The sequence below is a fragment of the Podarcis muralis genome, chromosome 18 (assembly GCF_964188315.1).
Source record: "Podarcis muralis chromosome 18, rPodMur119.hap1.1, whole genome shotgun sequence".
NCBI classification, from domain to species: Eukaryota; Metazoa; Chordata; class Lepidosauria; order Squamata; family Lacertidae; genus Podarcis; species Podarcis muralis.
Genome location: NC_135672.1, coordinates 2,519,954 through 2,591,839, shown reverse-complemented (window position 1 = coordinate 2,591,839; position 71,886 = coordinate 2,519,954). Strand labels below are relative to the sequence as shown.

The window sequence follows — 71,886 nt, the reverse complement described above, 5'->3', positions numbered from 1 at the left end:
CCTCCCGCCAGATGTCAAAGAAATAAACAACTATTTGACTTTTAGAAGACATGTGAAGACAGCCCTGTTCAGGGAAGCTTTTCAAATGTCATGAATGAATGTGTGTTTCGTCTGACCTCGATTATGCTTGCCTCCAGGTGTTCTCCAGGTGGGGGGCACGGCGAATAAACGGCCTCCTTGTCCTCCCCGTCCTCCTCTGGGGGGCTCTCTGGTACTTCCTGTGGCTCTTCCTCCTTGATAGCCACTTCAGAGGCTGCCTGCCAGCAGAGACAGGACCCCAGAGTTGGTGGCATTGGTGGTGGGGAGAGGGGAGAAAGAGAGCAGCCCAGAATGAGACAGGAACCCACATTGAGTCGCTAGCCAGGGAAGCCCTACAGCCCTGGCGCCATGGGGGGCTGGTCCATCAGGACAAGTAGGGCAGCAAGCATACCCTTAGCAGCCCCCTGCCTGCCTGCCTGCCTGCCTGCCCCCTTGCTCACGACCAGTCCAGAAGGTGGCCTGACCGGCCAGCCGGCTTCTTCCTCCTCCTCCTCCTCCTCCTCCTCCTCCTCCTCCTCCTCCTCCTCCTCCCCCCCCCCCAGCCTCAGGGTTCTCCAGCTCAGCAGGGCTTCCCTCCTGCTCTGTCTGCTACGTACCTCATTGAGGGAGTCCCAAAGGGAATCCAGGGAGGGCAGGGAGGAAACACTGGAAAATGGTGACATGCTTGGAACCTGCAAGGAAAAGATGCAAAAAACGAGCAATTAAAAAACGCAACCAAACGTTAAAACTCAAGGCACCCATAACTGAAACAACAGTTCCATTCTGCGGTTGATATGCCCCCCTCCCCTTCTGCCAATCACCACTTAGGCCACGGCCACCTACCCAGTCAGGGCTGAGGAGATCCAGCCGTCTTGCGGTCGTCTCCTCCTCGCCTTTTCCTTCGTCCTCCTTGACATTGGGAATGTCCTCCTCGGTGGCTGACTGCTAGCAGAGACAGGACCCCAGAGTTGACGGTGGGGAGAGAGGAGAAAGAGAGCATCCCAAAATGAGAGAGGAACCCAGAAGGGAAACTCTCTTGCCTACATTGAGTCGCTAGCCAGGGACATGGGGGGCTGGTCCATCAGGAGGAGTGGGGCAGCAAGCATGGTCTGCCCTTAGCAGCCCCCTGCCTGTTTGCCCCCTTGCTCTCAACCGTCCAGAAGGTGGCCTGGCCGGTCAGCCAGCCAGCATCCTCCTCTTCCTCCTCCTCCCCAGCCTCAGGGTTGCCCATGTGCAGCTCAGCAGGGCTTCCCTCCTGCTCTGTCTGCTACGTACCTCATTGAGGGAGTCCCAAAGGGAATCCAGGGAGGACAGGGAGGAAACACTGGAAAATGGTGACATGCTTGGAACCTGCAAGGAAAAGATGCAAAAAACGAGCAATTAAAAAACGCAACCAAACGTTAAAACTCAAGGCACCCATAACTGAAACAACAGTTCCATTCTGCGGTTGATATGCCGCCCTCCCCTTCTGCCAATCACCACTTAGGCCACGGCCACCTACCCAGTCAGGGCTGAGGAGATCCAGCCGTCTTGCAGTCGTCTCCTCCTCGCCTTCGTCCTCCTTGACATTGGGAATGTCCTCCTCGGTGGCTGACTGCTAGCAGAGACAGGACCCCAGAGTTGACGGTGGGGAGAGAGGAGAAAGAGAGCATCCCAAAATGAGACAGGAACCCAGAAGGCAAACTCTCCTGCCCACATTGAGTCGCTAGCCAGGGACATGGGGGGCTGGTCCATCAGGACAAGTGGGGCAGCAAGCACAGCACATTCACTCTCAAGGCACCCATAATTCAAACAACAGAACAGCGGTATAGCCAGCTGCTTGGGTGCCCGGTTCAACGCGGGGGGGTCCTGTGGGCTTTCTGGAGCCTATCCTCTGCCTCCCCCCCAGCTGTAGGGCGGCTGAGGGAGAGGCAGGGGGCAGACGCAAGCCCCACGCTTCTGTTTCAGGCAGCGTCCAGCCTGCAGGGGCCCAAGCCACCAAGTCACCCCCAGGAGAGATGCGTGGATCAGGCCCTCTGCACCCCCCCCCCGGTAAGTGCCAGCCCCCCCCCCGCGGTGTGGCCCCCAGTGCCAGCCGTGTTTTTTGACTCAACTAAAAGGTTTGGTGAGCCCAATTTTAATTTTTATTTTAAACACGGCTTTCTGTCCTTTTGCCACCCCCCTCAGTGATGACACCTGGGGCGGACCCCAACCCCCCACCCCCCACCCTCCTTTCTCTGCAACTGCAACAGAATAAAAGGACTCAAAACTCCCTTAGCAGTTTCCTGCTGGTCCCCTCACCATTTCCCCAGACGTCAGTCTTCAGGCTTTGCTTTCTCGGTGTCCAATAAGAGTTTTTTCTGATTCACTTGCAGAGAAACCACCAAAAGGCTGTTGGCCTCAACTGCAAAGTGAGGCTGGGATTCTGAGCCGATGTCACAGCCAGGTTCCGATCAGTCCATTTCCTCCAAGGGGGGGGGGGCACCTGTTTCCCCTGAGGGTGACCGCTGAACACACCACCCAAGGGAAAAAGAAATCTTTTCATTCTGTAGCAAGAAAGAATGAGTGCCAGGAGTTTTCTTTTCCCTGCACTCCTCCATTGCCACACCTTTTCATTACTATTATTATGCTAGATCAGGGGTCGGCAACCCGCGGCTCCGGAGCCGCATGCGGCTCTTTAACGCCTTTGCCGCGGCTCCGGGGCGGAGGCGAGGGGAGGAGGCGCATGTTCCGCAAAGCCATTTCCGAGCTAGAGAGGAGAGGGGGTTGCGAGCTAACCCCTCCCACACTCCATTCGCGGGGGCTGGCCTTTTGCCCCCGCGAGAACAGGGGAATCCCCGGGCGTGCCTGCAACCCTGCCCGCCAATCGGACCGCCCTCTTTGCCCCGTTCCAGCTCGCACCCTCTCCCTTCCTTCCCCTCGCGGTGTGTGGGATTCCACTCCCGGCAGTCCTTCTCCGCCGTCCTCGCTGCTTTCCTCCCCCCCGCCCCCCGCTTTCCTCCCTCTCTAGCCTCCTCTAGGCGTGGGTTGAAGCTGTGGCGGCCATTTCTTTAAAGGGCACCGATAAGGGGAAACCGTCGGCGCCATCTTTGTGGGCGCACGTGGGAGTCGCGGGAGCGGCCATTTTGGTTGAGGGCTGTAAGCAGGCTGCATTGAAAGGGGGCATGTAAGCTGGTCACTGTTTTGAAGGGGAGTGAAGAACACACACTCAAAAAAAGGTAACTTGTTAATTTAACCTTTATTTCTATGAGGAGGAGTAATTCTGAGGGGTCAAACAAAAAAATAATAAAAAAGTGTCAAAAAAGTTATTTTAAAATGACGAGGATGACATTGGGCCCTCATTATTAATTATTATTTACATCAGGCACTGATTAGGATTTATGGTACACTGGGGCCCTGATTAATTTTCTATGGCATTTTGGGGCATTGATTATTGGGCATAGCAAATTTTGCTATGGGGCCCTCTGATTTCTAGTTGCGTCCCTCTTTTGGACCCCCGGTAGGCCAGCCATGGATAAAGGCAAGAAAAGAAAAATTTCTGAAGAAAACAGAATGTCTAATGATACATGGACAGAATCATTTGCCTTCTCTACTGGCAAGACTGGTTTACCAGTATGCTTAATATGTGGTGAGAAATTTGCAAACAACAAAAAGTCAAATATTGCAAGACATTTCCAGAATAAACACACAGCCTTTGCTGAAAAATATCCAGATGGAGATGAGAGACGAAAAGCCATTGCAGAACTTATGAGGAAGGTTGATAGGAGCAAAAATAATTTCAAGAATTGGGTGAAGTCTGCAAATTCCACAACATATGCTAGTTTTGTAGCCGCTCAGGAAATAGTCAAGCACGGTAAGCCGTTCACAGTGTTATATTTGTTTTAAATGTCGCAATGGTTTTGCGGCTCCCAGTTGTTGTTTTTTCTTCGGAAACGGGTCCAAGTGGCTCTTTTTGTCTTAAAGGTTGCAGACCCCTGTGCTAGATTTAATGAACACTCATATCAGAGTGCTCTGTAAATTGGTGGCCATAGTCTTTATATACTAACCTTTTATGCTCTTCCACATCTGTTTAATGCTCCCAAACCCTTCTTTTAGCGTCTTTTAGACTTTTATATATACTTTGTGTTAAATACTTTTTCGCTTTCCGAAACGTTTTACAGACTGAAAATGATTGTACCCCACTCTACTGATGCTGGTCTACTACTGTAATAAAGATTTGATTGATTGATTGAAATGAAGTATCCTATAGAAATGCAATGACTGGACACTAATGTAATGTATTCCCCTCCCCCCAAATTCATACTTTATTACTTATTAATATTAGTAAGAATAATGAAATAAGTCAAGCCAGAGGCTGCTCCCAGCTTAAATTTATATAGCACCCTTCATTGGAATGCTACAAGTTGAATCGTAATAAGAATGAGAGTTTCCACCAATTTGAAGTGATGAAAGTTTAGGTAGGATGCAATCTTGACTAATTAATATAAATGCTTTGTCAGTGGCTGATCTGTAAATTAATTTTACTTGCCCTTTTGATCTTGGCTTTGCTCTATAATGGGGACGTGAATGGGAGGAACCTGAGTTGGAGGCGGAGGCCTCTCCCTATTCCTTCCTGACTGAGCATAAGATGCCTCCTCTTAAAAGGTTTGGCAGGCAGGGAATACAACTTATCTGGCATCGTCTCATTGCTTTCCTCCAATGCTAAACTTGTTGCTTGCTCACTCGTAATCTGGTGATCCACTCAACATCAGTGCACAACATGTCACATCCAGGCCAGTGTAATAAAACCCATTGGACTCCAGTCAAGGCTTGGCTAAGGTCAGTTGCTACTTTTTGGAACAGAGAGCAGAGCTTACACAATACAGAAATTAAACCAACAGACTACGGAAGATGTCTTAAATGAATTTCTCAGTTTATTGATATACAAAGCATAGGAGAACAAAATGACGTGAAGTGTACTTATGAATGATACAGCATACATGTAGAAAATGGAGAAAATTCAATAAATAGAAATGACATAACTAGAAACTATTGTTGAATATCAGAATTGATATGGTTAATAGGTAGTTAGGACAAAGGAATCACACTCAAAGACCTAACTCCTCTCTCCCTCCAGCCTATCTTGTTGTGAGATAAATATAACTTCTCAAAGCAAAAAATGATTAAATGATAAAACTTTACAAACTAAGGGCAGTAGATCAGGACTCATTGTAGTCCTTGGCAAAGCAAGGTAGCAAAACATTTCCTCCCATCTTACGGTTCATGTCAACAGGACTACACAAAACCTGGGCTAAGAAGGAACACAATCTCTTTCACAGATGAAGAAGGAGCAACATGGATGAGCAAGTGTGTTTCCTTTATGCACTTCTGGGCATCGGGAACATGGAATATTTTAAGAATCAGGTGTCCCCTTAATTTCTGGTTGTCAGGTGCTCCTTTGTGTTCAGATCAGGCCTCAGCACAATCATGCAGCACTTGGGAAGGAAGATGCAGCCCAGAAGCCCAGCACTGGAGGCCAACATAGAGAAGATCTGCACGGCCACCATGTCCTTGCCCTTGGTGCTCAGGGAGGTGGGCACAAAAGAGACCCAAACGCTGCAGAAGACCAGCATGCTGAAGGTGATCAGCTTGGCTTCGTTGAAGGAGCCGGGCAGCTTCCTGGCTAGGAAAGCCACCGTGAAGCAGGTGGCAGCCCAGAAGCCCAGGGAGCCGAGGGCATAGTTTTGCGCCACAGAACTCTGATTCCTCTTCTCCGTTGACCTGATTCCCTGCTGAATAAATCTTCAAAGAAAATGGCAATGGAGTCTGAAATGGGATTCCCCTCGTTAGTTCTAGTTTACATGCCATTTCTTAACGTCGGGTTACAGAGATTCAGATGACGTTAAAGAGTGAGTTTATCAATCAGGTACCAATCAGAAGAAAGTGAATGGTCAGTCTCAACTGCGAAAAGAAGAATGGTTGGTGTAAACCCGAAACCAAGTTAAGAATTGCATTTCAGTGGGTCTGCTTTAGGTTTCATTGCAATCAAGGCGGTGAAATAATAATAATAATAATAATAATAATAATAATAATAATAATAATAATAATGGTTTCCCAGGCCACTCTGGGCAGCTCCCAACAGAATATTAAAAGCACTATAAAAATCACAGCCACAACATGCATTTAAAGCATTTTGGGAGCTCTAAATTGCAGGTAAAACAACTGGCGGGTGGCCAGCGCCATTTTGGCCTCTGTTGTCCAGGGCGCAGGAGCCGCTGGAGGTCGGGAAAAGGGGGAAGCCGTTCTAGGTGCCTCCCAGGGCATGAGGAAAAGGACGAGGTCTCTTCTCGACTTCCTGGGTTATGGGGGTTTATTACTATAATAATTTGTTATTTTTAGTTTATTAGCAGGCCAGGAGGAAGGTTGCGCAGGGCAGCCTGGGAAGGGCGAGGGAAAGGCTGTGAGGAAAAGCCTTCTCTCTTTCTCCATCGCTCTGCCCCTCCATCAAGTTTAAATGGAAGAATAAGAGAAAAATAAAATGATAAGAAACAGGACCCTTGTTTGTGAGAAGAAGGGGCAGCAAAGCATGCTGGGAAGAAGGACGTGAGGGAAATGAAATGAAACCTAATAAAGGATAATTTATCAATAAAGCTAATAAGTGAAGCCTAACAGAAGACATCTTGGGGCTTATTTATTGAGTGATACACTGGAAAAAGGGTAAATTTCAATTACAGGAAACAGGATCCTTGTTTGTGAGAAGAAGGGGCAGCAAAGCATGCTGGGAAGAAGGACGTGAGGGGAAATGAAATGAAACCGAATAAAGGATAATTTATCAATAAGGCTAATGAGTGAAACCGAACAAAAGACATCTTGGGATTTATTCATTCAGTTATACACTGGAAAAACGGTAAATTTCAATTACAGGAAACAGGATCCTTGTTTGTGAGAAGAAGGGGCAGCAAAGCATGCTGGGAGGAAGGACGTGAGGGAAATGAAATCTAATAAAGGGTAATTTATCCATAAAGCTAAATAGTGAAACCGAACAAAAGACACCTTGAGATTGATTGATTTGGTTATACACTGGAAAAACCAGCAAATTTCAAATTTATTGAGGCTGGGAATCGACCATTGGCCTGGCAGAGCTGGCAGTGCATGCTGGGAAGTCTGCCCCCCCTCCCAGTGTGGACCAGGCTGGCAGAGGCTGGCGGGAGTTGCAGGGCCTTTGGAAGGTGGCCCCTTCCCCTCCGAGGGCAGAGAAAGGCCCGGCCAAGTGACCCTCCTCGTCCTCCAGGGACACCAGCGCCTGCCAGAGTCCCCCAAGGGCCAGAGAGGCTGGAAGGGGCAGGGCCCCCAGGAGAGAGAGGGGCCCCTGGGGGGATCTGCACTCTGCACGCCCTCAGAGGCCGGAGAGGCTGGCAGGGATAGGGCCCCCAGGAGAGAGAGGGGCCCCTGGGGGGATTTGCACTCTGCACGCCCTCAGAGGCCGGAGAGGCTGGCAGGGGCAGGGCCCCCAGGAGAGAGAGGGGCCCCTGGGGGGATCTGCACTCTGCACGCCCTCAGAGGCCAGGGAGGCTGGAAGGGGCAGGGCCCCCAGGAGAGAGAGGGGCCCCTGGGGGAATTGCACTCTGCACGCCCTCAGAGGCCAGAGAGGCTGGCAGGGGCAGGGCCCCCAGGAGAGAGAGGGGCCCCTGGGGGGATCTGCACTCTGCACGCCCTCAGAGGCCGGAGAGGCTGGCAGGGGCAGGGCCCCCAGGTGAGCCCGGGAGAGAGAGGGGCCCCTGGGGGGATCTGCACTCTGCACGCCCTCAGAGGCCAGAGAGGCTGGCAGGGGCAGGGCCCCCAGGTGAGCCCGGGAGAGAGAGGGGCCCCTGGGGGGATCTGCACTCTGCACGCCCTCAGAGGCCAGAGAGGCTGGCAGGGGCAGGGCCCCCAGGTGAGCCCGGGAGAGAGAGGGGCCCCTGGGGGGATCTGCACTCTGCACGCCCTCAGAGGCCAGAGAGGCTGGCAGGGGCAGGGCCCCCAGGTGAGCCCGGGAGAAGAGGGGCCCCTGGGGGGATCTGCACTCTGCACGCCCTCAGAGGCCGGAGAGGCTGGCAGGGGTAGGGCCCCCAGGTGAGCCCGGGAGAGAGAGGGGCCCCTGGGGGGATTTGCACTCTGCACGCCCTCAGAGGCCGGAGAGGCTGGCAGGGGCAGGGCCCCCAGGTGAGCCCGGGAGAGAGGGGGGCCCCTGGGGGGATGTGCACTCTGCACGCCCTCAGAGGCCAGAGAGGCTGGCAGGGGCAGGGCCCCCAGGTGAGCCCGGGAGAGAGAGGGGCCCCTGGGGGGATTTGCACTCTGCACGCCCTCAGAGGCCGGAGAGGCTGGCAGGGGCAGGGCCCCCAGGTGAGCCCGGGAGAGAGAGGGGCCCCTGGGGGGATCTGCACTCTGCACGCCCTCAGAGGCCGGAGAGGCTGGCAGGGGCAGGGCCCCCAGGTGAGCCCGGGAGAGAGAGGGGCCCCTGGGGGGATCTGCAGTCTGCACGCCCTCAGAGGCCGGAGAGGCTGGCAGGGGCAGGGCCCCCAGGTGAGCCCGGGAGGAGAGGGGCCCCTGGGGGGATCTGCACTCTGCACGCCCTCAGAGGCCGGAGAGGCTGGCAGGGGCAAGACCCCCAGGAGAGAGAGGGGCCCCTGGGGGGATTTGCACTCTGCACGCCCTCAGAGGCCGGAGAGGCTGGCAGGGATAGGGCCCCCAGGAGAGAGAGGGGCCCCTGGGGGGATTTGCACTCTGCACGCCCTCAGAGGCTGGAGAGGCTGGCAGGGGCAGGGCCCCCAGGTGGGCCCGGGAGAGAGAGTAGCCCCTGGGGGGATCTGCACTCTGCACGCCCTCAGAGGCTGGAGAGGCTGGCAGGGGCAGGGCCCCCAGGTGAGCCCGGGAGAGAGAGGGGCCCCTGGGGGGATTTGCACTCTGCACGCCCTCAGAGGCCGGAGAGGCTGGCAGGGGCAGGGCCCCCAGGTGAGCCCGGGAGAGAGAGGGGCCCCTGGGGGGATCTGCACTCTGCACACCCTCAGAGGCCGAAGAGGCTGGAAGGGGCAGGACCCCCAGGTGGGCCCGGGAGAGAGAGTGGCCCCTGGGGGGATCTGCACTCTGCACGCCCTCAGAGGCCGGAGAGGCTGGCAGGGACAGGGCCCCCAGGAGAGAGAGGGGCCCCTGGGGGGATCTGCACTCTGCACGCCCTCAGAGGCCAGAGAGGCTGGCAGGGGCAGGGCCCCCAGGTGAGCCCGGGAGAGAGGGGGGCCCCTGGGGGGATTTGCACTCTGCACGCCCTCAGAGGCCGGAGAGGCTGGCAGGGGCAGGGCCCCCAGGTGAGCCCGGGAGAGAGAGGGGCCCCTGGGGGGATCTGCACTCTGCACACCCTCAGAGGCCGAAGAGGCTGGAAGGGGCAGGACCCCCAGGTGGGCCCGGGAGAGAGAGTGGCCCCTGGGGGGATCTGCACTCTGCACACCCTCAGAGGCCGGAGAGGCTGGAAGGGGCAGGACCCACAGGTGGGCCCGGGAGAGAGAGGGGCCCCTGGAGGGATCTGCACTCTGCACGCCCTCAGAGGCCACACAGGCTGGCAGGGGCAGGGCCCCCAGGTGGGCCCGGGAGAGAGAGGGGCCCCTGGGGGGATTTGCACTCTGCACGCCCTCAGAGGCCAGAGAGGCTGGCAGGGGCAAGACCCCCAGGAGAGAGAGGGGCCCCTGGGGGGATCTGCACTCTGCACGCCCTCAGAGGCCGGAGAGGCTGGCAGGGACGGGGCCCCCAGGTGAGCCCGGGAGAGAGAGGGGCCCCTGGGGGGATCTGCACTCTGCACGCCCTCAGAGGCCAGAGAGGCTGGCAGGGACGGGGCCCCCAGGTGAGCCCGGGAGAGAGAGGGGCCCCTGGGGGGATCTGCACTCTGCACGCCCTCAGAGGCCGGGGAGGCTGGCAGGGACGGGGCCCCCAGGTGAGCCCGGGAGGAGAGGGGCCCCTGGGGGGATCTGCACTCTGCACGCCCTCAGAGGCCAGAGAGGCTGGCAGGGGCAGGGCCCCCAGGTGAGCCCGGGACAGAGAGGGGCCCCTGGGGGGATTTGCACTCTGCACGCCCTCAGAGGCCGGAGAGGCTGGCAGGGGGAGGGCCCCCAGGTGAGCCCGGGAGAGAGAGGGGCCCCTGGGGGGATCTGCACTCTGCACGCCCTCAGAGGCCGGAGAGGCTGGCAGGGGCAGGGCCCCCAGGTGAGCCCGGGAGAGAGAGCGGCCCCTGGGGGGATCTGCAGTCTGCACGCCCTCAGAGGCCGGAGAGGCTGGCAGGGGCAGGGCCCCCAGGTGAGCCCGGGAGGAGAGGGGCCCCTGGGGGGATCTGCACTCTGCACGCCCTCAGAGGCCGGAGAGGCTGGCAGGTGCAGGGCCCCCAGGTGAGCCTGGGAGAGAGAGGGGCCCCTGGGGGATTTGCACTCTGCACGCCCTCAGAGGCTTCGTAGTCTAAGCTCAGGGGGCTGCCTGAACCAGCATCTCTCTGGGGGGTGAGGGGTTTCTTCCCATTGGTCAACATCCTTCTTAAATTTTGGTGCCCAGAACTGGACACAGTATTCCAGGTGGCGTCTGACCAAGGCAGAATGGAGCTCAGTCTTGTAAGCCACTGGGATTAGTAGCAATAAAAGTAACAATAATCACAACAAGATAGTAATATTAGACTTGGTTAACAAATGTTTTTAAGAACATTGTTCACACATATTTATGCTGCTTAACTATGTGTGCATTTCAATCACTTATTCATTGTTGTGAGTAGTAATTTTAAGTGCATTCTTAATATTACAATCAAGGTGCAATACTTTTAAAATGCACGTTTTCTTTAATTATGAGCACAGAAATAAATGACGCTCCCAATTCATCGGATGATGACCTGGGCCACAAAGAGGGAACCAGGCAGAGGGCCTTCTTGGTGGTGGCGCCCTCCCAGCCGATGTCAAGGAAAGAAACGACTACCTGACTTTTAGAAGACACCTGAAGGTAGCCCTGTTCAGGGAAGTTTGCAATGTTGGATGTATTTATCGTGTTTTTCATATTCTATTGGGAGCCGCCCTGAGTGGCTGGGGAAACCAAGCCAGATGGTGGGGTAGAAAGAAATGGTGGTTGTTGTGACACTAGATTGAATGAACACTCATCTCAGAGTGCCCTGGAAATGGAGGGCCAGAGTCTTTTATATACTAACCTTTTATGCTCTTCCACATCTGTTTAATGCTCCCAAACCCCTCTTTTCGCTTCTTTTAGACTTTTATGTATACTTTGTGTTTTAATACTTTTTAGCTTTACGTTTTACAGTTTGGAAATGACTGTACCCCACCCTACTGATGCTGGTCTACTACCGTAATAAAGATTTGATTGATTGAAATGAAAAATCCTATAGTAATGCTGTGATTGGACACTGAAATAATATAATACAGGGTGATTCATAATGAAATATACATTTTCCAGATCCTGTAAGACAGGCGCCGACACGGAAAACAGCTGCGAACCGTGAGGTAGATGTACTCATAAAATGATGGAGGTGATGGTGCGCGTGTCACGTGACTAGTCAGGCGAAATGGCTGCGTCTGCAGTGGAGAAGGCGTTTTGGGTTCTTGAATTGAGCAAAACGGAGTTTGTTGTGCAACGGCATTTTCGATTGTGATGTGTGTTGTGTGACAAAGGGTGCACACATAGAACATCTCTGACTGTTTCTAAAATACTTTAAACATTCCCCTACAATTCTGTCACAGGTAACATGAGATATATTATATTCTCTTTTATATTGTGTTGAAACTGTATACTGCATTATGAATCACTCTGCATAATAACATAAAACATAACATAACATAACATAACATAACACAACATAACATAACATAATATAATATATCGTACTTTTCCGTGTATGAGACGAGTAAAATGGGACCCTCCCCTTTTTCTTAATTTTCAGTTCCCAAAAATAGGGGTTGTCTTATACACAGGGGCATGTTCTACATGGTAAAATACAGTAATATGTAATATATAATATAATATAATATAATATAATATAATAATATAATAGGGACCCCTGACCCTTAGGTCCAGTCGTAGCCGACTCTGGGGTTGCGGCGCTCATCTTGCTTTACTGGCCGAGGGAGCCGGCGTACAGCTTCCGGGTCATGTGGCCAGCATGCTCATTCTGGCAAACCAGAGCAGTACACGGAAATGCCGTTTACCTTCCCGCCGGAGTGGTACCTATTTATCTACTTGCACTCTGACTTGCTTTCGAACTGCTAGGTTGGTAGGAGCTGGGACCAAACAACAGGAGCTCACCCCGTCGCGGGGATTCCAACTGCCGACCTTCTGATCGGCAAGCCCTAGGCTCTGTGGTTTGACCCACAGCACCACCCGTGTCCCAATGTAATAATTATAATATAATATAATATAATATAATATAATATAATATAATATAATATAATAATATAATATAATATAATATAATATAATATAATATAATAATAATATACCTCGCCCCAGCTCTCCCCGCTTTCCACTGCTGCCTTTCGTGACCCATTGCCTTCCCCAGCTCTACTCTCCCCACCTCCTTTCACAATGACTCGTCCAGATTGGCGTAGGCGGCCTGCCACTCCCGTGAGCGCCGGAGTTCCCTCTCCACTCTCTTCCCTCTTGCCCGCCCCTAACCCTGGCCAGTGCAATAAAATTCATTGGACCGCAGTCAAGGCTTGGCTAAGGTCAGCTGCTACTCTTTGGAACAGGGAGCAGAGCTTACACAATACAGAAATTAAACCAACAGACTACGGAAGATGTCTTAAATGAATTTCTCAGTTTATTATACATAGCTTAGGAGAACGAAATGATGTAAAGTGAGCTTATGAATGATAGCGCATAAATGTGGGAAATGGAGCATAGAAAATGGAATACATAGAACTGGCATAACCAAATGGTATTGTTGAATATAAGAATTTATATGGTTAATAGGCAGTCATGACAAAGCAAACAGACTCAGAAACCTAACTCCTCTCTCCCTCCAGCCTATCTTGTTGTGAGATAAATATAACTTCTCAAAGCAAAAAATGATTAAATGATAAAACTTTACAAACTAAGGGCAGTAGACCAGGACTCATTGTAGTCCTTGGACAACCAAGGTAGCAAAACATTTCCTCCCATCTTACGGTTCATGTCAACAGGACTTCCTAAAACCTGGGCTAAGAAGGAACACAATCTCTTTCACAGATGAAGAATGAGCAACATGGATGAGCAAGTGTGTTTCCTTTATGCACTTCTGGGCATCGGGAACATGGACTATTTTAAGAATCAGGTGTCCCCTTAATTTCTGGTTGTCAGGTGCTCCTTTGTGTTCAGATCAGGCCTCAGCACAATCATGCAGCACTTGGGAAGGAAGATGCAGCCCAGAAGCCCAGCACTGGAGGCCAACATAGAGAAGATCTGCACGGCCACCATGTACTTGCCCTTGGTGCTCAGGTAGGTGGGCACAAAAGAGACCCAAACACTGCAGAAGACCAGCATGCTGAAGGTGATCAGCTTGGCTTCGTTGAAGGAGCCGGGCAGCTTCCTGGCTAGGAAAGCCACCGTGAAGCAGGTGGCAGCCAAGAAGCCCAGGGAGCTGAGGGCAACGTAAAACATGGCCACAGACCCTTCGTTGCATTGCAGGATGATCTCTTCCACCTGGGAGAGCATGTCGGGCTCTGGGAATGGGGGAGAAGAGCCCAGCCAGATGGTGCAGATGAGAACTTGCCCCCCAGAACAGGAGATGACAATGGAGTTGGCCAGACTCTTGCCCAGCCATCTCCTCACCCTGTTCCCGGGCTTTGTGGCCAGAAAGGCCAGCACCACCGTGATGGTCTTTGCCAAGACAGAAGAAACAGCAGCTGAGAAGATGATGCTGAAGGCCGTTTGTCGGAGAAGGCAGGTCTCTTTCCTTGGGCGCCCGATGAAGAGGAAGGAGGACAAAAAGGAAAGCAGGAGGGAGACGAGGAGGATGTAGGAGAGGTCCCGGTTGTTGGCTTTGACTATGGGAGTTTCCTTGTATTTAATGAAGATTCCCAACACAATGCCTGCTGTTATAGATAAGAAGAGGGTAACGGAAGCTAACACCATTCCCAAATATTCTTCATAAGCCAGGAAGATGATAATCTTGGGGACACATTGATCTCTGTCCTTGTTTGGATACTGATCTTCTGAGCATTTGGTGCAATGTTCTGCATCTGAGGAAGTGGAAAAAGAGTGGCTGCAGCATCAGTTACATCCCTAATGATCTGTGCTCTTTTACATTTTGAAAAACTCTGTGGTGGACTTCAGTAAATAAGAATGTTAAAATAGGTAAAGCAAAATTGTGATGTAGGATAAACTGAGTAGCAATGAGCACTCCACTTCTGTTAACTGCATTGTTTGGTCCTGTATAATCCTGAAGAAACAGCTCTTTAACTTGACATTTGAAATGCAGTTTTCTGTTGCTTCCATGCAATGTTCATAGTAGTGAGATCAAAACAGTCCATTGATTATATTGTAATAATTTTCATATGAAGTATTGTTCATTTTTTATTGTGCTTTTGCTATTAAAAATTTGCTGGTTTGCATCACCTGTCCATTACTCTTTATAAATGTCAACATGATTTCCTTTTTGGTGTGACTTGGTATAAAAAATAAAGAAAGAATGCTTTATGGGCATTCCTCTCACAGCTGCCCACTTTCAACCCCAGAGATTTCTTCCTTATGACTACTCCTTTCAACTCCCTTCCTGGATGTAATAAAGTTGATTAATCCTATGGATGTCGAGGAAGAATCCACATTCCCCAATGTCTGCAGAAATCTCACAAAAAGTGGGTGAGACTGGATTACTGCCCTGTGTTTACTCTCTCCAGAAATACCTTCCCCCTTGGAGTCACCCACCTTCCTGGGCGGAGAAGGTCCCTTCCGCACACCGAGCACAAGCATAGCAGCAAACGGGCTTTTCTTCTAGAACCACCTTGGCATATCCAGGTCGACATCTCTCTGTACACCTGGAACGCGGTACGGCCTAACCCAGGGGTCGGCAACCTGCGGCTCCGGAGCCGCATGCGGCTCTTTAACGCCTTTGCCGCGGCTCCGGGGCGGAGGCGAGGGGAGGAGGCGCATGTTCCGCAAAGCCATTTCCGAGCTAGAGAGGAGAGGGGGTTGCGAGCTAACCCCTCCCACACTCCATTCGCGGGGGCTGGCCTTTTGCCCCCGCGAGAACAGGGGAATCCCCGGGCGTGCCTGCAACCCTGCCCGCCAATCGGACCGCCCTCTTTGCCCCGTTCCAGCTCGCACCCTCTCCCTTCCTTCCCCTCGCGGTGTGTGGGATTCCACTCCCGGCAGTCCTTCTCCGCCGTCCTCGCTGCTTTCCTCCCCCCCGCCCCCCGCTTTCCTCCCTCTCCAGCCTCCTCTAGGCGTGGGTTGAAGCTGCGGCGGCCATTTCTTTAAAGGGCACCGATAAGGGAAAATCGTCGGCGCCATCTTTGTGGGCGCACGTGGGAGTCGCGGGAGCGGCCATTTTGGTTGAGGGCTGTAAGCAGGCTGCATTGAAAGGGGGCATGTAAGCTGGTCACTGTTTTGAAGGGGAGTGAAGAACACACACTCAAAAAAAGGTAACTTGTTAATTTAACCTTTATTTCTATGAGGAGGAGTAATTCTGAGGGGTCAAACAAAAAAATAATAAAAAAGTGTCAAAAAAGTTATTTTAAAATGACGAGGATGACATTGGGCCCTCATTATTAATTATTATTTACATCAGGCACTGATTAGGATTTATGGTACACTGGGGCCCTGATTAATTTTCTATGGCATTTTGGGGCATTGATTATTGGGCATAGCAAATTTTGCTATGGGGCCCTCTGATTTCTAGTTGCGTCCCTCTTTTGGACCCCCGGTAGGCCAGCCATGGATAAAGGCAAGAAAAGAAAAATTTCTGAAGAAAACAGAATGTCTAATGATTCATGGACAGAATCATTTGCCTTCTCTACTGGCAAGACTGGTTTACCAGTATGCTTAATATGTGGTGAGAAATTTGCAAACAACAAAAAGTCAAATATTGCAAGACATTTCCAGAATAAACACACAGCCTTTGCTGAAAAATATCCAGATGGAGATGAGAGACGAAAAGCCATTGCAGAACTTATGAGGAAGGTTGATAGGAGCAAAAATAATTTCAAGAATTGGGTGAAGTCTGCAAATTCCACAACATATGCTAGTTTTGTAGCCGCTCAGGAAATAGTCAAGCACGGTAAGCCGTTCACAGTGTTATATTTGTTTTAAATGTCGCAATGGTTTTGCGGCTCCCAGTTGTTGTTTTTTCTTCGGAAACGGGTCCAAGTGGCTCTTTTTGTCTTAAAGGTTGCAGACCCCTGGCCTAACCAGAAAGACAAGAAGGTGCAACAAAGAGGAACAGTTAGGAGTATTTGTGGGTATGTAATTCACTCATAGGGTGAATTGAAACTGATCTCTGGACTGCAGCCTTTGACCCCTCATCAGGGTCCTTTCAACCCCCCACTGACCATTGGGGTGACCAGAATATCTTGTTGTTCGTTCAGGACAACTGAGGTTTGCGCCACAGAACTCTGATTCCTCTTCTCCGTTTACCTGCTTCCCTGCTTAAAAAATCTTCAAAGAAGATAGCAATGGAGTCTGAAATGTGATTTCCCCAATTTTCAGGATTCTGATAATCTCTCAACCACTAATTTAGATAAATTTAATATGACTTTTCCAAATATTGGTTTCCCTCACTCTGTTCTTGAGGGATGCAAGGTTTCCTCTTGTCGCTGATCTATTTCCCTAGTTATTTCTAGTTTACATGCCATTTCTTAACGTTAACCTTATATTACAATAGGGTTGTTGTTTTTTTAAATTATCATCTTTCACCAACAACTGTGAATGGTGTCTTCTCTGAGGACCTCTGGGCTCTATGCTTTCTGTGAGCATCCCAAATTTCCCACCTATCTCAGCTGCTGTGGAAAGAAGGAGTGGCCGTTGCAGCTGTTATTGGACGGTCAATACATCATTGGTCAACCTGATATAGTCATTTTGCAGCAGTTGTTCAAGGAAAAGCATATTCAGGATCTCCTAGCCTCCCCTCTCTGTGATTCCCCCTACCTTGTTGAATTTCTTGGGCCACTCAATGGCTTCTGGGTTAATGGTGAACTTTATGCTAGCAGAGGTCTCTCTCCTTATATTCCCAATAACGACACAAGACTTATTGGGAGAGATCACCCAGTTCACAATATCAAAGTCTGCTGGCAGCTCCCAGTTCTCATCCAAGCACAGCCTGCCTCTGGAAGTATTCAAACACTGGATTTCTCTCAAGAAAGGGTGAAGCTGGAATGACAGGGGAAAGCACCAGCACTGAGAAACCTGGAAGCCAAGATGGATATCTCAGTCCTACTCACTTCAACCTCTTCTGATTTGGGGCCTGGGTGTATCTCATGTAGACTGGAATTCCTATTCAGCCATTTTTATTACTACAGACCCTGCAAGTGCCCCAATTTTCCAGGGATGTCCCTGGATTAGAGTCAGTTTTTCATTTGATCCCGAAATTCCCCACTTTTCCTTTTCTTCATTGGAGAAAAGTTGGCAGATGTGGAGTTATCCAACCCACAAGCCGTCCAATCCTGTATCGGGAATTTTAATATGTTTTATATTTTAGTATGAATTTCTTTATTTTGGGAGCTGCCCAGAGTGCTGAGGCAAGCCAAAAAGATGTGTGGGGTATAAACAGTGATATATTTCTAGCAAAAAGGGTGCCGGAAATCACCATGAACACCTCCCTCTGAGAATGGCAATGGTACCCGCCTGAGAGGTGCCAGAACTGAGTTTGAGTGAGTCCCGACCCCCCAGTAAAAAAGCCCTAGGTATCAACAGTAAAATTTTCATTATGGAATGGTATGTCCCTATTTTCATCAGAGAAATGTTGGGCGGTCTGCTACTATTACTAATACTAATAGTAATTATGATATGTTGCAGGTCTATCCCCAGTCAAGATCAGCATCTGTGTGGACTGCAGTTTGCAAAAAGGGGAAGGAAATACCTGCCACGGCTGTAGCCTTTGGGGTCCCCATTGCTCTCCTTCCTCCACCATCAGCAAAGCATGCAAGGCCTGAGCCACAGCTTGAACATGGATGTAAGTGCCATAGCTGTCTAGAGACAGGGCTCTCTCATGCACCCCTTGGGATAATGGCTCCAGTTTCTCCTCCTCTTTGCATCTTATCCTGCCTTTCACGGACAACAAATGCTTTGAATATGAACACTGAAATGCTTGATTGAAATAATCCCTAAGATTGAACTGCAATTTGTCACCTTTGCTGCTCCTTATTCCGGTCTGAATTGCAAAGGACAGAGAACCATGGAGGTGCTGGAATAAATTTGGAGGGATGTAAAAGCCATTTCTGATTTCTAGCAAAGATGTTGTGATCCAGACTTTTGCCCCTATTTCCTTCTCATATACCATGTTTATTGACAGGAGTATTATGATACCTAGTGCATTGGTTATATAGGAAACAAATACCCCAACTTGTCTCCATAGGAAAAAAGGTTCCCCAGGCCTGATAAATTGACCTGGATCATTTTCTGGTACTCTTTTTGATAAAGCAATGCAGATCCCTTTGCTGAGCAGCAGAGGTTTCACAGCGCTCACAAATCTTTCTCCACTGTCATTGTCTGGAGTGAAGAGGCCAATCCACGTCCATCCAAAATGCAGGAGCAATTCAACAATCCCCTGGTACTGACTTTCCTCTTTGGGAGTCATCCGGTAGACAAAAGGGAACAGGGTTTTACCTTCGAGAACCTGGGAAGTGAAGCCATAACTGATCTAGCAAGCAAAGCAAAGATCAGCAATTTATTTTACTTTCAGCATAATGGGTATTTAATCATCTGAATTGCCTGATATCTAAATCTCTGCTGGCTGAGGCTGATGGGAGTTTTAGTCGGAAACATCTGGAGGTGCCAAGTTGGTAAAGGCTCAGTTTTGAAAAAGGGATGTTGAATCCATAGCTCAGGATTTTCCCATTTTGAAAAATATCCTCACTTGACCCCTCCCAAGAGAAAATAGAATTTTACACAGTTGGAATTCTCTGTGCTTCCATGCTCTCCCACTACTTACCTGTGGGATTTTGTAGATGCCTGACAAGGCTGAAATCACTCTTGAGATGACAGTATTGCTTCTTTCAAGAACAGCCAGCAGGTGATTCTGTTCTCCACAGTGATAATTGGGAATATTGCATCCACTGCCTGCAAGCAGCTCTAGCATGGCGTCCGAAGTCATCCTTGCATCAAAATAGTTCTCATAGATGTTGTAGCCCAGGGTGATGTTGGGTAAGAGCCTGAGATCCTGGTTGATCTCTTGAATGGTGAACAGGAAAGACAACATGTGCCAGTAGAACCTAGCTGCCTCCCTGCAATAAATGAACCCTTTAAACAGAGTGCAACTGGCATTCGTATGAAGGGGGGTGGGGACATTATATGATCCACAAAGATTAATATTTGTTTGTTTCTTTGTTTTTCCATCCTTCTGCATTGACATCAAATCTTTTCCTGTCTAGCATAGAGGAAGAATTTGGAAATCTCTGCTCCATTACAGCACCTTTGAAGCACACAGAGCTGTTCAACAGTGGAACGGACTCCCTCCGAAGGTCACCATGTGTCATGGATGCTTCAGGTGAGATTCCTCCGGGTCCCTTCCATCTCTACCACTCTATGATTCTATTCTACTGTGGTTTTATGAGTAAGAAATGAAGGGGGCCCTCAAAAATTGTGATATACTGGGAAGTTGCTGCAAAGGCTGCTTTTCTTGCAGTGGTCTTTGGCTTCTTCCAAGGGGCTAGACTATAGGTAGGTAAGAGACCATTTTATTGATAGAAGAGAAGCACCAAATACCTCAGTCCCCTTTTACTTACATATGGGGCCTGGTGGCTTGCAGGTTTGACTGTGTGGTAAAATTATAATTTTGTCCATATTCTGGATCAGAAACTACACGAATGAGCACACCTCCCTTTACTAGAATCTTTTACTAGACACCCCTCCCCAGCTCCCAGCTCCTCCAACAGCAAGCCCAATGGTCAGGGCAGGGTAGTCCTGCAACACCAGCCCTTGGCTCCCCAGCCCTGAGAAAGGGGCTATTTCCTTGATAAATAGGAACCACTAGAAGGATTGGAGGACCATGAAACCATCTGCATATAAGTGCATACACTTCAGTCCTGGCGAAGGGTGTCTGAGAAAAGTTGTATGGCGTTTCCTCAACAAAGCGTTTTGGAGAGATGATCCCACTGATGAAAAAGTGTCCAGGCCGGTAGTAATTGCGAGCATCCGTTTGATCCCTGACCAGATTCAAGGGGCATTTCGCCTTGTGGTTCTTGCAGACTCCAAAGGACATCATGAGCAGCAGAAGCAGCAACAGAAGGAGCAGGGATCTCATTCTGGCTCTGCCTCCTCCTCCTCTTACCTGCCAAGGAGGCAAAGCAGAAGAACCCAAAGACTCTTGCAAGACCAGACTGGGTGGGCTTTCCCAATCTGGGTGGTTTTCAACTCTACCTTCAGAGCTTGGAAGCACAAGGCAGGCACCTCCCTCTTTCTCCAGCTCTGCATCTTCACTCGGTCTGTCTCCATCACAGGAAATATTCTCTGCACCAACTTTTCCCCCCCAGACACAGTGCAATTAATATTGTCATGTTGCTTTCCGAGGCTCATGCAATCTACAGAAATATCTCCTGAGCTTTCAGAAGATGAGAAGACTATAATTTTGATTATTCCAAGTGGAATAAGTTTCATCACAAAAACTTTCTGGAGTCTTGAATGGCTCAAGCAGCAGTTGCAGAGCTGGAGAAAAACATGGTGCACAGAAGTCAAGGGGTGTGTTTGGGAGTTGGAAGTTTGGCCTGAACTTTGCTCCCAAGGACCAAAGAAGGAGCTGGATCTGACCATGGACTCTCCTTCCTTGGAGGTTTTGAAGCAGAGTTTGGATGGCCATCTGTTAGGGATGATTTAGCATTGCAGAGGGTTGGACTAGAGGACCTTGGGGTCCCTTTCCAAGTCTCCCATTCTATGCTTCATTGGAGGTTTTTAAGAAGAGGTGGGAGAGTCAGGGATGGACAACAGCCAGATGAAGGAGTCCCAGCCTTGAATCCCGGGCATCCTAAGCCCTTTTAAAATGTGGGGGTTCGGGGGGGACATTATTGGGGTGTTGTTTTTATTTTGATTATATATGTTGTGGTTTTATATTTTGATTTTGTTCTGTGAACCGCCCTGAGACCTCCAGGGAGAGAGCGGTATATAGATTCAGTACATCAATAAATAAAGGAATAAATATGAATAAATAAAAATGAATAAATGAAGAATGCTGAGAAATGCCATCCTCAGTACTGTGAACGGGATACATGGTGGTGGGATCTTGTTTCCTGGAGGCTGCTAGAGACAGAGACTGGTGGAGCCTGCGATGGGGAGGGTTTTCTCAAGCCCACCGTCTGGCCACTTTGGGTGGGTCTGGGCTGCTTGATTCCTGCCGCTCTCTTCTGGTTCTCCCCTGGAAGGGAAGTAGCACCTTGGTGGCTTTGAAGCCATTTCAAGTGAATTTCCACCCCATCTTTGAAAGGCTTCTCCAACAGAGGGAAGCTCTCTGGGGTTGGTGGAGGGGAGAAAGGTTGCTCTGAACTTTTGACTCTCCCTTCCCCTTCGACATGTTCTGCGGAAGGAGAGCTTCTGTTGCACATGGAGCCAACTTGCTCCTTGACTTTGAGCAGAAACTTCTCTACTTGTAAACAATTGCATGTGCAGAAGCCAGGTGTGACGGAAAAGTTGGTTCCATAAGTATTTCTTTTTTACTTTTATCTCCTGCCAGGAAATGGTGAAAGAACGGCAGCCTCTGATTGGCTGAGGTTCCTGGAGGGAGAGTTTAAAAAGAGAGACGTTGGAGTGAGACAGGGAGTTGGGCTGTTGAGGGTGGTGTGGTTGGTTGAGTTGAGCTGGTTGAGGAAGGAGGTTGGGAGTTAGGTAGGGAGATAGGATAGGAGTGAGGTTGAAATACAATGAGGGTTGAGGAGGCAGAGTTGGTTCTGGAGAAAAGGTCCACTCCACTGTACAGTGAAGGACTGAGTGTAGTGTCTGAGTGTAGTGTCCTGCGGGAGTAATAGGACCAGATCTTGCTGGGAGACTGAGGCTGAGACAGAAGTAGGAGCTGAGATCTACTTAGGTCTCAAACTTGCCTGGAGGGGAGAGACTCTTCTGAGGAAAGAAGACACTTCCAAAACCCAGTGAAGGAAGGGTGCGTGTGGTGAACCCTTAAGACTGTTACTGAAAGTCCCTCAGGAGCTGGATTTGTTAAAGGGGTGGGTAACTGAAGGAAAAGAGGGACGCGGGTGGTGCTGTGGTCTAAACCACAGAGCCTAGGGCTTGCCCAGGTCGGTGGTTCGAATCCCCACGACGGGGTGAGCTCCCGCTGCTCGGTCCCTGCTCCTGCCAACCTAGCAGTTTGAAAGAACATCAGAGTGCAAATAGATGAATAGGTACTGCTCCAGTGGGAAGGTAAACGGCGTTTCCGTGCGCTGCTCTGGTTCGCCAGAAGCAGCTTAGTCATGCTGGCCACATGACCCAGACATGCTGGCCACATGATCTGCGGACAAATGCTGGTTCCCTCGGCCAAGCGAGATGAGCGCCGCAACCCCAGAGTCGTCCGCGACTGGACATAACTGTTAGGGGTCCCTTTATCTTTAACTGAAGGAAAGTACCGCCTTAGAAAGGAACCAAACTATAAAGCTGAAACCTCTGAAAATGAATTGAAGTAGCGTACTATTATTGAAGTAACCTAAGTTTCTCCACTTGTATTATACTACCTTGTTTTAAAATAAATCTTTATTGTTATTTGAAAAACATCTGCTTGAGACTCCAGCTCACTGGTTATCCCCCACACCCAGGTCCCCCACAGAATACTCTGGGATAGTTAGCATTGGTTTTAAGGGTGGTTCAGTGAGGTGGGGGCAATATATGTAAGAAAGAGCAGGCACATTGAGGCGCCAAGCCCGTGGCACCAGGCTAGCATTCTAGCAGTTTTATTATTCTTTATCCATTTATTTATTAATATTTACTTCTTTCTTACTTACTCATTTCATCTCTTGCATAAAATCCACGTACCACAGGGTTAGGCCAATAACTCCCAAAGCGCTTTATGTAACAATCATAAAAAGTTTACAAACTTACTTCAGAACATACAAAAAGTTAAAATAATAAAACAGACTCAAATTATCTCAACTTCCTAAGAATCTGGGTGGATCCTTAACAAAAATATATTTTTTATAACAATAAATTTAATAAAGTCTCCATAGATATTCCAAAACATCTTTCTTCTTATACAACTGGTAAAAATAAATACATAATTTCTTCTTGACTCCCCACCTCTCCTTTCTCAATGTTTATTTTTATTACTCCTTTTTATCAGATGTTTTAAAATATATATGCTTTTATTATGTAAGCCCCGATGTCGTATTTCAATAATCCTCTGCCTTTGACTTCATGTATGGATGATGGTTTGACAGATAATATATCCCTGATCTCAATTCTTCCTTAAACAATCCATCATTTTGGATGGTCATTTTGGATGGTCATTTTAGCAGGTAATTTCACCATTTCAGCATATTCCCCCAGTTTCATAAGCCATTCCTCCTTGGTGGGGAACTCTTTCCATTTCTGTGCATATAAAGTTCTAGCTGCTGTGGTTGCATACATACATAAACTAGTCAGCTTTCTTAGGACCTTTACTAATTAATTTTATATTGCACCCTTCATTGGAATTCTACAGGTTGAATTGCTATAAGACTGAGAACTTAGTAAGCTTTCCACCAATTTGAAGTGTTGAAAGTTTAAGTAGGGTGCAATCTTGGCTAATTAACCTATTCTAAATGCTTCATCAGTGGCTGTTCTGCCAATTATTTTCACTTCCCATCTGATCTTGGTTTTGCTCTATAAATGGGGACCTGAATGGGAGGAACCAGAGTTGGAGGAGGAGGCCTCTCGCTCTTCCTTCCTGACTGAGCATAAGATGCCTCCTCTTAAAAGGTTTGGCAGGCAGGAAATACAACTATCTGGCTTCGTCTCATTGCTTCCCTCCAATCGATGAGTAGCTGTGTTTCCTTTAGGCACTTCTGGACATCAGGAACATGGACTATTTTAAGAATCAGGTGTCCCCTTAATTTCTGGTTGTCAGGTGCTCCTTTGTGTTCAGATCAGGCCTCAGCACAATAATGTAAAACTTGGGAAGGAAGATGCAGCCCAGAAGCCCAGCACTGGAGGCCAACATAGAGAAGATCTGCACGGCCACCATGTACTTGCCCTTGGTGCTCAGGTAGGTGGGCACAAAAGACACCCAAACACTGCAGAAGACCAGCATGCTGAAGGTGATCAGCTTGGCTTCGTTGAAGGAGCCAGGCAGCTTCCTGGCTAGGAAAGCCACCGTGAAGCAGGTGGCAGCCAAGAAGCCCATGTAGCCGAGGGCAACGTAAAACATGGCCACAGACCCTTCGTTGCATTGCAGGATGATCTCTTCCACCTGGGAGAGCATGTCGGGCTCTGGGAATGGGGGAGAAGAGCCCAGCCAGATGGTGCAGATGAGAACTTGCCCCCCAGAACAGGAGATGACAATGGAGTTGGCCAGACTCTTGCCCAGCCATCTCCTCACCCTGTTCCCGGGCTTTGTGGCCAGAAAGGCCAGCACCACCGTGATGGTCTTTGCCAAGACAGAAGAAACAGCAGCTGAGAAGATGATGCTGAAGGCCGTTTGTCGGAGAAGGCAGGTCTCTTTCCTTGGGCGCCCGATGAAGAGGAAGGAGGACAAAAAGGAAAGCAGGAGGGAGACGAGGAGGATGTAGGAGAGGTCCCGGTTGTTGGCTTTGACTATGGGAGTGTCCTTGTATTTAATGAAGATTCCCAACACAATGCCTGCTGTTAAGGACAAGAAGAGGGTAACGGAAGCTAACACCATTCCCAAATATTCTTCATAAGCCAGGAAGATGATAATCTTGGGGGCACATTGATTTCTGTCCTTGTTTGGATACTGATCTTCTGAACATTTGGTGCAATGTTCTGCATCTGAGGAAGAGGAAAAAGAGTGGCTGCAGCATCAGTTACATCCCTAAGGATCTGTGCTCTGCTACGTTTTGAAAAACTCTGTGGTGGACCTCAGGAAATAAGAATGCTAAATGAGGTAAAGCAAAAATTGTGAGGTAGGATAAACTGAGTAGCAATGAGCACTCCACTTCTGTTAACTGCATTGTTTGGATCCTGCCTAATCCTGAAGAAACAGCTCTTTAACTTGACATTTGAAATGCAGTTTTCTGTTGCTTCCATGCAATGTTCATAGTAGTGAGATCAAAACAGTCCATTGATTATATTGTAATAATTTTCATTTGAAATATTTTATTTTTTATTGTGCTTTTGCTATTAAACATTTGCTGGTTTGCATCACCTGTCCATTACTCTTTATAAATGTCAAAATGATTTCCTTTTTGGTGTGACTTGGTATGAAAAATAAAAAAGGAATGCTTTATGGGCATTCCTCTCACAGCTGCCCACTTTCAACCCCAGAGATGTCTTCCTCATGGTCATTCCTATCAACTCACTTCCTGGATGTAATAAAGTTGATTAATCCTAAAGAAGTTGAGGAAGGAGCCCCAATATCTGCAGAATTCTCACAAAAAGTGTGTGAGACTGGATTACTGCCCAGTGTTTACTCTCTCTCGGAATACTGTAATGGTTCTAGGGGTTGCTCGTGCATAAATCGGCGCCACACCTTGCTGAGTTGTCTGAGTGAACCCTTTCTGTCCGGAGAGCCACTCACCTGTGGCTGTCTCAATCGCTGGCAGAATCCGTCAGTGGGCGTTTCTTGAACTTCTTCCAGCAAAGAAGCTCTTTGACACCTAGTCTCCGCCTACTCTCCCTGCGCGGAAGCCTTCTGCGCAGGGAGGGTGTTGGCAGCGGAGGACCCATGCTCTCCCTGCAGGTCTCTGGCGAGGAGTCATGGAGCCACCTCGCCGATTCCCCAATCTGCCCCCCTTCTCCACTGGTGCTACGCTGATTTCCTTCCCCAGAAGATGGGCTGCTTCTCTCCCTCCCGGGACGCTCTCCAGAATCCCTCTGGAGCCCTCCCTCTCGCTCTGGCTCCGATGGCAGTTCCCTGACAAATACCTTCCCCTTGGAGTCACCCACCTTCCTGGGCGGAGAAGGTCCCTTCCGCACACCGAGCACAAGCATAGCAGCAAACGGGCTTTCCTTCCAGAACCACCTTGGCATATCCAGGTCGACATCTTTCTGTACACCTGGAACGAGGTACGGCCTAACCAGAAAGACAAGAAGGTGCAACAAAGAGGAACAGTTAGGAGTATTTGTGGGTATGTAATTCACTCATAGGGTAAATTGAAACTGATCTCTGGACTGCAGCCTTTGACCCCCTCATCAGGGTCCTTTCAACCCCCCACTGACCATTGGGGTGACCAGAATATCTTGTTCTTCGTTCAGGACAACTGAGGTTTGCGCCACAGAACTCTGATTCCTCTTCTCCGTTTACCTGCTTCCCTGCTTAAAAAATCTTCAAAGAAGATAGCAATGGAGTCTGAAATGTGATTTCCCCAATTTTCAGGATTCTGATAATCTCTCAACCACTAATTTAGATAAATTTAATATGACTTTTCCAAATATTGGTTTCCCTCACTCTGTTCTTGAGGGATGCAAGGTTTCCTCTTGTCGCTGATCTATTTCCCTAGTTATTTCTAGTTTACATGCCATTTCTTAACGTTAACCTTATATTACAATAGGGTTGTTGTTTTTTTAAATTATCATCTTTCACCAACAACTGTGAATGGTGTCTTCTCTGAGGACCTCTGGGCTCTATGCTTTCTGTGAGCATCCCAAATTTCCCACCTATCTCAGCTGCTGTGGAAAGAAGGAGTGGCCGTTGCAGCTGTTATTGGACGGTCAATACATCATTGGTCAACCTGATATAGTCATTTTGCAGCAGTTGTTCAAGGAAAAGCATATTCAGGATCTCCTAGCCTCCCCTCTCTGTGATTCCCCCTACCTTGTTGAATTTCTTGGGCCACTCAATGGCTTCTGGGTTAATGGTGAACTTTATGCTAGCAGACGTCTCTCTCCTTATATTCCCAATAACGACACAAGACTTATTGGGAGAGATCACCCAGTTCACAATATCAAAGTCTGCTGGCAGCTCCCAGTTCTCATCCAAGCACAGCCTGCCTCTGGAAGTATTCAAACACTGGATTTCTCTCAAGAAAGGGTGAAGCTGGAATGACAGGGGAAAGCACCAGCACTGAGAAACCTGGAAGCCAAGATGGATATCTCAGTCCTACTCACTTCAATCTCTTATGATTTGGGGCCTGGGTGTATCTCATGTAGACTGGAATTCCTATTCAGCCATTTTTATTACTACAGACCCTGCAAGTGCCCCAATTTTCCAGGGATGTCCCTGGATTAGAGTCAGTTTTTCATTTGATCCCGAAATTCCCCACTTTTCCTTTTCTTCATTGGAGAAAAGTTGGCAGATGTGGAGTTATCCAACCCACAAGCCGTCCAATCCTGTATCGGGAATTTTAATATGTTTTATATTTTAGTATGAATTTCTTTATTTTGGGAGCTGCCCAGAGTGCTGAGGCAAGCCAAAAAGATGTGTGGGGTATAAACAGTGATATATTTCTAGCAAAAAGGGTGCCGGAAATCACCATGAACACCTCCCTCTGAGAATGGCAATGGTACCCGCCTGAGAGGTGCCAGAACTGAGTTTGAGTGAGTCCCGACCCCCCAGTAAAAAAGCCCTAGGTATCAACAGTAAAATTTTCATTATGGAATGGTATGTCCCTATTTTCATCAGAGAAATGTTGGGCGGTCTGCTACTATTACTAATACTAATAGTAATTATGATATGTTGCAGGTCTATCCCCAGTCAAGATCAGCATCTGTGTGGAGTGCAGTTTGCAAAAAGGGGAAGGAAATACCTGCCACGGCTGTAGCCTTTGGGGTCCCCATTGCTCTCCTTCCTCCACCATCAGCCTCCTCTGGGATCTCGAGGAAAGCGAAGCATGCAAGGCCTGAGCCACAGCTTGAACATGGATGTAAGTGCCATAGCTGTCTAGAGACAGGGCTCTCTCATGCACCCCTTGGGATAATGGCTCCAGTTTCTCCTCCTCTTTGCATCTTATCCTGCCTTTCACGGACAACAAATGCTTTGAATATGAACACTGAAATGCTTGATTGAAATAATCCCTAAGATTGAACTGCAATTTGTCACCTTTGCTGCTCCTTATTCCGGTCTGAATTGCAAAGGACAGAGAACCATGGAGGTGCTGGAATAAATTTGGAGGGATGTAAAAGCCATTTCTGATTTCTAGCAAAGATGTTGTGATCCAGACTTTTGCCCCTATTTCCTTCTCATATACCATGTTTATTGACAGGAGTATTATGATACCTAGTGCATTGGTTATATAGGAAACAAATATCCCAACTTGTCTCCATAGGAAAAAAGGTTCCCCAGGCCTGATAAATTGACCTGGATCATTTTCTGGTACTCTTTTTGATAAAGCAATGCAGATCCCTTTGCTGAGCAGCAGAGGTTTCACAGCGCTCACAAATCTTTCTCCACTGTCATTGTCTGGAGTGAAGAGGCCAATCCACGTCCATCCAAAATGCAGGAGCAATTCAACAATCCCCTGGTACTGACTTTCCTCTTTGGGAGTCATCCGGTAGACAAAAGGGAACAGGGTTTTACCTTCGAGAACCTGGGAAGTGAAGCCATAACTGATCTAGCAAGGAAAGCAAAAGATCAGCAATTTATTTTACTTTCAGCATAATGGGTATTTAATCATCTGAATTGCCTGATATCTAAATCTCTGCTGGCTGAGGCTGATGGGAGTTTTAGTCGGAAACATCTGGAGGTGCCAAGTTGGTAAAGGCTCAGTTTTGAAAAAGGGATGTTGAATCCATAGCTCAGGATTTTCCCATTTTGAAAAATATCCTCACTTGACCCCTCCCAAGAGAAAATAGAATTTTACACAGTTGGAATTCTCTGTGCTTCCATGCTCTCCCACTACTTACCTGTGGGATTTTGTAGATGCCTGACAAGGCTGAAATCACTCTTGAGATGAAAGTGTTGCTTCTTTCAAGAACAGCCAGCAGCTGATTCTGTTCTCCACAGTGATAATTGGGAATATTGCATCCACTGCCTGCAAGCAGCTCTAGCATGGCGTCCGAAGTCATCCTTGCATCAAAATAGTTCTCATAGATGTTGTAGCCCAGGGTGATGTTGGGTAAGAGCCTGAGATCCTGGTTGATCTCTTGAATGGTGAACAGGAAAGACAACATGTGCCAGTAGAACCTAGGTGCCTCCCTGCAATAAATGAACCCTTTAAACAGAGTGCAACTGGCATTCGTATGAATGGGGGTGGGGACATTATATGATCCACAAAGATTAATATTTGTTTGTTTCTTTGTTTTTCCATCCTTCTGCATTGACATCAAATCTTTTCCTGTCTAGCATAGAGGAAGAATTTGGAAATCTCTGCTCCATTACAGCACCTTTGAAGCACACAGAGCTGTTCAACAGTGGAACGGACTCCCTCCGAAGGTGACCATGTGTCATGGATGCTTCAGGTGAGATTCCTCTGGGTCCCTTCCATCTCTACCACTCTATGATTCTATTCTACTGTGGTTTTATGAGTAAGAAATGAAGGCGCCCCTCAAAAATTGTGATATACTGGGAAGTTGCTGCAAAGGCTGCTTTTCTTGCAGTGGTCTTTGGCTTCTTCCAAGGGGCTAGACTATAGGTAGGTAAGAGACCATTTTATTGACAGAAGAGAAGCACCAAATACCTCAGTCCCCTTTTACTTACATATGGGGCCTGGTGGCTTGCAGGTTTGACTGTGTGGTAAAATTATAATTTTGTCCATATTCTGGATCAGAAACTACACGAATGAGCACACCTCCCTTTACTAGAATCTTTTACTAGACACCCCTCCCCAGCTCCCAGCTCCTCCAACAGCAAGCCCAATGGTCAGGGCAGGGTAGTCCTGCAACACCAGCCCTTGGCTCCCCAGCCCTGAGAAAGGGGCTATTTCCTTGATAAACAGGAACCATTATAAGGAGTGGAGGACCATGAAACCATCTGCATATAAGTGCATACACTTCAGTCCTGGCGAAGGGTGTCTGAGAAAAGTTGTATGGCGTTTCCTCAACAAAGCGTTTTGGAGAGATGATCCCACTGATGAAAAAGTGTCCAGGCCGGTAGTAATTGCGAGCATCCGTTTGATCCCTGACCAGATTCAAGGGGCATTTCGCCTTGTGGTTCTTGCAGACTCCAAAGGACATCATGAGCAGCAGAAGCAGCAACAGAAGGAGCAGGGATCTCATTCTGGCTCTGCCTCCTCCTCCTCTTACCTGCCAAGGAGGCAAAGCAGAAGAACCCAAAGACTCTTGCAAGGCCAGACTGCCTGGGCTTTCCCAATCTGGGTGGCTTTCAACTCTACCTTCTGAGCTTGGAAGCACAAGGCAGGCACCTCCCTCTTTCTCCAGCTCTGCATCTTCACTCGGTCTGTCTCCATCACAGGAAATATTCTCTGCACCAACTTTTTCCCCCCAGACACAGTGCAATTAATATTGTCATGTTGCTTTCCGAGGCTCATGCAATCTACAGAAATATCTCCTGAGCTTTCAGAAGATGAGAAGACTATAATTTTTATTATTCCAAGTGGAATAAGTTTCATCACAAAAACTTTCTGGAGTCTTGAATGGCTCAAGCAGCAGGTGCAGAGCTGGAGAAAAACATGGTGCACAGAAGTCAAGGGGTGTGTTTGGGAGTTGGAAGTTTGGCCTGAACTTTGCTCCCAAGGACCAAAGAAGGAGCTGGATCTGACCATGGACTCTCCTTCCTTGGAGGTTTTGAAGCAGAGTTTGGATGGCCATCTGTTAGGGATGCTTTAGCATTGCAGAGGGTTGGACTAGAGGACCTTGGGGTCCCTTTCCAAGTCTCCCATTCTATGATTCATTGGAGGTTTTTAAGAAGAGGTGGGAAGGTCAGGGATGGACAACAGCCAGATGAAGGAGTCCCAGCCTTGAATCCCGGGCATCCTAAGCCCTTTTAAAATGTGGGGGTTCGGGGGGGACATTATTGGGGTGTTGTTTTTATTTTGATTATATATGTTGTGGTTTTATATTTTGATTTTGTTCTGTGAACCGCCCTGAGACCTCCAGGGAGAGAGCGGTATATAGATTCAGTACATCAATAAATAAAGGAATAAATATGAATAAATAAAAATGAATAAATGAAGAATGCTGAGAAATGCCATCCTCAGTACTGTGAACGGGATACATGGTGGTGGGATCTTGTTTCCTGGAGGCTGCTAGAAACAGAGACTGGTGGAGCCTGCGATGGGGAGGGTTTTCTCAAGCCCACCGTCTGGCCACTTTGGGTGGGTCTGGGCTGCTTGATTCCTGCCGCTCTCTTCTGGTTCTCCCCTGGAAGGGAAGTAGCACCTTGGTGGCTTTGAAGCCATTTCAAGTGAATTTCCACCCCATCTTTGAAAGGCTTCTCCAACAGAGGGAAGCTCTCTGGGGTTGGTGGAGGGGAGAAAGGTTGCTCTGAACTTTTGACTCTCCCTTCCCCTTCGACATGTTCTGCGGAAGGAGAGCTTCTGTTGCACATGGAGCCAACTTGCTCCTTGACTTTGAGCAGAAACTTCTCTACTTGTAAACAATTGCATGTGCAGAAGCCAGGTGTGACGGAAAAGTTGGTTCCATAAGTATTTCTTTTTTACTTTTATCTCCTGCCAGGAAATGGTGAAAGAACAGCAGCCTCTGATTGGCTGAAGTTCCAGGAGGGAGAGTTTAAAAAGAGAGACGTTGGAGTGAGACAGGGAGTTGGGCTGTTGAGGGTGGTGTGGTTGGTTGAGTTGAGCTGGTTGAGGAAGGAGGTTGGGAGTTAGGTAGGGAGATAGGATAGGAGTGAGGTTGAAATACAACGAGGGTTGAGGAGGCAGAGTTGGTTCTGGAGATAAGGTCCACTCCACTGTACAGTGAAGGACTGAGTGTAGTGTCTGAGTGTAGTGTCCTGCGGGAGTAATAGGACCAGATCTTGCTGGGAGACTGAGGCTGAGACAGAAGTAGGAGCTGAGATCTACTTAGGTCTCAAACTCGCCTGGAGGGGAGAGACTCTTCTGAGGAAAGAAGAGACTTCCAAAACCCAGTGAAGGAAGGGTGCCTGTGGTGAACCCTTAAGACTGTTACTGAAAGTCCCTCAGGAGCTGGATTTGTTAAAGGGGTGGGTAACTGAAGGAAAAGAGGGACACGGGTGGTGCTGTGGTCTAAACCACAGAGCCTAGGGCTTGCCCAGGTCGGTGGTTCGAATCCCCACGACGGGGTGAGCTCCCGCTGCTCGGTCCCTGCTCCTGCCAACCTAGCAGTTTGAAAGAACATCAGAGTGCAAGTAGATAAATAGGTACCACTCCGGTGGGAAGGTAAACGGCGTTTCCGTGCGCTGCTCTGGTTCGCCAGAAGCAGCTTAGTCATGCTGGCCACATGACCCAGACATGCTGGCCACATGATCTGCGGACAAATGCTGGTTCCCTCGGCCAAGCGAGATGAGCGCCGCAACCCCAGAGTCGTCCGCGACTGGACATAACTGTTAGGGGTCCCTTTATCTTTAACTGAAGGAAAGTACCGCCTTAGAAAGGACCAAACTAGCAAGCTGAAACCTGTGAAAATGAATTGAAGTAGCGTATTATTATTGAAGTAACCTAAGTTTCTCCACTTGTATTATACTACCTTGTTTTAAAATAAATCTTTATTGTTATTTGAAAAACATCTGCTTGAGACTCCAGCTCACTGGTTATCCCCCACACCCAGGTCCCCCACAGAATACTCTGGGATAGTTAGCATTGGTTTTAAGGGTGGTTCAGTGAGGTGGGGGCAATATATGTAAGAAAGAGCAGGCACATTGAGGCGCCAAGCCCGTGGCACCAGGCTAGCATTCTAGCAGTTTTATTATTCTTTATCCATTTATTTATTAATATTTACTTCTTTCTTACTTACTCATTTCATCTCTTGCATAAAATCCACGTACCACAGGGTTAGGCCAATAACTCCCAAAGCGCTTTATGTAACAATCATAAAAAGTTTACAAACTTACTTCAGAACATACAAAAAGTTAAAATAATAAAACAGACTCAAATTACCTCAACTTCCTAAGAATCTGGGTGGATCCTTAACGAAAATATATTTTTTATAACAATAAATTTAATAAAGTCTCCATAGATATTCCAAAACACCTTTCTTCTTATACAACTGGTAAAAATAAATACATAATTTCTTCTTGACTCCCCACCTCTCCTTTCTCGATGTTTGTTTTTATTACTCCTTTTTATCAGATGTTTTAAAATATATATGCTTTTATTATGTAAGCCCCGATGTCGTCTTTCAATAATCCTCTGCCTTTGACTTCATGTATGGATGATGGTTTGACAGATAATATATCCCTGATCTCCATTCTTCCTTAAACAATCCATCATTTTGGATGGTCATTTTGGATGGTAATTTTAGCAGGTAATTTCACCATTTCAGCATATTCCCCCAATTTCATAAGCCATTCCTCCTTGGTGGGGAACTCTTTCCATTTCTGTGCATATAAAGTTCTAGCTGCTGTGGTTGCATACATACATAAACTAGTCAGCTTTCTTAGGACCTTTACTAATTAATTTTATATTGCACCCTTCATTGGAATTCTACAGGTTGAATTGCTATAAGACTGAGAACTTAGTAAGCTTTCCACCAATTTGAAGTGTTGAAAGTTTAAGTAGGGTGCAATCTTGGCTAATTAACCTATTCTAAATGCTTCATTAGTGGCTGTTCTGCCAATTATTTTCACTTCCCATCTGATCTTGGTTTTGCTCTATAAATGGGGCCTGAATGGGAGGAACCTGAGGAGGAGGAGGAGGAGGAGGAGGACCTGAATGGGAGGAACCTGAGTAGGAGGAGGAGGAGGAGGAGGACCTGAATGGGAGGAACCTGAGTAGGAGGAGGAGGCCTCTCGCTCTTCCTTCCTGACTGAGCATAAGATGCCTCCTCTTAAAAGGTTTGGCAGGCAGGAAATACAACTATCTGGCTTCGTCTCATTGCTTCCCTCCAATAGATGAGTAGCTGTGTTTCCTTTAGGCACTTCTGGACACTGGGAACATGGACTATTTTAAGAATCACATGTCCCCTTAATTTCTGGTTGTGAGGTGCTCCTTTGTGTTCAGATCAGGCCTCAGCACAATAATGTAGCACTTGGGAAGGAAGATGCAGCCCAGAAGCCCAGCACTGGAGGCCACCATAGAGAAGATCTGCACGGCCACCATGTACTTGCCCTTGGTGCTCAGGTAGGTGGGCACAAAAGACACCCAAACACTGCAGAAGACCAGCATGCTGAAGGTGATCAGCTTGGCTTCGTTGAAGGAGCCAGGCAGCTTCCTGGCTAGGAAAGCCACCGTGAAGCAGGTGGCAGCCAAGAAGCCCAGGTAGCCGAGGGCAACGTAAAACATGGCCACAGACCCTTCGTTGCATTGCAGGATGATCTCTTCCACCTGGGAGAGCATGTCGGGCTCTGGGAATGGGGGAGAAGAGCCCAGCCAGATGGTGCAGATGAGAACTTGCCCCCCAGAACAGGAGATGACAATGGAGTTGGCCAGACTCTTGCCCAGCCATCTCCTCACCCTGTTCCCGGGCTTTGTGGCCAGGAAGGCCAGCACCACCGTGATGGTCTTTGCCAAGACAGAAGAAACAGCAGCTGAGAAGATGATGCTGAAGGCCGTTTGTCGGAGAAGGCAGGTCTCTTTCCTTGGGCGCCCGATGAAGAGGAAGGAGGACAAAAAGGAAAGCAGGAGGGAGACGAGGAGGATGTAGGAGAGGTCCCGGTTGTTGGCTTTGACTATGGGAGTGTCCTTGTATTTAATGAAGATTCCCAACACAATGCCTGCTGTTAAGGACAAGAAGAGGGCAATGGAAGCTAACACCATTCCCAAATATTCTTCATAAGCCAGGAAGATGATAATCTTGGGGGCACATTGATTTCTGTCCTTGTTTGGATACTGATCTTCTGAACATGAGGTAAAGCAAAAATTGTGAGGTAGGATAAACTGAGTAGCAATGAGCACTCCACTTCTGTTAACTGCATTGTTTGGATCCTGCCTAATCCTGAAGAAACAGCTCTTTAACTTGACATTTGAAATGCAGTTTTCTGTTGCTTCCATGCAATGTTCATAGTAGTGAGATCAAAACAGTCCATTGATTATATTGTAATAATTTTCATTTGAAATATTTTATTTTTTATTGTGCTTTTGCTATTAAACATTTGCTGGTTTGCATCACCTGTCCATTACTCTTTATAAATGTCAAAATGATTTCCTTTTTGGTGTGACTTGGTATGAAAAATAAAAAAGGAATGCTTTATGGGCATTCCTCTCACAGCTGCCCACTTTCAACCCCAGAGATGTCTTCCTCATGGTCATTCCTATCAACTCACTTCCTGGATGTAATAAAGTTGATTAATCCTAAAGAAGTTGAGGAAGGAGCCCCAATATCTGCAGAATTCTCACAAAAAGTGTGTGAGACTGGATTACTGCCCAGTGTTTACTCTCTCTCGGAATACTGTAATGGTTCTAGGGGTTGCTCGTGCATAAATCGGCGCCACACCTTGCTGAGTTGTCTGAGTGAACCCTTTCTGTCCGGAGAGCCACTCACCTGTGGCTGTCTCAATCGCTGGCAGAATCCGTCAGTGGGCGTTTCTTGAACTTCTTCCAGCAAAGAAGCTCTTTGACACCTAGTCTCCGCCTACTCTCCCTGCGCGGAAGCCTTCTGCGCAGGGAGGGTGTTGGCAGCGGAGGACCCATGCTCTCCCTGCAGGTCTCTGGCGAGGAGTCATGGAGCCACCTCGCCGATTCCCCAATCTGCCCCCCTTCTCCACTGGTGCTACGCTGATTTCCTTCCCCAGAAGATGGGCTGCTTCTCTCCCTCCCGGGACGCTCTCCAGAATCCCTCTGGAGCCCTCCCTCTCGCTCTGGCTCCGATGGCAGTTCCCTGACAAATACCTTCCCCTTGGAGTCACCCACCTTCCTGGGCGGAGAAGGTCCCTTCCGCACACCGAGCACAAGCATAGCAGCAAACGGGCTTTCCTTCCAGAACCACCTTGGCATATCCAGGTCGACATCTTTCTGTACACCTGGAACGAGGTACGGCCTAACCAGAAAGACAAGAAGGTGCAACAAAGAGGAACAGTTAGGAGTATTTGTGGGTATGTAATTCACTCATAGGGTAAATTGAAACTGATCTCTGGACTGCAGCCTTTGACCCCTCATCAGGGTCCTTTCAACCCCCCACTGACCATTGGGGTGACCAGAATATCTTGTTCTTCGTTCAGGACAACTGAGGTTTGCGCCACAGAACTCTGATTCCTCTTCTCCGTTTACCTGCTTCCCTGCTTAAAAAATCTTCAAAGAAGATAGCAATGGAGTCTGAAATGTGATTTCCCCAATTTTCAGGATTCTGATAATCTCTCAACCACTAATTTAGATAAATTTAATATGACTTTTCCAAATATTGGTTTCCCTCACTCTGTTCTTGAGGGATGCAAGGTTTCCTCTTGTCGCTGATCTATTTCCCTAGTTATTTCTAGTTTACATGCCATTTCTTAACGTTAACCTTATATTACAATAGGGTTGTTGTTTTTTTAAATTATCATCTTTCACCAACAACTGTGAATGGTGTCTTCTCTGAGGACCTCTGGGCTCTATGCTTTCTGTGAGCATCCCAAATTTCCCACCTATCTCAGCTGCTGTGGAAAGAAGGAGTGGCCGTTGCAGCTGTTATTGGACGGTCAATACATCATTGGTCAACCTGATATAGTCATTTTGCAGCAGTTGTTCAAGGAAAAGCATATTCAGGATCTCCTAGCCTCCCCTCTCTGTGATTCCCCCTACCTTGTTGAATTTCTTGGGCCACTCAATGGCTTCTGGGTTAATGGTGAACTTTATGCTAGCAGACGTCTCTCTCCTTATATTCCCAATAACGACACAAGACTTATTGGGAGAGATCACCCAGTTCACAATATCAAAGTCTGCTGGCAGCTCCCAGTTCTCATCCAAGCACAGCCTGCCTCTGGAAGTATTCAAACACTGGATTTCTCTCAAGAAAGGGTGAAGCTGGAATGACAGGGGAAAGCACCAGCACTGAGAAACCTGGAAGCCAAGATGGATATCTCAGTCCTACTCACTTCAATCTCTTATGATTTGGGGCCTGGGTGTATCTCATGTAGACTGGAATTCCTATTCAGCCATTTTTATTACTACAGACCCTGCAAGTGCCCCAATTTTCCAGGGATGTCCCTGGATTAGAGTCAGTTTTTCATTTGATCCCGAAATTCCCCACTTTTCCTTTTCTTCATTGGAGAAAAGTTGGCAGATGTGGAGTTATCCAACCCACAAGCCGTCCAATTCTGTATCGGGAATTTTAATATGTTTTATATTTTAGTATGAATTTCTTTATTTTGGGAGCTGCCCAGAGTGCTGAGGCAAGCCAAAAAGATGTGTGGGGTATAAACAGTGATATATTTCTAGCAAAAAGGGTGCCGGAAATCACCATGAACACCTCCCTCTGAGAATGGCAATGGTACCCGCCTGAGAGGTGCCAGAACTGAGTTTGAGTGAGTCCCGACCCCCCAGTAAAAAAGCCCTAGGTATCAACAGTATCTGTATAGGGACAGATGGTATGTCCCTATTTTCATCAGAGAAATGTTGGGCGGTCTGCTACTATTACTAATACTAATAGTAATTATGATATGTTGCAGGTCTATCCCCAGTCAAGATCAGCATCTGTGTGGAGTGCAGTTTGCAAAAAGGGGAAGGAAATACCTGCCACGGCTGTAGCCTTTGGGGTCCCCATTGCTCTCCTTCCTCCACCATCAGCCTCCTCTGGGATCTCGAGGAAAGCGAAGCATGCAAGGCCTGAGCCACAGCTTGAACATGGATGTAAGTGCCATAGCTGTCTAGAGACAGGGCTCTCTCATGCACCCCTTGGGATAATGGCTCCAGTTTCTCCTCCTCTTTGCATCTTATCCTGCCTTTCACGGACAACAAATGCTTTGAATATGAACACTGAAATGCTTGATTGAAATAATCCCTAAGATTGAACTGCAATTTGTCACCTTGCTGCTCCTTATTCCGGTCTGAATTGCAAAGGACAGAGAACCATGGAGGTGCTGGAATAAATTTGGAGGGATGTAAAAGCCATTTCTGATTTCTAGCAAAGATGTTGTGATCCAGACTTTTGCCCCTATTTCCTTCTCATAGATAAAGTGTATTGCCATGAGGATTACGATAGTCTGTGAATTGGTTATATAGGAAACAAATACCCCAACTTGTCTCCATAGGAAAAAAGGTTCCCCAGGCCTGATAAATTGATTTAGATCATTTTCTGGTACTCTTTTTGATAAAGCAATGCAGATCCCTTTGCTGAGCAGCAGAGGTTTCACAGCGCTCACAAATCTTTCTCCACTGTCATTGTCTGGAGTGAAGAGGCCAATCCACGTCCATCCAAAATGCAGGAGCAATTCAACAATCCCCTGGTACTGACTTTCCTCTTTGGGACTCATCCGGTAGACAAAAGGGAACAGGGTTTTACCTTCGAGAACCTGGGAAGTGAAGCCATAACTGATCTAGCAAGCAAAGCAAAGATCAGCAATTTATTTTACTTTCAGCATAATGGGTATTTAATCATCTGAATTGCCTGATATCTAAATCTCTGCTGGCTGAGGCTGATGGGAGTTTTAGTCGGAAACATCTGGAGGTGCCAAGTTGGTAAAGGCTCAGTTTTGAAAAAGGGATGTTGAATCCATAGCTCAGGATTTTCCCATTTTGAAAAATATCCTCACTTGACCCCTCCCAAGAGAAAATAGAATTTTACACAGTTGGAATTCTCTGTGCTTCCATGCTCTCCCACTACTTACCTGTGGGATTTTGTAGATGCCTGACAAGGCTGAAATCACTCTTGAGATGAAAGTGTTGCTTCTTTCAAGAACAGCCAGCAGCTGATTCTGTTCTCCACAGTGATAATTGGGAATATTGCATCCACTGCCTGCAAGCAGCTCTAGCATGGCGTCCGAAGTCATCCTTGCATCAAAATAGTTCTCATAGATGTTGTAGCCCAGGGTGATGTTGGGTAAGAGCCTGAGATCCTGGTTGATCTCTTGAATGGTGAACAGGAAAGACAACATGTGCCAGTAGAACCTAGCTGCCTCCCTGCAATAAATGAACCCTTTAAACAGAGTGCAACTGGCATTCGTATGAATGGGGGTGGGGACATTATATGATCCACAAAGATTAATATTTGTTTGTTTCTTTGTTTTTCCATCCTTCTGCATTGACATCAAATCTTTTCCTGTCTAGCATAGAGGAAGAATTTGGAAATCTCTGCTCCATTACAGCACCTTTGAAGCACACAGAGCTGTTCAACAGTGGAACGGACTCCCTCCGAAGGTGACCATGTGTCATGGATGCTTCAGGTGAGATTCCTCCGGGTCCCTTCCATCTCTACCACTCTATGATTCTATTCTACTGTGGTTTTATGAGTAAGAAATGAAGGGGGCCCTCAAAAATTGTGATATACTGGGAAGTTGCTGCAAAGGCTGCTTTTCTTGCAGTGGTCTTTGGCTTCTTCCAAGGGGCTAGACTATAGGTAGGTAACAGACCATTTTATTGATAGAAGAGAAGCACCAAATACCTCAGTCCCCTTTTACTTACATATGGGGCCTGGTGGCTTGCAGGTTTGACTGTGTGGTAAAATTATAATTTTGTCCATATTCTGGATCAGAAACTACACGAATGAGCACACCTCCCTTTACTAGAATCTTTTACTAGACACCCCTCCCCAGCTCCCAGCTCCTCCAACAGCAAGCCCAATGGTCAGGGCAGGGTAGTCCTGCAACACCAGCCCTTGGCTCCCCAGCCCTGAGAAAGGGGCTATTTCCTTGATAAACAGGAACCATTATAAGGAGTGGAGGACCATGAAACCATCTGCAGATAAGTGCATACACTTCAGTCCTGGCGAAGGGTGTCTGAGAAAAGTTGTATGGCGTTTCCTCAACAAAGCGTTTTGGAGAGATGATCCCACTGATGAAAAAGTGTCCAGGCCGGTAGTAATTGCGAGCATCCGTTTCATCCCTGACCAGATTCAAGGGGCATTTCGCCTTGTGGTTCCCGCAGACTCCAAAGGACATCATGAGCAGCAGAAGCAGCAACAGAAGGAGCAGGGATCTCATTCTGGCTCTGCCTCCTCCTCCTCTTACCTGCCAAGGAGGCAAAGCAGAAGAACCCAAAGACTCTTGCAAGGCCAGACTGCCTGGGCTTTCCCAATCTGGGTGGCTTTCAACTCTACCTTCTGAGCTTGGAAGCACAAGGCAGGCACCTCCCTCTTTCGCCAGCTCTGCATCTTCACTCGGTCTGTCTCCATCACAGGAAATATTCTCTGCACCAACTTTTTCCCCCCAGACACAGTGCAATTAATATTGTCATGTTGCTTTCCGAGGCTCATGCAATCTACAGAAATATCTCCTGAGCTTTCAGAAGATGAGAAGACTATAATTTTTATTATTCCAAGTGGAATAAGTTTCGTCACAAAAACTTTCTGGAGTCTTGAATGGCTCAAGCAGCAGGTGCAGAGCTGGAGAAAAACATGGTGCACAGAAGTCAAGGGGTGTGTTTGGGAGTTGGAAGTTTGGCCTGAACTTTGCTCCCAAGGACCAAAGAAGGAGCTGGATCTGACCATGGACTCTCCTTCCTTGGAGGTTTTGAAGCAGAGTTTGGATGGCCATCTGTTAGGGATGATTTAGCATTGCAGAGGGTTGGACTAGAGGACCTTGGGGTCCCTTTCCAAGTCTCCCATTCTATGATTCATTGGAGGTTTTTAAGAAGAGGTGGGAAGGTCAGGGATGGACAACAGCCAGATGAAGGAGTCCCAGCCTTGAATCCCGGGCATCCTAAGCCCTTTTAAAATGTGGGGGTTCGGGGGGGACATTATTGGGGTGTTGTTTTTATTTTGATTATATATGTTGTGGTTTTATATTTTGATTTTGTTCTGTGAACCGCCCTGAGACCTCCAGGGAGAGAGCGGTATATAGATTCAGTACATCAATAAATAAAGGAATAAATATGAATAAATAAAAATGAATAAATGAAGAATGCTGAGAAATGCCATCCTCAGTACTGTGAACGGGATACATGGTGGTGGGATCTTGTTTCCTGGAGGCTGCTAGAGACAGAGACTGGTGGAGCCTGTGATGGGGAGGGTTTTCTCAAGCCCACCGTCTGGCCACTTTGGGTGGGTCTGGGCTGCTTGATTCCTGCCGCTCTCTTCTGGTTCTCCCCTGGAAGGGAAGTAGCACCTTGGTGGCTTTGAAGCCATTTCAAGTGAATTTCCACCCCATCTTTGAAAGGCTTCTCCAACAGAGGGAAGCTCTCTGGGGTTGGTGGAGGGGAGAAAGGTTGCTCTGAACTTTTGACTCTCCCTTCCCCTTCGACATGTTCTGCGGAAGGAGAGCTTCTGTTGCACATGGAGCCAACTTGCTCCTTGACTTTGAGCAGAAACTTCTCTACTTGTAAACAATTGCATGTGCAGAAGCCAGGTGTGACGGAAAAGTTGGTTCCATAAGTATTTCTTTTTTACTTTTATCTCCTGCCAGGAAATGGTGAAAGAACAGCAGCCTCTGATTGGCTGAAGTTCCAGGAGGGAGAGTTTAAAAAGAGAGACGTTGGAGTGAGACAGGGAGTTGGGCTGTTGAGGGTGGTGTGGTTGGTTGAGTTGAGCTGGTTGAGGAAGGAGGTTGGGAGTTAGGTAGGGAGATAGGATAGGAGTGAGGTTGAAATACAACGAGGGTTGAGGAGGCAGAGTTGGTTCTGGAGAAAAGGTCCACTCCACTGTACAGTGAAGGACTGAGTGTAGTGTCTGAGTGTAGTGTCCTGCGGGAGTAATAGGACCAGATCTTGCTGGGAGACTGAGGCTGAGACAGAAGTAGGAGCTGAGATCTACTTAGGTCTCAAACTCGCCTGCAGGGGAGAGACTCTTCTGAGGAAAGAAGAGACTTCCAAAACCCAGTGAAGGAAGGGTGCGTGTGGTGAACCCTTAAGACTGTTACTGAAAGTCCCTCAGGAGCTGGATTTGTTAAAGGGGTGGGTAACTGAAGGAAAAGAGGGACGCGGGTGGTGCTGTGGTCTAAACCACAGAGCCTAGGGCTTGCCCAGGTCGGTGGTTCGAATCCCCACGACGGGGTGAGCTCCCGCTGCTTGGTCCCTGCTCCTGCCAACCTAGCAGTTTGAAAGAACATCAGAGTGCAAGTAGATAAATAGGTACCACTCCGGTGGGAAGGTAAACGGCGTTTCCGTGCGCTGCTCTGGTTCGCCAGAAGCAGCTTAGTCATGCTGGCCACATGACCCAGACATGCTGGCCACATGATCTGCGGACAAATGCTGGTTCCCTCGGCCAAGCGAGATGAGCGCCGCAACCCCAGAGTCGTCCGCGACTGGACATAACTGTTAGGGGTCCCTTTATCTTTAACTGAAGGAAAGTACCGCCTTAGAAAGGACCAAACTAGCAAGCTGAAACCTGTGAAAATGAATTGAAGTAGCGTATTATTATTGAAGTAACCGAAGTTTCTCCACTTGTATTATACTACCTTGTTTTAAAATAAATCTTTATTGTTATTTGAAAAACATCTGCTTGAGACTCCAGCTCACTGGTTATCCCCCACACCCAGGTCCCCTACAGAATACTCTGGGATAGTTAGCATTGGTTTTAAGGGTGGTTCAGTGAGGTGGGGGCAATATATGTAAGAAAGAGCAGGCACATTGAGGCGCCAAGCCCGTGGCACCAGGCTAGCATTCTAGCAGTTTTATTATTCTTTATCCATTTATTTATTAATATTTACTTCTTTCTTACTTACTCATTTCATCTCTTGCATAAAATCCACGTACCACAGGGTTAGGCCAATAACTCCCAAAGCGCTTTATGTAACAATCATAAAAAGTTTACAAACTTACTTCAGAACATACAAAAAGTTAAAATAATAAAACAGACTCAAATTACCTCAACTTCCTAAGAATCTGGGTGGATCCTTAACGAAAATATATTTTTTATAACAATAAATTTAATAAAGTCTCCATAGATATTCCAAAACACCTTTCTTCTTATACAACTGGTAAAAATAAATACATAATTTCTTCTTGACTCCCCACCTCTCCTTTCTCGATGTTTGTTTTTATTACTCCTTTTTATCAGATGTTTTAAAATATATATGCTTTTATTATGTAAGCCCCGATGTCGTCTTTCAATAATCCTCTGCCTTTGACTTCATGTATGGATGATGGTTTGACAGATAATATATCCCTGATCTCCATTCTTCCTTAAACAATCCATCATTTTGGATGGTCATTTTGGATGGTAATTTTAGCAGGTAATTTCACCATTTCAGCATATTCCCCCAGTTTCATAAGCCATTCCTCCTTGGTGGGGAACTCTTTCCATTTCTGTGCATATAAAGTTCTAGCTGCTGTGGTTGCATACATACATAAACTAGTCAGCTTTCTTAGGACCTTTACTAATTAATTTTATATTGCACCCTTCATTGGAATTCTACAGGTTGAATTGCTATAAGACTGAGAACTTAGTAAGCTTTCCACCAATTTGAAGTGTTGAAAGTTTAAGTAGGGTGCAATCTTGGCTAATTAACCTATTCTAAATGCTTCATTAGTGGCTGTTCTGCCAATTATTTTCACTTCCCATCTGATCTTGGTTTTGCTCTATAAATGGGGCCTGAATGGGAGGAACCTGAGGAGGAGGAGGAGGAGGAGGACCTGAATGGGAGGAACCTGAGTAGGAGGAGGAGGACCTGAATGGGAGGAACCTGAGTAGGAGGAGGAGGACCTGAATGGGAGGAACCTGAGTAGGAGGAGGAGGACTTGAATGGGAGGAACCTGAGTTGGAGGAGGAGGACCTGAATGGGAGGAACCTGAGTAGGAGGAGGAGGACCTGAATGGGAGGAACCTGAGTTGGAGGAGGAGGACCTGAATGGGAGGAACCTGAGTAGGAGGAGGAGGAGGAGGAGGACCTGAATGGGAGGAACCTGAGTAGGAGGAGGAGGACCTGAATGGGAGGAACCTGAGTAGGAGGAGGAGGACCTGAATGGGAGGAACCTGAGTAGGAGGAGGAGGACCTGAATGGGAGGAACCTGAGTTGGAGGAGGAGGACCTGAATGGGAGGAACCTGAGTAGGAGGAGGAGGACCTGAATGGGAGGAACCTGAGTTGGAGGAGGAGGACCTGAATGGGAGGAACCTGAGTAGGAGGAGGAGGAGGAAGAGGACCTGAATGGGAGGAACCTGAGTAGGAGGAGGAGGCCTCTCGCTCTTCCTTCCTGACTGAGCATAAGATGCCTCCTCTTAAAAGGTTTGGCAGGCAGGAAATACAACTATCTGGCTTCGTCTCATTGCTTCCCTCCAATAGATGAGTAGCTGTGTTTCCTTTAGGCACTTCTGGACACTGGGAACATGGACTATTTTAAGAATCACATGTCCCCTTAATTTCTGGTTGTGAGGTGCTCCTTTGTGTTCAGATCAGGCCTCAGCACAATAATGTAGCACTTGGGAAGGAAGATGCAGCCCAGAAGCCCAGCACTGGAGGCCAACATAGAGAAGATCTGCACGGCCACCATGTACTTGCCCTTGGTGCTCAGGTAGGTGGGCACAAAAGACACCCAAACGCTGCAGAAGACCAGCATGCTGAAGGTGATCAGCTTGGCTTCGTTGAAGGAGCCAGGCAGCTTCCTGGCTAGGAAAGCCACCGTGAAGCAGGTGGCAGCCAAGAAGCCCATGTAGCCGAGGGCAACGTAAAACATGGCCACAGACCCTTCGTTGCATTGCAGGATGATCTCTTCCACCTGGGAGAGCATGTCGGGCTCTGGGAATGGGGGAGAAGAGCCCAGCCAGATGGTGCAGATGAGAACTTGCCCCCCAGAACAGGAGATGACAATGGAGTTGGCCAGACTCTTGCCCAGCCATCTCCTCACCCTGTTCCCGGGCTTTGTGGCCAGGAAGGCCAGCACCACCGTGATGGTCTTTGCCAAGACAGAAGAAACAGCAGCTGAGAAGATGATGCTGAAGGCCGTTTGTCGGAGAAGGCAGGTCTCTTTCCTTGGGCGCCCGATGAAGAGGAAGGAGGACAAAAAGGAAAGCAGGAGGGAGACGAGGAGGATGTAGGAGAGGTCCCGGTTGTTGACTTTGACTATGGGAGTGTCCTTGTATTTAATGAAGATTCCCAACACAATGCCTGCTGTTAAGGACAGGAAGAGGGCAATGGAAGCTAACACCATTCCCAAATATTCTTCATAAGCCAGGAAGATGATAATCTTGGGGGCACATTGATTTCTGTCCTTGTTTGGATACTGATCTTCTGAACATTTGGTGCAATGTTCTGCATCTGAGGAAGAGGAAAAAGAGTGGCTGCAGCATCAGTTACATCCCTAAGGATCTGTGCTCTGCTACGTTTTGAAAAACTCTGTGGTGGACCTCAGGAAATAAGAATGCTAAATGAGGTAAAGCAAAAATTGTGAGGTAGGATAAACTGAGTAGCAATGAGCACTCCACTTCTGTTAACTGCATTGTTTGGATCCTGCCTAATCCTGAAGAAACAGCTCTTTAACTTGACATTTGAAATGCAGTTTTCTGTTGCTTCCATGCAATGTTCATAGTAGTGAGATCAAAACAGTCCATTGATTATATTGTAATAATTTTCATATGAAGTATTGTTCATTTTTTATTGTGCTTTTGCTATTAAACATTTGCTGGTTTGCATCACCTGTCCATTACTCTTTATAAATGTCAAAATGATTTCCTTTTTGGTGTGACTTGGTATGAAAAATAAAAAAGGAATGCTTTATGGGCATTCCTCTCACAGCTGCCCACTTTCAACCCCAGAGATGTCTTCCTCATGGTCATTCCTATCAACTCACTTCCTGGATGTAATAAAGTTGATTAATCCTAAAGAAGTTGAGGAAGGAGCCCCAATATCTGCAGAATTCTCACAAAAAGTGTGTGAGACTGGATTACTGCCCAGTGTTTACTCTCTCTCGGAATACTGTAATGGTTCTAGGGGTTGCTCGTGCATAAATCGGCGCCACACCTTGCTGAGTTGTCTGAGTGAACCCTTTCTGTCCGGAGAGCCACTCACCTGTGGCTGTCTCAATCGCTGGCAGAATCCGTCAGTGGGCGTTTCTTGAACTTCTTCCAGCAAAGAAGCTCTTTGACACCTAGTCTCCGCCTACTCTCCCTGCGCGGAAGCCTTCTGCGCAGGGAGGGTGTTGGCAGCGGAGGACCCATGCTCTCCCTGCAGGTCTCTGGCGAGGAGTCATGGAGCCACCTCGCCGATTCCCCAATCTGCCCCCCTTCTCCACTGGTGCTACGCTGATTTCCTTCCCCAGAAGATGGGCTGCTTCTCTCCCTCCCGGGACGCTCTCCAGAATCCCTCTGGAGCCCTCCCTCTCGCTCTGGCTCCGATGGCAGTTCCCTGACAAATACCTTCCCCTTGGAGTCACCCACCTTCCTGGGCGGAGAAGGTCCCTTCCGCACACCGAGCACAAGCATAGCAGCAAACGGGCTTTCCTTCCAGAACCACCTTGGCATATCCAGGTCGACATCTTTCTGTACACCTGGAACGAGGTACGGCCTAACCAGAAAGACAAGAAGGTGCAACAAAGAGGAACAGTTAGGAGTATTTGTGGGTATGTAATTCACTCATAGGGTGAATTGAAACTGATCTCTGGACTGCAGCCTTTGACGCCCTCATCAGGGTCCTTTCAACCCCCCACTGACCATTGGGGTGACCAGAATATCTTGTTCTTCGTTCAGGACAACTGAGGTTTGCGCCACAGAACTCTGATTCCTCTTCTCCGTTTACCTGCTTCCCTGCTTAAAAAATCTTCAAAGAAGATAGCAATGGAGTCTGAAATGTGATTTCCCCAATTTTCAGGATTCTGATAATCTCTCAACCACTAATTTAGATAAATTTAATATGACTTTTCCAAATATTGGTTTCCCTCACTCTGTTCTTGAGGGATGCAAGGTTTCCTCTTGTCGCTGATCTATTTCCCTAGTTATTTCTAGTTTACATGCCATTTCTTAACGTTAACCTTATATTACAATAGGGTTGTTGTTTTTTTAAATTATCATCTTTCACCAACAACTGTGAATGGTGTCTTCTCTGAGGACCTCTGGGCTCTATGCTTTCTGTGAGCATCCCAAATTTCCCACCTATCTCAGCTGCTGTGGAAAGAAGGAGTGGCCGTTGCAGCTGTTATTGGACGGTCAATACATCATTGGTCAACCTGATATAGTCATTTTGCAGCAGTTGTTCAAGGAAAAGCATATTCAGGATCTCCTAGCCTCCCCTCTCTGTGATTCCCCCTACCTTGTTGAATTTCTTGGGCCACTCAATGGCTTCTGGGTTAATGGTGAACTTTATGCTAGCAGACGTCTCTCTCCTTATATTCCCAATAACGACACAAGACTTATTGGGAGAGATCACCCAGTTCACAATATCAAAGTCTGCTGGCAGCTCCCAGTTCTCATCCAAGCACAGCCTGCCTCTGGAAGTATTCAAACACTGGATTTCTCTCAAGAAAGGGTGAAGCTGGAATGACAGGGGAAAGCACCAGCACTGAGAAAGCTTGAAGCCAAGATGGATATCTCAGTCCTACTCACTTCAATCTCTTATGATTTGGGGCCTGGGTGTATCTCATGTAGACTGGAATTCCTATTCAGCCATTTTTATTACTACAGACCCTGCAAGTGCCCCAATTTTCCAGGGATGTCCCTGGATTAGAGTCAGTTTTTCATTTGATCCCGAAATTCCCCACTTTTCCTTTTCTTCATTGGAGAAAAGTTGGCAGATGTGGAGTTATCCAACCCACAAGCCGTCCAATCCTGTATCGGGAATTTTAATATGTTTTATATTTTAGTATGAATTTCTTTATTTTGGGAGCTGCCCAGAGTGCTGAGGCAAGCCAAAAAGATGTGTGGGGTATAAACAGTGATATATTTCTAGCAAAAAGGGTGCCGGAAATCACCATGAACACCTCCCTCTGAGAATGGCAATGGTACCCGCCTGAGAGGTGCCAGAACTGAGTTTGAGTGAGTCCCGACCCCCCAGTAAAAAAGCCCTAGGTATCAACAGTAAAATTTTCATTATGGAATGGTATGTCCCTATTTTCATCAGAGAAATGTTGGGCGGTCTGCTACTATTACTAATACTAATAGTAATTATCATATGTTGCAGGTCTATCCCCAGTCAAGATCAGCATCTGTGTGGAGTGCAGTTTGCAAAAAGGGGAAGGAAATACCTGCCACGGCTGTAGCCTTTGGGGTCCCCATTGCTCTCCTTCCTCCACCATCAGCCTCCTCTGGGATCTCGAGGAAAGCGAAGCATGCAAGGCCTGAGCCACAGCTTGAACATGGATGTAAGTGCCATAGCTGTCTAGAGACAGGGCTCTCTCATGCACCCCTTGGGATAATGGCTCCAGTTTCTCCTCCTCTTTGCATCTTATCCTGCCTTTCACGGACAACAAATGCTTTGAATATGAACACTGAAATGCTTGATTGAAATAATCCCTAAGATTGAACTGCAATTTGTCACCTTTGCTGCTCCTTATTCCGGTCTGAATTGCAAAGGACAGAGAACCATGGAGGTGCTGGAATAAATTTGGAGGGATGTAAAAGCCATTTCTGATTTCTAGCAAAGATGTTGTGATCCAGACTTTTGCCCCTATTTCCTTCTCATAGATAAAGTGTATTGCCATGAGGATTACGATAGTCTGTGAATTCGTTATATAGGAAACAAATACCCCAACTTGTCTCCATAGGAAAAAAGGTTCCCCAGGCCTGATAAATTGACCTGGATCATTTTCTGGTACTCTTTTTGATAAAGCAATGCAGATCCCTTTGCTGAGCAGCAGAGGTTTCACAGCGCTCACAAATCTTTCTCCACTGTCATTGTCTGGAGTGAAGAGGCCAATCCACGTCCATCCAAAATGCAGGAGCAATTCAACAATCCCCTGGTACTGACTTTCCTCTTTGGGACTCATCCGGTAGACAAAAGGGAACAGGGTTTTACCTTCGAGAACCTGGGAAGTGAAGCCATAACTGATCTAGCAAGGAAAGCAAAAGATCAGCAATTTATTTTACTTTCAGCATAATGGGTATTTAATCATCTGAAATGCCTGATATCTAAATCTCTGCTGGCTGAGGCTGATGGGAGTTTTAGTCGGAAACATCTGGAGGTGTCAAGTTGGTAAAGGCTCAGTTTTGAAAAAGGGATGTTGAATCCATAGCTCAGGATTTTCCCATTTTGAAAAATATCCTCACTTGACCCCTCCCAAGAGAAAATAGAATTTTACACAGTTGGAATTCTCTGTGCTTCCATGCTCTCCCACTACTTACCTGTGGGATTTTGTAGATGCCTGACAAGGCTGAAATCACTCTTGAGATGAAAGTGTTGCTTCTTTCAAGAACAGCCAGCAGCTGATTCTGTTCTCCACAGTGATAATTGGGAATATTGCATCCACTGCCTGCAAGCAGCTCTAGCATGGCGTCCGAAGTCATCCTTGCATCAAAATAGTTCTCATAGATGTTGTAGCCCAGGGTGATGTTGGGTAAGAGCCTGAGATCCTGGTTGATCTCTTGAATGGTGAACAGGAAAGACAACATGTGCCAGTAGAACCTAGGTGCCTCCCTGCAATAAATGAACCCTTTAAACAGAGTGCAACTGGCATTCGTATGAAGGGGGGTGGGGACATTATATGATCCACAAAGATTAATATTTGTTTGTTTCTTTGTTTTTCCATCCTTCTGCATTGACATCAAATCTTTTCCTGTCTAGCATAGAGGAAGAATTTGGAAATCTCTGCTCCATTACAGCACCTTTGAAGCACACAGAGCTGTTCAACAGTGGAACGGACTCCCTCCGAAGGTGACCATGTGTCATGGATGCTTCAGGTGAGATTCCTCCGGGTCCCTTCCATCTCTACCACTCTATGATTCTATTCTACTGTGGTTTTATGAGTAAGAAATGAAGGCGCCCCTCAAAAATTGTGATATACTGGGAAGTTGCTGCAAAGGCTGCTTTTCTTGCAGTGGTCTTTGGCTTCTTCCAAGGGGCTAGACTATAGGTAGGTAAGAGACCATTTTATTGACAGAAGAGAAGCACCAAATACCTCAGTCCCCTTTTACTTACATATGGGGCCTGGTGGCTTGCAGGTTTGACTGTGTGGTAAAATTATAATTTTGTCCATATTCTGGATCAGAAACTACACGAATGAGCACACCTCCCTTTACTAGAATCTTTTACTAGACACCCCTCCCCAGCTCCCAGCTCCTCCAACAGCAAGCCCAATGGTCAGGGCAGGGTAGTCCTGCAACACCAGCCCTTGGCTCCCCAGCCCTGAGAAAGGGGCTATTTCCTTGATAAACAGGAACCATTATAAGGAGTGGAGGACCATGAAACCATCTGCATATAAGTGCATACACTTCAGTCCTGGCGAAGGGTGTCTGAGAAAAGTTGTATGGCGTTTCCTCAACAAAGCGTTTTGGAGAGATGATCCCACTGATGAAAAAGTGTCCAGGCCGGTAGTAATTGCGAGCATCCGTTTGATCCCTGACCAGATTCAAGGGGCATTTCGCCTTGTGGTTCCCGCAGACTCCAAAGGACATCATGAGCAGCAGAAGCAGCAACAGAAGGAGCAGGGATCTCATTCTGGCTCTGCCTCCTCCTCCTCTTACCTGCCAAGGAGGCAAAGCAGAAGAACCCAAAGACTCTTGCAAGACCAGACTGGGTGGGCTTTCCCAATCTGGGTGGTTTTCAACTCTACCTTCTGAGCTTGGAAGCACAAGGCAGGCACCTCCCTCTTTCTCCAGCTCTGCATCTTCACTCGGTCTGTCTCCATCACAGGAAATATTCTCTGCACCAACTTTTCCCCCCCAGACACAGTGCAATTAATATTGTCATGTTGCTTTCCGAGGCTCATGCAATCTACAGAAATATCTCCTGAGCTTTCAGAAGATGAGAAGACTATAATTTTTATTATTCCAAGTGGAATAAGTTTCATCACAAAAACTTTCTGGAGTCTTGAATGGCTCAAGCAGCAGGTGCAGAGCTGGAGAAAAACATGGTGCACAGAAGTCAAGGGGTGTGTTTGGGAGTTGGAAGTTTGGCCTGAACTTTGCTCCCAAGGACCAAAGAAGGAGCTGGATCTGACCATGGACTCTCCTTCCTTGGAGGTTTTGAAGCAGCGTTTGGATGGCCATCTGTTAGGGATGCTTTAGCATTGCAGAGGGTTGGACTAGAGGACCTTGGGGTCCCTTTCCAAGTCTCCCATTCTATGATTCATTGGAGGTTTTTAAGAAGAGGTGGGAAGGTCAGGGATGGACAACAGCCAGATGAAGGAGTCCCAGCCTTGAATCCCGGGCATCCTAAGCCCTTTTAAAATGTGGGGGTTCGGGGGGGACATTATTGGGGTGTTGTTTTTATTTTGATTATATATGTTGTGGTTTTATATTTTGATTTTGTTCTGTGAACCGCCCTGAGACCTCCAGGGAGAGAGCGGTATATAGATTCAGTACATCAATAAATAAAGGAATAAATATGAATAAATAAAAATGAATAAATGAAGAATGCTGATAAATGCCATCCTCAGTACTGTGAACGGGATACATGGTGGTGGGATCTTGTTTCCTGGAGGCTGCTAGAGACAGAGACTGGTGGAGCCTGCGATGGGGAGGGTTTTCTCAAGCCCACCGTCTGGCCACTTTGGGTGGGTCTGGGCTGCTTGATTCCTGCCGCTCTCTTCTGGTTCTCCCCTGGAAGGGAAGTAGCACCTTGGTGGCTTTGAAGCCATTTCAAGTGAATTTCCACCCCATCTTTGAAAGGCTTCTCCAACAGAGGGAAGCTCTCTGGGGTTGGTGGAGGGGAGAAAGGTTGCTCTGAACTTTTGACTCTCCCTTCCCCTTCGACATGTTCTGCGGAAGGAGAGCTTCTGTTGCACATGGAGCCAACTTGCTCCTTGACTTTGAGCAGAAACTTCTCTACTTGTAAACAATTGCATGTGCAGAAGCCAGGTGTGACGGAAAAGTTGGTTCCATAAGTATTTCTTTTTTACTTTTATCTCCTGCCAGGAAATGGTGAAAGAACAGCAGCCTCTGATTGGCTGAAGTTCCAGGAGGGAGAGTTTAAAAAGAGAGACGTTGGAGTGAGACAGGGAGTTGGGCTGTTGAGGGTGGTGTGGTTGGTTGAGTTGAGCTGGTTGAGGAAGGAGGTTGGGAGTTAGGTAGGGAGATAGGATAGGAGTGAGGTTGAAATACAACGAGGGTTGAGGAGGCAGAGTTGGTTCTGGAGAAAAGGTCCACTCCACTGTACAGTGAAGGACTGAGTGTAGTGTCTGAGTGTAGTGTCCTGCGGGAGTAATAGGACCAGATCTTGCTGGGAGACTGAGGCTGAGACAGAAGTAGGAGCTGAGATCTACTTAGGTCTCAAACTCGCCTGGAGGGGAGAGACTCTTCTGAGGAAAGAAGAGACTTCCAAAACCCAGTGAAGGAAGGGTGCGTGTGGTGAACCCTTAAGACTGTTACTGAAAGTCCCTCAGGAGCTGGATTTGTTAAAGGGGTGGGTAACTGAAGGAAAAGAGGGACGCGGGTGGTGCTGTGGTCTAAACCACAGAGCCTAGGGCTTGCCCAGGTCGGTGGTTCGAATCCCCACGACGGGGTGAGCTCCCGCTGCTCGGTCCCTGCTCCTGCCAACCTAGCAGTTTGAAAGAACATCAGAGTGCAAGTAGATAAATAGGTACCACTCCAGTGGGAAGGTAAACGGCGTTTCCGTGCGCTGCTCTGGTTCGCCAGAAGCAGCTTAGTCATGCTGGCCACATGACCCAGACATGCTGGCCACATGATCTGCGGACAAATGCTGGTTCCCTCGGCCAAGCGAGATGAGCGCCGCAACCCCAGAGTCGTCCGCGACTGGACATAACTGTTAGGGGTCCCTTTATCTTTAACTGAAGGAAAGTACCGCCTTAGAAAGGACCAAACTAGCAAGCTGAAACCTGTGAAAATGAATTGAACTAGCGTATTATTATTGAAGTAACCTAAGTTTCTCCACTTGTATTATACTACCTTGTTTTAAAATAAATCTTTATTGTTATTTGAAAAACATCTGCTTGAGACTCCAGCTCACTGGTTATCCCCCACACCCAGGTCCCCTACAGAATACTCTGGGATAGTTAGCATTGGTTTTAAGGGTGGTTCAGTGAGGTGGGGGCAATATATGTAAGAAAGAGCAGGCACATTGAGGCGCCAAGCCCGTGGCACCAGGCTAGCATTCTAGCAGTTTTATTATTCTTTATCCATTTATTTATTAATATTTACTTCTTTCTTACTTACTCATTTCATCTCTTGCATAAAATCCACGTACCACAGGGTTAGGCCAATAACTCCCAAAGCGCTTTATGTAACAATCATAAAAAGTTTACAAACTTACTTCAGAACATACAAAAAGTTAAAATAATAAAACAGACTCAAATTACCTCAACTTCCTAAGAATCTGGGTGGATCCTTAACGAAAATATATTTTTTATAACAATAAATTTAATAAAGTCTCCATAGATATTCCAAAACACCTTTCTTCTTATACAACTGGTAAAAATAAATACATAATTTCTTCTTGACTCCCCACCTCTCCTTTCTCGATGTTTGTTTTTATTACTCCTTTTTATCAGATGTTTTAAAATATATATGCTTTTATTATGTAAGCCCCGATGTCGTCTTTCAATAATCCTCTGCCTTTGACTTCATGTATGGATGATGGTTTGACAGATAATATATCCCTGATCTCCATTCTTCCTTAAACAATCCATCATTTTGGATGGTCATTTTGGATGGTAATTTTAGCAGGTAATTTCACCATTTCAGCATATTCCCCCAGTTTCATAAGCCATTCCTCCTTGGTGGGGAACTCTTTCCATTTCTGTGCATATAAAGTTCTAGCTGCTGTGGTTGCATACATACATAAACTAGTCAGCTTTCTTAGGACCTTTACTAATTAATTTTATATTGCACCCTTCATTGGAATTCTACAGGTTGAATTGCTATAAGACTGAGAACTTAGTAAGCTTTCCACCAATTTGAAGTGTTGAAAGTTTAAGTAGGGTGCAATCTTGGCTAATTAACCTATTCTAAATGCTTCATTAGTGGTTGTTCTGCCAATTATTTTCACTTCCCATCTGATCTTGGTTTTGCTCTGTAAATGGGGCCTGAATGGGAGGAACCTGAGGAGGAGGAGGAGGAGGAGGAGGACCTGAATGGGAGGAACCTGAGGAGGAGGAGGAGGAGGAGGAGGACCTGAATGGGAGGAACCTGAGTAGGAGGAGGAGGCCTCTCGCTCTTCCTTCCTGACTGAGCATAAGATGCCTCCTCTTAAAAGGTTTGGCAGGCAGGAAATACAACTATCTGGCTTCGTCTCATTGCTTCCCTCCAATAGATGAGTAGCTGTGTTTCCTTTAGGCACTTCTGGACACTGGGAACATGGACTATTTTAAGAATCACATGTCCCCTTAATTTCTGGTTGTGAGGTGCTCCTTTGTGTTCAGATCAGGCCTCAGCACAATCATGTAGCACTTGGGAAGGAAGATGCAGCCCAGAAGCCCAGCACTGGAGGCCAACATAGAGAAGATCTGCACGGCCACCATGTACTTGCCCTTGGTGCTCAGGTAGGTGGGCACAAAAGACACCCAAACGCTGCAGAAGACCAGCATGCTGAAGGTGATCAGCTTGGCTTCGTTGAAGGAGCCAGGCAGCTTCCTGGCTAGGAAAGCCACCGTGAAGCAGGTGGCAGCCAAGAAGCCCATGTAGCCGAGGGCAACGTAAAACATGGCCACAGACCCTTCGTTGCATTGCAGGATGATCTCTTCCAGCTGGGAGAGCATGTCGGGCTCTGGGAATGGGGGAGAAGAGCCCAGCCAGATGGTGCAGATGAGAACTTGCCCCCCAGAACAGGAGATGACAATGGAGTTGGCCAGACTCTTGCCCAGCCATCTCCTCACCCTGTTCCCGGGCTTTGTGGCCAGGAAGGCCAGCACCACCGTGATGGTCTTTGCCAAGACAGAAGAAACAGCAGCTGAGAAGATGATGCTGAAGGCCGTTTGTCGGAGAAGGCAGGTCTCTTTCCTTGGGCGCCCGATGAAGAGGAAGGAGGACAAAAAGGAAAGCAGGAGGGAGACGAGGAGGATGTAGGAGAGGTCCCGGTTGTTGGCTTTGACTATGGGAGTGTCCTTGTATTTAATGAAGATTCCCAACACAATGCCTGCTGTTAAGGACAAGAAGAGGGCAATGGAAGCTAACACCATTCCCAAATATTCTTCATAAGCCAGGAAGATGATAATCTTGGGGGCACATTGATTTCTGTCCTTGTTTGGATACTGATCTTCTGAACATTTGGTGCAATGTTCTGCATCTGAGGAAGAGGAAAAAGAGTGGCTGCAGCATCAGTTACATCCCTAAGGATCTGTGCTCTGCTACGTTTTGAAAAACTCTGTGGTGGACCTCAGGAAATAAGAATGCTAAATGAGGTAAAGCAAAAATTGTGAGGTAGGATAAACTGAGTAGCAATGAGCACTCCACTTCTGTTAACTGCATTGTTTGGATCCTGCCTAATCCTGAAGAAACAGCTCTTTAACTTGACATTTGAAATGCAGTTTTCTGTTGCTTCCATGCAATGTTCATAGTAGTGAGATCAAAACAGTCCATTGATTATATTGTAATAATTTTCATTTGAAATATTTTATTTTTTATTGTGCTTTTGCTATTAAACATTTGCTGGTTTGCATCACCTGTCCATTACTCTTTATAAATGTCAAAATGATTTCCTTTTTGGTGTGACTTGGTATGAAAAATAAAAAAGGAATGCTTTATGGGCATTCCTCTCACAGCTGCCCACTTTCAACCCCAGAGATGTCTTCCTCATGGTCATTCCTATCAACTCACTTCCTGGATGTAATAAAGTTGATTAATCCTAAAGAAGTTGAGGAAGGAGCCCCAATATCTGCAGAATTCTCACAAAAAGTGTGTGAGACTGGATTACTGCCCAGTGTTTACTCTCTCTCGGAATACTGTAATGGTTCTAGGGGTTGCTCGTGCATAAATCGGCGCCACACCTTGCTGAGTTGTCTGAGTGAACCCTTTCTGTCCGGAGAGCCACTCACCTGTGGCTGTCTCAATCGCTGGCAGAATCCGTCAGTGGGCGTTTCTTGAACTTCTTCCAGCAAAGAAGCTCTTTGACACCTAGTCTCCGCCTACTCTCCCTGCGCGGAAGCCTTCTGCGCAGGGAGGGTGTTGGCAGCGGAGGACCCATGCTCTCCCTGCAGGTCTCTGGCGAGGAGTCATGGAGCCACCTCGCCGATTCCCCAATCTGCCCCCCTTCTCCACTGGTGCTACACTGATTTCCTTCCCCAGAAGATGGGCTGCTTCTCTCCCTCCCGGGACGCTCTCCAGAATCCCTCTGGAGCCCTCCCTCTCGCTCTGGCTCCGATGGCAGTTCCCTGACAAATACCTTCCCCTTGGAGTCACCCACCTTCCTGGGCGGAGAAGGTCCCTTCCGCACACCGAGCACAAGCATAGCAGCAAACGGGCTTTCCTTCCAGAACCACCTTGGCATATCCAGGTCGACATCTTTCTGTACACCTGGAACGAGGTACGGCCTAACCAGAAAGACAAGAAGGTGCAACAAAGAGGAACAGTTAGGAGTATTTGTGGGTATGTAATTCACTCATAGGGTAAATTGAAACTGATCTCTGGACTGCAGCCTTTGACCCCTCATCAGGGTCCTTTCAACCCCCCACTGACCATTGGGGTGACCAGAATATCTTGTTCTTCGTTCAGGACAACTGAGGTTTGCGCCACAGAACTCTGATTCCTCTTCTCCGTTTACCTGCTTCCCTGCTTAAAAAATCTTCAAAGAAGATAGCAATGGAGTCTGAAATGTGATTTCCCCAATTTTCAGGATTCTGATAATCTCTCAACCACTAATTTAGATAAATTTAATATGACTTTTCCAAATATTGGTTTCCCTCACTCTGTTCTTGAGGGATGCAAGGTTTCCTCTTGTCGCTGATCTATTTCCCTAGTTATTTCTAGTTTACATGCCATTTCTTAACGTTAACCTTATATTACAATAGGGTTGTTGTTTTTTTAAATTATCATCTTTCACCAACAACTGTGAATGGTGTCTTCTCTGAGGACCTCTGGGCTCTATGCTTTCTGTGAGCATCCCAAATTTCCCACCTATCTCAGCTGCTGTGGAAAGAAGGAGTGGCCGTTGCAGCTGTTATTGGACGGTCAATACATCATTGGTCAACCTGATATAGTCATTTTGCAGCAGTTGTTCAAGGAAAAGCATATTCAGGATCTCCTAGCCTCCCCTCTCTGTGATTCCCCCTACCTTGTTGAATTTCTTGGGCCACTCAATGGCTTCTGGGTTAATGGTGAACTTTATGCTAGCAGACGTCTCTCTCCTTATATTCCCAATAACGACACAAGACTTATTGGGAGAGATCACCCAGTTCACAATATCAAAGTCTGCTGGCAGCTCCCAGTTCTCATCCAAGCACAGCCTGCCTCTGGAAGTATTCAAACACTGGATTTCTCTCAAGAAAGGGTGAAGCTGGAATGACAGGGGAAAGCACCAGCACTGAGAAACCTGGAAGCCAAGATGGATATCTCAGTCCTACTCACTTCAATCTCTTATGATTTGGGGCCTGGGTGTATCTCATGTAGACTGGAATTCCTATTCAGCCATTTTTATTACTACAGACCCTGCAAGTGCCCCAATTTTCCAGGGATGTCCCTGGATTAGAGTCAGTTTTTCATTTGATCCCGAAATTCCCCACTTTTCCTTTTCTTCATTGGAGAAAAGTTGGCAGATGTGGAGTTATCCAACCCACAAGCCGTCCAATCCTGTATCGGGAATTTTAATATGTTTTATATTTTAGTATGAATTTCTTTATTTTGGGAGCTGCCCAGAGTGCTGAGGCAAGCCAAAAAGATGTGTGGGGTATAAACAGTGATATATTTCTAGCAAAAAGGGTGCCGGAAATCACCATGAACACCTCCCTCTGAGAATGGCAATGGTACCCGCCTGAGAGGTGCCAGAACTGAGTTTGAGTGAGTCCCGACCCCCCAGTAAAAAAGCCCTAGGTATCTACAGTAAAATTTTCATTATGGAATGGTATGTCCCTATTTTCATCAGAGAAATGTTGGGCGGTCTGCTACTATTACTAATACTAATAGTAATTATGATATGTTGCAGGTCTATCCCCAGTCAAGATCAGCATCTGTGTGGAGTGCAGTTTGCAAAAAGGGGAAGGAAATACCTGCCACGGCTGTAGCCTTTGGGGTCCCCATTGCTCTCCTTCCTCCACCATCAGCCTCCTCTGGGATCTCGAGGAAAGCGAAGCATGCAAGGCCTGAGCCACAGCTTGAACATGGATGTAAGTGCCATAGCTGTCTAGAGACAGGGCTCTCTCATGCACCCCTTGGGATAATGGCTCCAGTTTCTCCTCCTCTTTGCATCTTATCCTGCCTTTCACGGACAACAAATGCTTTGAATATGAACACTGAAATGCTTGATTGAAATAATCCCTAAGATTGAACTGCAATTTGTCACCTTTGCTGCTCCTTATTCCGGTCTGAATTGCAAAGGACAGAGAACCATGGAGGTGCTGGAATAAATTTGGAGGGATGTAAAAGCCATTTCTGATTTCTAGCAAAGATGTTGTGATCCAGACTTTTGCCCCTATTTCCTTCTCATAGATAAAGTGTATTGCCATGAGGATTACGATAGTCTGTGAATTCGTTATATAGGAAACAAATACCCCAACTTGTCTCCATAGGAAAAAAGGTTCCCCAGGCCTGATAAATTGACCTGGATCATTTTCTGGTACTCTTTTTGATAAAGCAATGCAGATCCCTTTGCTGAGCAGCAGAGGTTTCACAGCGCTCACAAATCTTTCTCCACTGTCATTGTCTGGAGTGAAGAGGCCAATCCACGTCCATCCAAAATGCAGGAGCAATTCAACAATCCCCTGGTACTGACTTTCCTCTTTGGGACTCATCCGGTAGACAAAAGGGAACAGGGTTTTACCTTCGAGAACCTGGGAAGTGAAGCCATAACTGATCTAGCAAGGAAAGCAAAAGATCAGCAATTTATTTTACTTTCAGCATAATGGGTATTTAATCATCTGAAATGCCTGATATCTAAATCTCTGCTAGCTGAGGCTGATGGGAGTTTTAGTCGGAAACATCTGGAGGTGTCAAGTTGGTAAAGGCTCAGTTTTGAAAAAGGGATGTTGAATCCATAGCTCAGGATTTTCCCATTTTGAAAAATATCCTCACTTGACCCCTCCCAAGAGAAAATAGAATTTTACACAGTTGGAATTCTCTGTGCTTCCATGCTCTCCCACTACTTACCTGTGGGATTTTGTAGATGCCTGACAAGGCTGAAATCACTCTTGAGATGAAAGTGTTGCTTCTTTCAAGAACGGCCAGCAGCTGATTCTGTTCTCCACAGTGATAATTGGGAATATTGCATCCACTGCCTGCAAGCAGCTCTAGCATGGCGTCCGAAGTCATCCTTGCATCAAAATAGTTCTCATAGATGTTGTAGCCCAGGGTGATGTTGGGTAAGAGCCTGAGATCCTGGTTGATCTCTTGAATGGTGAACAGGAAAGACAACATGTGCCAGTAGAACCTAGGTGCCTCCCTGCAATAAATGAACCCTTTAAACAGAGTGCAACTGGCATTCGTATGAATGGGGGTGGGGACATTATATGATCCACAAAGATTATCATAGAATCATAGAATCATAGAATCATAGAGTTGGAAGAGACCACAAAGGCCATCGAGTCCAACCCCCTGCCAAGCAGGAAACACCATCAGAGCACTCCTGACATATGGCTGTCAAGCCTCTGCTTAAAGACCTCCAAAGAAGGAGACTCCACCACACTCCTTGGCAGCAAATTCCACTGTCGAACAGCTCTTACTGTCAGGAAGTTCTTCCTAATGTTTAGGTGGAATCTTCTTTCTTGTAGTTTGGATCCATTGCTCCGTGTCCGCTTCTCTGGAGCAGCAGAAAACAACCTTTCTCCCTCCTCTATGTGACATCCTTTTATATATTTGAACATGGCTATCATATCACCCCTTAACCTCCTCTTCTCCAGGCTAAACATGCCCAGCTCCCTTAGCCGTTCCTCATAAGGCATCGTTTCCAGGCCTTTGACCATTTTGGTTGCCCTCCTCTGGACACGTTCCAGTTTGTCAGTGTCCTTCTTGAACTGTGGTGCCCAGAACTGGACACAGTACTCCAGGTGAGGTCTGACCAGAGCAGAATACAGTGGCACTATTACTTCCCTTGATCTAGATGCTATACTCCTATTGATGCAGCCCAGAATTGCATTGGCTTTTTTAGCTGCCGCGTCACACTGTTGGCTCATGTCAAGTTTGTGGTCAACCAAGACTCCTAGATCCTTTTCACATGTACTGCTCTCAAGCCAGGTGTCACCCATCTTGTATTTGTGCCTCTCATTTTTTTTGCCCAAGTGCAATACTTTACATTTCTCCCTGTTAAAATTCATCTTGTTTGTTTTGGCCCAGTTCTCTAATCTGTCAAGGTCGTTTTGATTAATATTTGTTTGTTTCTTTGTTTTTCCATCCTTCTGCATTGACATCAAATCTTTTCCTGTCTAGCATAGAGGAAGAATTTGGAAATCTCTGCTCCATTACAGCACCTTTGAAGCACACAGAGCTGTTCAACAGTGGAACGGACTCCCTCCGAAGGTGACCATGTGTCAAGGATGCTTCAGGTGAGATTCCTCTGGGTCCCTTCCATCTCTACCACTCTATGATTCTATTCTACTGTGGTTTTATGAGTAAGAAATGAAGACGCCCCTCAAAAATTGTGATATACTGGGAAGTTGCTGCAAAGGCTGCTTTTCTTGCAGTGGTCTTTGGCTTCTTCCAAGGGGCTAGACTATAGGTAGGTAAGAGACCATTTTATTGACAGAAGAGAAGCACCAAATACCTCAGTCCCCTTTTACTTACATATGGGGCCTGGTGGCTTGCAGGTTTGACTGTGTGGTAAAATTATAATTTTGTCCATATTCTGGATCAGAAACTACACGAATGAGCACACCTCCCTTTACTAGAATCTTTTACTAGACACCCCTCCCCAGCTCCCAGCTCCTCCAACAGCAAGCCCAATGGTCAGGGCAGGGTAGTCCTGCAACACCAGCCCTTGGCTCCCCAGCCCTGAGAAAGGGGCTATTTCCTTGATAAACAGGAACCATTATAAGGAGTGGAGGACCATGAAACCATCTGCATATAAGTGCATACACTTCAGTCCTGGCGAAGGGTGTCTGAGAAAAGTTGTATGGCGTTTCCTCAACAAAGCGTTTTGGAGAGATGATCCCACTGATGAAAAAGTGTCCAGGCCGGCAGTAATTGCGAGCATCCGTTTGATCCCTGACCAGATTCAGGAGGAGGAGGAGGAGGACCTGAATGGGAGGAACCTGAGGAGGAGGAGGAGGAGGAGGAGGACCAGAATGGGAGGAACCTGAGTTGGAGGAGGAGGACCTGAATGGGAGGAACCTGAGTAGTAGGAGGAGGACCTGAATGGGAGGAACCTGAGTTGGAGGAGGAGGACCTGAATGGGAGGAACCTGAGTTGGAGGAGGAGGACCTGAATGGGAGGAACCTGAGTAGGAGGAGGAGGACCTGAATGGGAGGAACCTGAGTTGGAGGAGGAGGACCTGAATGGGAGGAACCTGAGTTGGAGGAGGAGGACCTGAATGGGAGGAACCTGAGTTGGAGGAGGAGGACCTGAATGGGAGGAACCTGAGTTGGAGGAGGAGGACCTGAATGGGAGGAACCTGAGTTGGAGGAGGAGGACCTGAATGGGAGGAACCTGAGTTGGAGGAGGAGGACCTGAATGGGAGGAAACTGAGTTGGAGGAGGAGGCCTTCCAAAAGTTAAAATAATAAAACAGAATCAAATTACCTCAACTTACTAAGAATCTGGGTGAATGCTTTCTTTACTACATTAAAAAAATATATATTATTAAGTCTCCACAGATATTCCAATCACTTGTCTTCGCATACAGTTTAAAACAAAAAACCCCACACAATTTCTTCTTGACTCCCCACCCCCCATTCTCTATGTTTGTTTTTATTACTTCTTTTTATCAGATGTTTTAAAAAACATGTTTTTATTATCAAAGCCCCAATGTCGTATTTCAGTCATCCGCTGCTTATATTTCAAATCCTGCCTTTGACTTCATGTATGGATGATAGTTTGACAAATAAGATATCAATGGTCTCCATTCTTCCTGAAAAGATTCATCCTCATGTCCTCTTAGTTTAGCAGGTAATTTCACCATTTCAGCAGATTCCCCCAGTTTCATAAGCCAATCCTCCCTCTTTCCACTTCTGTGCAAATAAAGTTCTAGCTGCTGTGGTTGCATACATAAATAACCCAGTCAGCTTTCTTGGGACCTTAATTATTAAATTTATATAGGAGCCTTCATTGGATTGCTACAGGTTGAACTGCTATAAGAATAAGTGTTTAGTAAGCTTTCCACTAGTCTGGAGAGATGAAAGTCTAAGTAGGATGCAATCTTAGCTAATGAATCTAAATGCTTCATCAGTGGCTGTTCTGTCAATTATTTTTACTTGCCGATCTGATCTTGGTTTTGCTCTATAAATGGGGGCCTGAATGGGAGGAACCTGAGTTGGAGGAGGAGGACCTGAATGGGAGGAACCTGAGTAGGAGGAGGAGGAGGAGGAGGACCTGAATGGGAGGAACCTGAGTAGGAGGAGGAGGACCTGAATGGGAGGAACCTGAGTAGGAGGAGGAGGACCTGAATGGGAGGAACCTGAGTTGGAGGAGGAGGACCTGAATGGGAGGAACCTGAGTTGGAGGAGGAGGACCTGAATGGGAGGAACCTGAGTTGGAGGAGGAGGCCTCTCGCTCTTCCTTCCTGACTGAGCATAAGATGCGTCCTCTGAAAAGGTTTGGCAGGCAGGGACTACAACTATCTGGCATCGTCTCATTGCTTCCCTCCAATGCTAAACTTGTTGCTGGCTCACTCGTAATCTGGTGATCCACTCAACATCAGTGCACAATGTGTCAGATCCTGGACAACGCAATAAAATCCATTGTACTCCAGTCTAGGCTTGGCTAAGGACAGTTGCTACTCTTTGGAATAGGGAGCAGAGTTTACACAATACAGAAATTAAGCCAGCAGACTACGGAAGATAATTTAAATGATTTTCTCAATTTATTAATATACAAAGTTTAGGAGAATGAAATGATGTGAAGTGAGCTTATGAATGATACGTGTGCTGGTCGCGATTCGCTGCTTCCACGCATGTGCGTGACATCATTTTGAGCGTTTGCGCATGCGCGAATGGCAAAACCCGGAAATAATGCGTTTTGTTACTTCCAGGTTGCCGCGGAGCGCAACCTAAAAACTCTCAGTTTCCTTCTTATGGTAATTTATTTGACTCCCAGAAGGTCTCACTGTCTCTTTTCTCAGTTCTTTCTTTAGCTGTCCCTTCTTGCTCGCTTGCTCTCCTCCTTTCCTTCCTCCTCCTCCTTTGGGCGTGGGCAGCGTGAGCTAGCAGTTTTCCTACGCCATATTGTGGTTCGAGGGCCCGACCCCCACGAAGTGAAATGAAGACACAAGGACACGTGATATAAGGTTAATGGGCTAGAAAAGGCCACAACTTTATTGATTACAGCAATGAAAAGGTATTGGCTTAGGCATTGGATCGAAACAAGTGGGTTTATTCACCAGGCGTTCATCACCTGTTGATGCTAATCCAACTATAGGCTCACCCCTGCTGTCACCGCGGGTCGTGCCATGGCCTCCCGCCAAGCAGGCATCGGACAGAATACACGACCTCCAGATTCCTTTAACGGAATACCCCTAAAAATTGAAGGCATAGGCGATGGCCACACCTAGCACTTCGACACACCACAACACATTATTCCAATGCCTAACCTACCCACCAATACCACAAAAGTTGTGACGATTGCTACGAGGTAGGCGAAAAAACCAAAAAGCCTATTGCCAAATGGAAAAACTCCTACCAGGCCCCCCAGGCAACCAGGGCGACCAACCTAAGGTCCATAGCAAGGCCAATGACCTAAGCCCTAACTAAAAGGGAGTGGAGGGTGGGTGACTCGTGACGGGACGACGATGAGGAATGAGGCCAGGGAAAGGCTGGCACTGCAGCAAAAGGCTGCTGAACACGCCCCCACCACGGCACCTGGTTGGGTGGCCACCGGGGGGGGGGGGCGTGAGTGCCAGCCAGGTGAGTGGGAGGCAGGGGGCAACGCCCCTTGCTGGGCGGTGCTCGGGTTCCCACCCACAACCACTCCCCTGTCTTTCAGGGAGGAGAGTCTTTGCCCTTTCTTTTCAAGCCACCTTCCAGGATCGTTCCCCTCTCAGTCCTGTCTTCTCCTTCTCCTCCGCCACCGTAGACGCTGTCGTTCTCTCGCACTTCTCCTTCGCCGTCCACCCTTTGCCCGCTGTCTTCTCCGTTCTGCTCCGCGATCTCAAAAGGTGTCGGGCTGTAGGACGGGCTGGCCGTGTGGGACGCCAGCGTAGGGCCACATGGGGTTGGGTTTCTCGCCCCGCTTGCCTCCGCGCTCAGATCTTTTATTCCTCCTCTCCAGTTTGGACCACAAGGATTAAGACCTGTGCAAGGACAACAAAAAGGAAATGTCCCTTAGGGACTCGGGTGCCTCCAGGTGCTACTTCCCCTGCCACCACTGGCGGAGGAAGGTGGGGTGTGGGGGGGGTATCGCCCCGAGTGTCATCCCAGGGGGGGGGGTGGCAAAATCCCCCTGGGCGGATCGGTGCAAGCTTCCCAACTCCTCCTCATCTGGGTTCAGGGTGGACACAGCTGCGATGCTGCCGCATCCAGCGCCTGAGCCACGTGCAGAGTGGCCTCCTTTCCCCCTGCGCCCCACTGCTGCCTCTTGTACTGGGTTGCTCTGGTGGCACTGGTGGTGCTGGCGGCAGCGCTCTTCTGAAGATCTTGCGAATCCGGGAGATGATGGAGCCCAGGCAAGTGGGGGTCTTCGGGGGCCTCTCTTCCTCGCAGTCCTGTGAGAAAAGTAAACAATTCACCTCCAGATTCTGGGAAAATGCCGCAATCATTAATCAATCAATCAAACAATTGATTGATTAAATCCGTATGCCGTCCTTCATCTGAAGCTGTCAGGGCGGCTTACAGCATAAAAATACAAAATAAGTGAAGTTATTGCGATAAGTGAAGTTACAGGGAACCAGGCAGAGGGCCTTCTCGGTGGTGGCACCCGCCCAGTGGAACGCCCTCCCGCCAGATGTCAAAGAAATAAACAACTATTTGACTTTTAGAAGACATGTGAAGACAGCCCTGTTCAGGGAAGCTTTTCAAATGTCATGAATGAATGTGTGTTTCGTCTGACCTCGATTATGCTTGCCTCCAGGTGTTCTCCAGGTGGGGGGCACGGCGAATAAACGGCCTCCTTGTCCTCCTTGTCCTCCTTGTCCTCCTCTGGGGGGCTCTCTGGTACTTCCTGTGGCTCTTCCTCCTTGATAGCCACTTCAGAGGCTGCCTGCCAGCAGAGACAGGACCCCAGAGGTGGTGGCATTGGTGGTGGGGAGAGGGAAGAAAGAGAGCAGCCCAGAATGAGACAGGAACCCACATTGAGTCGCTAGCCAGGGAAGCCCTACAGCCCTGGCGCCATGGGGGGCTGGTCCATCAGGACAAGTAGGGCAGCAAGCATACCCTTAGCAGCCCCCTGCCTGCCTGCCTGCCTGCCTGCCCCCTTGCTCACGACCAGTCCAGAAGGTGGCCTGACCGGCCAGCCGGCTTCTTCCTCCTCCTCCTCCTCCTCCTCCTCCTCCTCCCCAGCCTCAGGGTTCTCCAGCTCAGCAGGGCTTCCCTCCTGCTCTGTCTGCTACGTACCTCATTGAGGGAGTCCCAAAGGGAATCCAGGGAGGACAGGGAGGAAACACTGGAAAATGGTGACATGCTTGGAACCTGCAAGGAAAAGATGCAAAAAACGAACAATTAAAAAACGCAACCAAACGTTAAAACTCAAGGCACCCATAACTGAAACAACAGTCTCATCCTACAATTGATATGCCCCCCTCCCCTTCTGCCAATCACCACTTAGGCCACGGCCACCTACCCAGTCAGGGCTGAGGAGATCCAGCCGTCTTGCGGTCGTCTCCTCCTCGCCTTCATCCTCCTTGACATTGGGAATGTCCTCCTCGGTGGCTGACTGCTAGCAGAGACAGGACCCCAGAGTTGACGGTGGGGAGAGAGGAGAAAGAGAGCATCCCAAAATGAGAGAGGAACCCAGAAGGGAAACTCTCTTGCCTACATTGAGTCGCTAGCCAGGGAAGCCCTACAGCCCTGGCGCCATGGGGGGCTGGTCCATCAGGAGGAGTGGGGCAGCAAGCATGGTCTGCCCTTAGCAGCCCCCTGCCTGTTTGCCCCCTTGCTCTCAACCGTCCAGAAGGTGGCCTGGCCGGTCAGCCAGCCAGCATCCTCCTCTTCCTCCTCCTCCCCAGCCTCAGGGTTGCCCATGTGCAGCTCAGCAGGGCTTCCCTCCTGCTCTGTCTGCTACGTACCTCATTGAGGGAGTCCCAAAGGGAATCCAGGGAGGACAGGGAGGAAACACTGGGAAATGGTGACATGCTTGGAACCTGCAAGGAAAAGATGCAAAAAACGAGCAATTAAAAAACGCAACCAAACGTTAAAACTCAAGGCACCCATAACTGAAACAACAGTCTCATCCTACAATTGATATGCCCCCCTCCCCTTCTGCCAATCACCACTTAGGCCACGGCCACCTACCCAGTCAGGGCTGAGGAGATGCAGCCGTCTTGCAGTCGTCTCCTCCTCGCCTTCATCCTCCTTGACATTGGGAATGTCCTCCTCGGTGGCTGACTGCTAGCAGAGACAGGACCCCAGAGTTGACGGTGGGAAGAGAGGAGAAAGAGAGCATCCCAAAATGAGAGAGGAACCCAGAAGGGAAACTCTCTTGCCTACATTGAGTCGCTAGCCAGGGACATGGGGGGCTGGTCCATCAGGAGGAGTGGGGCAGCAAGCACAGCACATTCACTCTCAAGGCACCCATAATTCAAACAACAGAACAGCGGTATAGCCAGCTGCTTGGGTGCCCGGTTCAACGCGGGGGGGTCCTGTGGGCTTTCTGGAGCCTATCCTCTGCCTCCCCCCCAGCTGTAGGGCGGCTGAGGGAGAGGCAGGGGGCAGACGCAAGCCCCACGCTTCTGTTTCAGGCAGCGTCCAGCCTGCAGGGGCCCAAGCCACCAAGTCACCCCCAGGAGAGATGCGTGGATCAGGCCCTCTGCACCCCCCCCCTGTAAGTGCCAGCCCCCCCGCGGTGTGGCGCCCAGTGCCAGCCGCGTTTTTTGACTCAACTAAAAGGTTTGGTGAGCCCAATTTTTATTTTTATTTTAAACACGGCTTTCTGTCCTTTTGCCACCCCCCTCAGTGATGACACCTGGGGCGGACCCCAACCCCCCACCCCCCACCCTCCTTTCTCTGCAACTGCAACAGAATAAAAGGACTCAAAACTCCCTTAGCAGTTTCCTGCTGGTCCCCTCACCATTTCCCCAGACGTCAGTCTTCAGGCTTTGCTTTCTCGGTGTCCAATAAGAGTTTTTCCTGATTCACTTGCAGAGAAACCACCCAAAGGCTGTTGGCCTCAACTGCAAAGTGAGGCTGGGATTCTGAGCCGATGTCACAGCCAGGTTCCGATCAGTCCATTTCCTCCAAGGGGGGGGGGGGACCTGTTTCCCCTGAGGGTGACCGCTGAACACACCACCCAAGGGAAAAAGAAATCTTTTCATTCTGTAGCAAGAAAGAATGAGTGCCAGGAGTTTTCTTTTCCCTGCACTCCTCCATTGCCACACCTTTTCATTACTATTATTATGCTAGATCAGGGGTCGGCAACCTGCGGCTCCGGAGACACATGCGGCTCTTTAACGCCTTTGCCGCGGCTCCGGGGCGGAGGCGAGGGGAGGAGGCGCATGTTCCGCAAAGCCATTTCCGAGCTAGAGAGGAGAGGGGGTTGCGAGCTAACCCCTCCCACACTCCATTCGCGGGGGCTGGCCTTTTGCCCCCGCGAGAACAGGGGAATCCCCGGGCGTGCCTGCAACCCTGCCCGCCAATCGGACCGCCCTCTTTGCCCCGTTCCAACTCGCACCCTCTCCCTTCCTTCCCCTCGCGGTGTGTGGGATTCCACTCCCGGCAGTCCTTCTCCGCCGTCCTCGCTGCTTTCCTCCCCCCCTCTAGCCTCCTCTAGGCGTGGGTTGAAGCTGCGGCGGCCATTTCTTTAAAGGGCACCGATAAGGGGAAACCGTCGGCGCCATCTTTGTGGGCGCACGTGGGAGTCGCGGGAGCGGCCATTTTGGTTGAGGGCTGTAAGCAGGCTGCATTGAAAGGGGACATGTAAGCTGGTCACTGTTTTGAAGGGGAGTGAAGAACACACACTCAAAAAAAGGTAACTTGTGAATTTAACCTTTATTTCTATGAGGAGGAGTAATTCTGAGGGGTCAAACAAAAAAATAATAAAAAAGTGTCAAAAAAGTTATTTTAAAATGACGAGGATGACATTGGGCCCTCATTATTAATTATTATTTACATCAGGCACTGATTATGATTTATGGTACACTGGGGCCCTGATTAATTTTCTATGGCATTTTGGGGCATTGATTATTGGGCATAGCAAATTTTGCTATGGGGCCCTCTGATTTCTAGTTGCGTCCCTCTTTTGGACCCCCGGTAGCCCAGCCATGGATAAAGGCAAGAAAAGAAAAATTTCTGAAGAAAACAGAATGTCTAATGATACATGGACAGAATCATTTGCCTTCTCTACTGACAAGACTGGTTTACCAGTATGCTTAATATGTGGTGAGAAATTTGCAAACAACAAAAAGTCAAATATTGCAAGACATTTCCAGAATAAACACACAGCCTTTGCTGAAAATTATCCAGATGGAGATGAGAGACGAAAACCATTGCAGAACTTATGAGGAAGGTTGATAGGAGCAAAAATAATTTCAAGAATTGGGTGAAGTCTGCAAATTCCACAACATATGCTAGTTTTGTAGCCGCTCAGGAAATAGTCAAGCACGGTAAGCCGTTCACAGTGTTATATTTGTTTTAAATGTCGCAATGGTTTTGCGGCTCCCAGTTGTTGTTTTTTCTTCGGAAACGGGTCCAAGTGGCTCTTTTTGTCTTAAAGGTTGCAGACCCCTGTGCTAGATTTAATGAACACTCATATCAGAGTGCTCTGTAAATTGGTGGCCATAGTCTTTATATACTAACCTTTTATGCTCTTCCACATCTGTTTAATGCTCCCAAACCCTTCTTTTAGCGTCTTTTAGACTTTTATATATACTTTGTGTTAAATACTTTTTCGCTTTCCGAAACGTTTTACAGACTGAAAATGATTGTACCCCACTCTACTGATGCTGGTCTACTACTGTAATAAAGATTTGATTGATTGATTGATTGATTGAAATGAAGTATCCTATAGAAATGCAATGACTGGACACTAATGTAATGTATTCCCCTCCCCCCAAATTCATACTTTATTACTTATTAATATTAGTAAGAATAATGAAATAAGTCAAGCCAGAGGCTGCTCCCAGCTTAAATTTATATAGCACCCTTCATTGGAATGCTACAAGTTGAATCGTAATAAGAATGAGAGTTTCCACCAATTTGAAGTGATGAAAGTTTAGGTAGGATGCAATCTTGACTAATTAATATAAATGCTTTGTCAGTGGCTGATCTGTAAATTATTTTTACTTGCCCTTTTGATCTTGGCTTTGCTCTATAATGGGGACGTGAATGGGAGGAACCTGAGTTGGAGGCGGAGGCCTCTCCCTATTCCTTCCTGACTGAGCATAAGATGCCTCCTCTTAAAAGGTTTGGCAGGCAGGGAATACAACTTATCTGGCATCGTCTCATTGCTTTCCTCCAATGCTAAACTTGTTGCTTGCTCACTCGTAATCTGGTGATCCACTCAACATCAGTGCACAACATGTCACATCCAGGCCAGTGGAATAAAACCCATTGGACTCCAGTCAAGGCTTGGCTAAGGTCAGTTGCTACTTTTTGGAACAGAGAGCAGAGCTTACACAATACAGAAATTAAACCAACAGACTACGGAAGATGTCTTAAATGAATTTCTCAGTTTATTGATATACAAAGCTTAGGAGAACGAAATGACGTGAAGTGTACTTGTGAATGATACAGCATACATGTAGAAAATGGAGAAAATTCAATAAATAGAAATGACATAACTAGAAACTATTGTTGAATATCAGAATTGATATGGTTAATAGGTAGTTAGGACAAAGGAATCACACTCAAAGACCTAACTCCTCTCTCCCTCCAGCCTATCTTGTTGTGAGATAAATATAACTTCTCAAAGCAAAAGATGATTAAATGATAAAACTTTACAAACTAAGGGCAGTAGACCAGGACTCATTGTAGTCCTTGGCAAAGCAAGGTAGCAAAACATTTCCTCCCATCTTACGGTTCATGTCAACAGGACTACACAAAACCTGGGCTAAGAAGGAACACAATCTCTTTCACAGATGAAGAATGAGCAACATGGATGAGCAAGTGTGTTTCCTTTAGGCACTTCTGGGCATCGGGAACATGTAATAATTTAAGAATCAGATGCCCCCTTAATTTCTGGTTGTCAGGTGCTCCTTTGTGTTCAGATCAGGCCTCAGCACAATCATGTAGCACTTGGGAAGGAAGATGCAGCCCAGAAGCCCAGCACTGGAGGCCAACATAGAGAAGATCTGCACGGCCACCATGTCCTTGCCCTTGGTGCTCAGGTAGGTGGGCACAAAAGAGACCCAAACGCTGCAGAAGACCAGCATGCTGAAGGTGATCAGCTTGGCTTCGTTGAAGGAGCCGGGCAGCTTCCTGGCTAGGAAAGCCACCGTGAAGCAGGTGGCAGCCCAGAAGCCCAGGGAGCCGAGGGCATAGTTTTGCGCCACAGAACTCTGATTCCTCTTCTCCGTTGACCTGATTCCCTGCTGAATAAATCTTCAAAGAAAATGGCAATGGAGTCTGAAATGGGATTCCCCTCGTTAGTTCTAGTTTACATGCCATTTCTTAACGTCGGGTTACAGAGATTCAGATGACGTTAAAGAGTGAGTTTATCAATCAGGTACCAATCAGACCAAAGTGAATGGTCAGTCTCAACTGCGAAAAGAAGAATGGTTGGTGTAAACCCGAAACAAAGTTAAGAATTGCATTTCAATGGGTCTGCTTTAGGTTTCATTGCAATCAAGGCGGTGAAATAATAATAATAATAATAATAATAATAATAATAATAATAATAATAATAATGGTTTCCCAGGCCACTCTGGGCGGCTCCCAACAGAATATTAAAAGCACTATAAAAATCACAGCCACAACATGCATTTAAAGCATTTTGGGAGCTCTAAATTGCAGGTAAAACAACTGGCGGGTGGCCAGCGCCATTTTGGCCTCTGTTGTCCAGGGCGCAGGAGCCGCTGGAGGTGGGGAAAAGGGGGAAGCCGTTCTAGGTGCCTCCCAGGGCATGAGGAAAAGGACGAGGTCTCTTCGCGACATCCTGGGTTATGGGGGTTTATGAGTATAATAATTGGTTG

The 71,886-nt window shown here is 47.5% G+C and overlaps 1 long non-coding RNA gene across 1 annotated transcript; it reads left to right on the top strand.

The window, feature by feature from the left end:
* Positions 1-28,945: 28,945 nt before the first annotated feature.
* On the top strand, positions 28,946-58,976 carry LOC144326076 (uncharacterized). Its single transcript, XR_013391226.1, has 6 exons — positions 28,946-29,643; positions 37,862-38,042; positions 39,459-39,574; positions 48,389-48,569; positions 49,988-50,103; positions 58,454-58,976. It is a non-coding gene; the product is annotated as an uncharacterized LOC144326076 (long non-coding RNA).
* The last annotated feature ends 12,910 nt before the right edge of the window (positions 58,977-71,886 follow it).